Source organism: Cheilinus undulatus, linkage group 3 (genome assembly GCF_018320785.1).
Source record: "Cheilinus undulatus linkage group 3, ASM1832078v1, whole genome shotgun sequence".
Taxonomy (NCBI): Eukaryota; Metazoa; Chordata; class Actinopteri; order Labriformes; family Labridae; genus Cheilinus; species Cheilinus undulatus.
In genome coordinates this window covers 26,036,540-26,089,428 of record NC_054867.1, presented here as the reverse complement: position 1 = coordinate 26,089,428, position 52,889 = coordinate 26,036,540, and the positions used below count along the sequence as shown (strand labels likewise).

Here is a 52,889-nt window from a genome sequence, read left to right as displayed (position 1 = left end):
GAAAACTTAAACGCACATAAACAGCACTGTGAAATGACTGAAACCTTACCAAAACCCAGGTCGACGTTCTCCACTGCTATGTTTCTGTCCTCTGTTGCTCTCGGTAGCTGTCTTTTTCTACCGTCCGCCTTCACGTAACTACAACGAACAAGTTTGTGCAACAGGAATGTGAAAACACATGCACTTTACGTAAAAACAGAAGTGAAAATGCGCTTAATTACCCTGAGACCCCTCTGCTCTGGTTGCTTTACGTCAGTTTCCTATCGCAGGAAGGGCGGACCATAGGGGCGGACGCTCCTCTTTCATCGAGGCCGCCAAACTGAAGGTACGGACGGTCGCGCAAGCAGACTGAACACGGCTCGACCCAGTTACAAGGTACAGACAACCGGAAGTGTCGCCGTGGTGCGTTCACAGGTAAATCTGAAATTCAAGATTTTCAAGTTGGAGCTACTTGAGACTAATTTTAGAATAAAAAACATCCTTACCCATGAATAGTCTGCCGTGATATAAAATTATTGGAAGATATGAAATGATTTTTAATAAGTGATGGAATTAAACAGTAGCTTTCCTTGGACCACCCCCTTCTTCTTTTTAATTTGAACAATAAGATTTTAAAAAATGAAACTGACACGAAGCACACTGTTTGACTACGACACTAGCACAGAAATATTATATACTAAATGCAATTTATATCGTTTTAATTTAACCTTTCTTCTAAGTTCGAAAGACGATGCTTTAGAGATCTTCCTAGATTCCCTGAACTTCCCGTTTTATTGTTCAGGTGTTACAGATGAAAATCTAACATTAGCTTGTTTTTAAAGTAAACTAAATAAAATAATTCACAGTTATGAAGCAGATAATTTATGGACAAACAAATGGGAGAGAAATGTAAATAAACAGAAAATAATAAGATTACAATGTAGGCTTTAAGTAAACATGATGAGTTCAAGCAAGGATCTGCAATTTAGAATGATGTTTCATGTATTTGTATGACTCAAATCATGATCACATAGTATTAAGGACAAACAGAACATACAGTACAAATAGCGAAAAGATTGCACACTGCATGTCTGAAATATTAGTACAGCCATGGATGAAAGTATTGGCACCCCTGGAATTTTTCCAGAAAATACACCATTTCTTCCAGAAATTGTTGCAATTACAAATGCTTTTGGTATACACATATTTATTGCCTTTATGTACCTTGGAACAACACGAAAAGTCCGAAGAAAAAGACAAAATAGACGTAATTTCACACAAAACTCAAAAAATTGGCCAGACAAAATTATTGGCACCCTCAACTTAATATTTGGTAGCACACCCTTGGAAAAAAGTAACTGAAACCAATCACTTCCAATAAACATCAACAAGCTTCTCAACTGGAATTTTGGACCACTCTTCTTTTGCAAACTGCTCCAGGTCTCTCAGATTTGAAGGGTGCTTCTTGCAACAGCAGTTTTAAGATCTCTCCATAGGTGTTCCACGGTATTTAGATCCGGACTCAATGCTGGCCACTTCAGAACTCTCCAGCGCTTTGTCTCCAACCATTTCTTGGTACTTTTTGAGGTGTGTTTGGGGTCATTGTCCTGCTGGAACACCCATGACTTCTGATGCAAACCCAGCTTTCTGACACTAGGCCCTACTTTGCGGCCCAAAATTTTTTGATAGTCTCCAGATTTCATGATTCCTTGCTCACAGTTAAGGCACCCAGTGCCAGAGGCAACAAAATAACCCCAAAACATCTTTGAACCTCCACCATGTTTGACTGTAGGCACTGTGTTCTTTTCTTTGTAGGCCTCATTCCATTTTCTGTAAACAGTGGAATGACGTGCTTTTCCAAAAAGCTCTACCTTAGTCTCATCTGTCCGCAAAATGTTCTCCAAGAAGGATTGAGGCTTACTCAGGTATATTTTTGCAAACTCCAGTCTGGCTTTTTTGTTCTCTTCTGTCCACGTCCAGGGAGATTAGCCACAGTTCAATGGGTTATAAACTTCTTGATTTTATTACACACAGTGGACAAAGGAATTTCAAGTTCTCTGGAGATGGTCTTGAAACCTTAAGATTGTTCATATTTTTCCACAATTTTGCTTCCTAAGTCCTCAGACAATTCTGGGCTCTTCTTTCTCTTCTCCATGCTTGGTGTGATACACACAGGCACACAACACAAAGGTTGAGTCAACTTTTATATATTCTAACTGGCTCCAGGTGTGATTTCTATAGTGCCAGCACCTGTTACTTCCACAGGTGAGTTTAAATGAGCATCACATGCTTGAAATAAAATGATATACCCACAATTTCAAAAGGGTGCCAATAATTTTGTCCGGCCCATTTTTTGAGTTTTGTGTAAAATTTTTTCAATTTTGTCTTTTTTTCCTTTGGATTTTTTGTGTTGTTCCAATGCACATAAATGAAATAAACATGCGTATACCAAAAACATTTGTAATTGCAACAGTTTCTGGGAGAAATGGTGTATTTTCTGGAATAATTCCAGGGGTGCCAATACTTTCGTCCATGACTGTATTACTTAATAGGTTCTAATTTATATAGGCCTACCATCATTGCACACTGAATTTTATTTCCTGGTTAGAATACCTAATAAGATTTGGTACATATTCAAATCTTCATCTTTATATTTCTTAGTTTCATTTTTTATATCTAATGTTTAATTCCTGCGCATTGAGATAAAAGATAACCAGGGTCAAAGTTCTTGTGGCATGTTCAGTCAATAAAGCTGATTCTAAAATGACTCTGTTTTTCTGACTGTAACAGCACAATTAATTCAAAAAAAGAAGGGAGGTTTAGATAATACTTTGGCATATACCTTTGTCTATAGCTCACTACATTCACATTTTTACACTCAAATGAAAGATGTTACTCATCACCTGGATGATCATTATTAGAGTGTGTAAGTTCCTTGGCTTCTGTCCAGGCCTATAATGCCCAGTGGCCTTTGGATCTGGACCTGATGTGCAATCTAAAATTACAGATAGCTTGTTTTTACTTTTGGTTTCTATTTAAATATTTTTCCAGTTTGATCTCTTGTTCAAATTCTACATAAAATCACAGAATATCATTCTTTTCCACCTTTTGCATAAACTGATCTTTGAGCCTTTGTTCAACAGTCAGTTTAAGCCAGTAAATGTTACTAAGATGCAGAGGTAAGACAGACCACAATCATTTAATATCTGCTTCACCTGTAGAACCCATGGTGGTTCAGAAACACTTAATTAAGCTGGCTGAGCTGATAGTTGTACGTTATTAGACTACATTTTGTTAATTGTCCTCCTATCAGTCTCTCCCAGTGACCAATAATTATCTTTTAACTACAATACAGAGTGGGTATCTTCCCAGCTCCCCAACCCATGCTATTGCACTTTGTCATTTTAACTTTAAGGATATACTGCAAAAATTGAAGGTCCAATTTTTCCAATAACTATGTATTTTCATACCCATACTTCATAAGCCTACAACCTAACTGCCGTAACTAGCTTGTCAAACAGCTCTAGTGCGACATCTACAGGTTGATCAGCTTTCTGCATTTACAGAGCATTGTGAGCACTGCATGGGAAGCTTGCCTTTGCAGCTCCTCCAAGGTCCTTTTAAAAGAACCACTAATCATGAAAAATAATACAAAGATATTCAAAATGATGAACAATCTCTCAATTATTTTCTTAGTTTGCTGACACCTGCTTTTTGACACCAAAAACAGCAACCTTAGTTTTTCACTGTCAACTTTTTTATTTCCATTTCTCAAAAAAAAAAAAAAAAGAAAAGAAAAAAACCCTCACACATATGGTATTTTGCTGTCTGTAAACTTTATTTTGTTGTAGAAATTTTCATCTGCATACATCATTATCATTATGTGGATATAGTTATCAATAACCATGTCATCAAAATTACTGAACTGACATCCATCTGTTGTAAATATTCCTTAAGATCATTAATAAATAGCACAAGCAGAAGGGGTGATAAATTTTCACTATGTCAAACTTACAGTAAATTCAGATTTAACACCATTAACAAACACACGAGTTGATGTTCCTGTACATGTTCCTTACCACGTCCCAAAATGTACTATTAATACCTATATTTGATCTTCTGTACCAGAGAACATCCCTCCAAACTTTACCAAAAGCCATCATCAACAAAGGAGCAAAACAGGCTCTTCCACTTTGAAACAGCACAGATCAACAATTTGTCTCAGTAAAAAAATATGATCAATGATTGATTAGCACTTCCTAAATCCTGCCTGAGTTTCCCTCTGTACAGAATTTTACTCACAGCCTCACATGGCACACACCAGTTTACAGCTAAAAAGTGTGGTGACCCTGTAATTGTTACAGTCCTCAATATTTCCTTTCACTCGTTGCATTTCTTCAAGAAATTAGATCATTTTTGTTTTATTTTTTCTAGTTGATGTGAAATTATCCTGTTTTGCTAATAGATTAATTATGATGTTCCTCTTGCACAAAGTGCAATAACTTTTGATTGAATAATTCTATATGATCAGATTTGTAGATTTAACCGCTCTGGTCGGCCTGCTGCCCCCTTGACCCAGCCCTGGATAAGTGGAAGAAGATGGATGGATATTTTTCATACGCTACACAGTATAAATAACATGAATTCTCTGATTACTGTCAATTTGATTAACTTTAAGTACAGAACACATTCTTTCGACAAATACATGTTTGCATACTTAAAGTTTATCTGCTTCCCTCTGTGTGTTTTATCAGTTTGGTGGAGGAAGGGTGGTGACATGCTGTCAAGAAACATCTGCTACACTACACAACAAAAATGAGATCATTAAATCTCAGTAATCTCATCCAACAATCACAATAGAATAAAGCTAATCAGTCTCTTTCCTCTATCTGTTTGCCTTAGAGCACAATGTAAAATGTGCAGTTTATATTTGAGCAAATATTTTAGGACTAGCATTGAATTCTCTGCATAGATCTTAAAATCTACAGTGAGTTTGATATTATGGTCACTACATTTAGACTGAACTGGGGATAGACTAAGACTAAGCTTAACTGCAGAGCATTGGTGACCCTAAAACCACATTTTCTAAACCTTTACACAATTTTGTAATGATTGTGACTTCTTTTAAGCTCGTCTCAAACATCGTCAGAGATAAACTAAAGCATTCGATTAAGAAACTCAAACTGCATCCTTCAAAATATTCAATCCAAGGCACTTATGTAGAACAAAAAAAAGACTTATTTTATTTGGAAATGTGACATTTTCAGCAGTCCAGACTCTTAACAAATGTTCTTCTCTTTAGGTGCTTGTTTTATGCAAGAAAAGAAAGCCAATGTGCATTACACATGACAGTAATATTTACAGACGCTTGCTTCCTGTAGTCTGTGAACTTTATTTATGTAACAAACATTCATGCACATGCACAAACACAACCATACCAGGCAAACCGATGAAACTTGATCTGTTAAATGACATATTTAAAGAGCAAATGGAGTTTGGTCAACGCTCTGACCACTGAAATCCATTAGTTGTCCATTATGCAGCACATGAGAAACCTTCATGTGGTTCATCCTTAGTGTTCCTAATGTACAAGGCGTGGCAGACAACACTGCTGGCCGAGCCATCAGTCGCACTTTGGATCCTTACAAGACAGAGCTGTTTCTCAGGATGAAGGTAAGAAAGGTAATGCTGAAGGTTTATGTTTATACATAATTAACCTGCTCCTCCATAAGGACAGAGTGCATGCATTAATTTAAAATTAGAGCTATCACACCATCTTGATGAGGAGTAAATCAAGCAAGTGTGCTTTGTAAACTGATTTAAACTCAATGTTGCAGGCTTCAAAGGACAGTATGACAGACCTGGAGAGTGGCATGATCACTATCATCCGAATTTTCCACAAATACTCGGGGCACAAGTGCAACCTGAAGAAAGCAGAGCTGAAGGATCTCATCAACAATGAGATGAGTCATTTCATAATGGTACGTTACGGAAATTAAAGTTCAAAACTGGCATGTTTAAGGCAGAAACATGCAGAGCAGTGCTTAAAGATAATGAGCTCTTCACAAGTCTTTATCATTCGTGTTTACTTGAGGCATTAACGCACCACAGTGTAGATGTGTTTTGTGGTAAGGTGTATAATGGTGCATAACTTGATGGTTTCTCAGTTTTAGTTACTCCATCTGTGAGCCAGTTGTCCTGTCAGCTATGATATGTTGCCACTTTATGGTGGTCACAACATGACTGCTGTTACTTTAGCTAGACTGAGCTTACAGCATAAAACACGAGATATAATTTAAGATATGTTATAATCACTCTTTTGTAGCCACAGAAGTGGCATTCACATCAACACCTTTTCACTTTTATGGTGGATATTTATTTTAAAGGCTTGTTCAACATAGTAAAAAGGATCCGATTCGGTTAAACAGCTGGGGGTATTTACATATAAAAGGAAACAGACTTGTAGGGGATGACCACAAAGGCTTTTTGGCTGCAGGAACTTTACCTAGGAACTAGGATCCTTTAAAAGAACTCTATGCTGTTCAATCACAGGAACCAGGGTCTTAATTTAGTTCTGTGGCCCCTCTTGAACAGTCTGCTTAGGGGGTAAAGCTTTCCAAATTTATCATTCTAATGGTAGACAAAGGCTTACATTTCTCTCAGCCAGTTTGACAACTGTAATAAACAGTAAAATCAAACAGTAAAAGGTTGATTATGATTAAGTTGTGTTAACTTTAAAAGCCAAAATAACTACTTCAGGGCCAATTTTTCAGAGTTGCTTGAACATATTTTTAGTTCTAAGTAGTCAGTACTTAACCTATCGAAGTTTTGTACTCAAACTATTTGACAATCATGCCTTGCAGAGTTTTTCCAGAATGTCTTTGGGCATTAGACACTGTTGCACCATGAGTGAAGTTACTCACTCGGTTAGACAACTCCCACCTGTGGGGAACAACCACAATATGTAAAACAATGGTTGGTATGCTGAATATGATGGGAGAGGGCTTCCTGGTTCAGTGTGCACCTCTCAGATACTGAAGTCTCTGAGTAAGTCTACCTTGAGTGGCATAAATGATCAATATTAAAGTACGTGATAGAACTAAGGGACAACTGCAGTGGATCTAGAACATGTGGCTTTACGAAAAATAGTTAAGCATGTTTTCAGCTGGATTTAAACAGAATTTTCAGGGGTTGGGAAGTTTCATATTGTAGTTCAATTAAAAAATGTTAAGTTATCCTGACATAAATGTTCGAGTAAATGTGAGTTGATTTAACTTATAATGCCTTAATACCTGCTACTAAACAAATAATGTTTTCTTCAGTAAGTATTACTTAAAGTTTTTACCTAATCATTTTCCTCTAATGTTTTGACTTCTATTAACTCATTGTAGTGTAAATGATATATTTTAGCTTGTCCATTAAAACACAAAACTGAGGGGCACACAGATAGCCTAGTGGTCTGAGGTGCTCCCCATGTAGGCGGGCAGCCCTGGTTCAGATCTGGCCTGTGGCCCTTTATTGCATGTCTCTCCCCACTGTCTCTCTCCCGATTCCGACTCTATCCACTGTCCTCTATGTAATAAGGGCATAAAAAGCCCAAAAATATATCTTAGAAAAAAAGAAAAAAAAAAGAAAAAAAAAACACAAAACTGAAACAACAGTCTCAGCAAGTATTTGAAGTATTTTTAACTTGTTTGGTTTACAGAGGAGAAACCAAATGTCTTCAAGAACTTTAACTTTTTAAGTCCAGTTGCCCCGTTTTGATCAAGCTTTTGGATAACCATGACCTGAATGACTGAGAACCTGATAGGAATATAATTAAAGATTAGAGGTTATAGAAACTGTGTCTACCCCCTGCCACTCATTACAATAAATCTGAATGTAGATAGAAAAGGTGTAAATTATTTTTAAAAATCCCAAAAATTATCTCTCTCAGAGGAGACGCTTTAAGTCCCTGTAAAGTGAAATTAAAACGTTGTCTCTTAACACACAAGATATGTTAGAATAAGGTGGCTGTAAACATGTGTAAACATTGAGAAGTATGTGCCACTGAATTTCTGATCTAGACTGTTGGAAAGTTGTTCACCTCTTTCCTGGCTTGGTTTGATCTGAGCAGGACAAACATATAGGAGCCCATGACACCACTAGTCTTGATGGGGAATTATCCCGCCCCCCTGATGCCACAATGATATAAGATCACACAGCAGTTCATCTCAGTATTCTGATGTTAGCTGATGTCATTGCTTTCATTAAAATTTAACATGCTGTGTTTTTGTTCATCGTGAGGTAAAAATCCCAAATCTATCAGCCACAGTGGACTACAGGTTATTAAAAATATCACAGCAGAGAAAATTGTGCCAGAGAAGTACATTTAATCCCCAACTTCTGCCTCTTAGCTCTGGCACAGAGCCAGGCAACTGTGCTCTGATCAGAAGCATTTTTTTTTTTTTTTTTAATCTGAGAGGATCATGTTCCTCGTGTGTGGGTGTGGCTTTAGCTCATTCGACATGCCCACTATCCTAGAGCAGATTTTACTGCCTCATTTTTCATGATGTTGAAGCTTGACTTTATAAACTCGTAGATGTTTTTCATGACTGAAATTTGGCCTGGTGCTTCATAACACAGTGGCCTGTCAGAAAACAAATCTACAATAAGGATTTTTTTCAAGCACTTTCCAGGGACTTTAAAATGTGATACCTGTGAATCAGCTACAAAAAATGTCCCGCATGTAGAACAACCTCGCCCCTCCATACCTCTCTGACCTCATTAACATTTCTATACCTACCCGTACCCTCCAATCCTCTTCCTCTGTCCATCTCTCTGTCCCCTCTGCTCGCCTCGTCACCATGGGGGGCCGATCATTCAGCCGCTCGGCACCCCAGTTATGGAACTCACTCCCCCCTGACCTCCGCAACACTGACTCCCTACCCCTCTTTAAAACCAGACTCAAAACCCATCTGTTCAAACTCTCCTACTCCCTCTGATCTTTTGCATTGTCTATTGTATTACTGTTTGTTTTTATTCCTGTTTTTAATGCACTTTTTTGTACTTTTTGTAAGGTGACATTGAATGTCATGAAAGGCACCCTTAAATAAAATGTATTATTATTATTAAACCTACTTGAAAGGCTGCATGTCAGAGCCATTTGGGGTGCTGTGGAGCCATTTTTGATGCACATGCAGGATTTTCACCCGGACTGAAATATGTCTGCAAAATTAAGTGACTTTCAGGCATTTTAAGGTCCACAAATTAACGTTTCTGTTGACATAATTATGATAATAATAATTCATTGCATTTCATTAAGGTCAATGCTTGGGCCTTAACTTAAACTCGAAATACATTTTAGCACAGAATCCTGACTATTACATGAAGTGTGAACCTTGATTTGTTGATGTTTGCTGGCGAACTATCTGACACAGCATAATCATATTGATTCTCTTTGTTTTCCTAAAATCTGGCTGTGTCAGGATGCCTGATTTGTAAAGTCTTCTGGGGCTAAGCCCTGGTGGAAACACAGGAAATAGTGGGCCACAAACCCCTTGAACTAAAAGTTCCTGAAAGTTTTGGCCTAAAAAACACCTAATCAGCCAAAAATTGCAAGGATTTAATTTTTTATTTGAATTTATTTATGAAGATTAAAACGTGTTGCCAACTGCATGAAACTGATATTTTTTTCTACTTAACAGAAAATCCAAGAGAAAGAAACTTTGGACGAACTTTTTGCTGACCTCGACCAGAACGGAGACCTGGAGATCGACTTTAAAGAATTCATCACTCTCATTGCCATGGTGACTTCAGCATGCCATGAACTTCATCCCAAAACCACATCATGATCAATTAGCATGATTACACAATACTATACAAACTAGTTGAGAGTCAATTATAAGGAACAAGTGAGCATGTAAACTAACTTTATCAGTGAATCTTTATTATATTGTTGCTAAGTTTAAACGTTTGTCATGTAAAAATATAATGTACAAGTGATTAAAGCAGATAAAAAAATCTTCATTAGTGACTACTGAGTGTGTTATACTTTGTTTTTGCATACATTTACATTTATATATAAATTTATAAGGACATAGTGACACTGATTGTCATCCAAAACTGGATACTGACATTATTCTACTGGAAGAGAAGCAGCTCTACATCAACAGTTCGGCCAAGTAAAGTGAAACATACAGAAACCTCCCAGCTGCCAGAGCGCTCTGGCTCAACAATCATTCTGACATACAGCTAACAGCACCACCTTGTGGAGATAAGCATTTTCTGCTTCTCAGTAGTTAAAATAACTTCTTTCTTTCTCAGTTCTCTTCACATTACCCTCAATAGCAGCCTTTTTAAGTCCCATTCAGAACATTTTTCTATCTGAGATGACTTTCCATAAAACCAAGCATCCTCCTCCAGGAATCTTCTTGCGCAGCAGCGTGAAGTGCGAGGTTACCTCCCCACTGCACAAACACTGCAGTGTAAAGAAAACGCATTTTCTATTACTTTCCACAATCACATACATTTAATATGGGAACAAACAACTTCACATATGAAAGAAAGCTAATGAGCGGGGCTCACATTTCTTTGGTTTAACTTTCCACAGTGATATTCTTGCATTTGGTGCATAAGGAGGTTCAATCAGGTGACCAGCACCGGGGTATGAGAGACGGGTGAACAGATGGGATGTACCCGCTGCTTTCATGGTCTCTTCAATCTGATAAGAAATGAAACAGAGCTATAAAAACAACAACTGACGAAGCAATCACTGCGTAAAACTGACTGCAAATGACTGTGCGAGAGCATTGAAGTGAGTTCATTGCAAGACAAAGTTACAGGTTTGAGAATTTCAAATGTTAGGCTTTATAAATACAAATGACTTCATAAATGTTGAGTATTGCTATTTCATTACAACAGGATAATCTACCAGGTCTGCATTTTCTTTGACTGAAGCATTCTGGTCATCTTCACCCAATATGTACATCAGTGGACACTCAATATCCTCTACCTGCAAAACACAAGATGTTATCATGAAGCACATTTCCTCTCAGTGACCCAAAAGTACTTTTGAACATGTGTATCAATGAGATATTGGATAAAAATGTCTGTTTTCTCTGGTTTGTGTGCTGTGGGGGCCACAGAGGCTGTCTGTTATGTCTTCTACATCACCTTAACTTTGCTCTCAGGGTCCAAGTTTTCAGGCATGGAGATTACTTTAAAACTGACATTTCCATCATCATCATATGTCCAGAGTTTTTGGACACTAAAAGAGCAAATAAAGAAATTACATTATTTTAGCAAAGCAAGTAAAAAAAAGCCCTTCAATGATGGACAATTTCTGCTTTAAAAATTCATAAATACCACGTTTACCAGGTTTTACCACTTACCTTTCTAAGCCTCTGTTCATGTTTACACCTGTGCCTCTGTTTGTGCTCTTTAGGGTGTTTCCAATTGGGCCGTTGATACATATCGCACAAGACGGCTTAAAAGGAAAAATAAAAATGTTGGAAATGAATGTGAACCTTGTAAACATGACCCAAGGCATTAGCAATTCCTTTTCTATTTGTGTTATATATACTTTTTTTTGCCTTATTACTTTAAACAATCAGCTGTGATTCCATCTACCAACATAAATATCCTATCTGTTATCATTATCAGAAATGTTAGAGTGCATCTAAAGTTGTGTTCACAAATCATTTGCGTGAGTTAACTATATGTCAAGTCAACATAAAGATATGAGTAGATGCGAGTTTGCCTCAGGCGGTACAAACTGAGTCAGTGATTTGCATGAGTGAGGCAAATTCACACTTTGTTCAACACACCATTCGCTTCATTCCCTAGAGTTAAAAAATCTGACCCAAAACGAATGACTCACACTGTGATGGCCAATCAGCATGGAGATCCTCTGCTGACATATTTTACATACCTCACTGGAGGATCTCCGAAGTACTAGCCTGGGGAGGAGGAGGTTCATTTAGCTGGAAAATGGAGGAGAAACTTGTGGAGTCTGTCTGTGGCTACCTTGAGCTGTACCACACAATGTGCCTGTTTTACCGGCACAGGAATGAAAGGAGCTCACTTGGAGAAAAGTGAGTGAGGAGGTCAGATTCCCTGGTAAGCTGTGAAACCATTTGTCTGTCACATGATATCAGTCATCTGCAACTGAGTTAGCACCTTGGTTAGCACTGCTTGAGTTAGCATAATGTCATCAGGCAAGCTAAATTTCCCTTTTTTTTTGATAGGATTGTATGTTTGCACAAATGCTGGATGTGGGAGAAGGAAGTTCCTCCTCTTGCATCTTTTGGGCACTTGCTTACATGCGATTTGACGCCCAAGTGGAGCGAGTTATTCACGCAAATTTAAAAAAATATATGAGTTAAGGTTTCTGTGAGGTTTCTGCCTGGTGAAAGGAAGTTTTCATTACCACTTTAACTTTACTAAAAGTGTCTCAGTATTGTACTAATGATAAACTAATGTTCATCTATAATTAATATAACAAAGTACAATCTAGACATACCCTCTTAGTTAAATGTCTTGAGATGACATTGATTGTGAATTGTCACCACTAAATAATGAATAATTGATTAATGTCATATTAACTTTTGATTTAAGAATAGATGACAGAGGCCTATCTTTACATACTTTGACACTTTTATCAGCTGCAATTCGAAGAGCAAGAAAGACTCCAAAGGAAAGTCCAATGATCCCCACTCTGTCTGCACAGACCTGAGGATGATCTTTTAGTAGCTGGAATGCAGCCTGTCAACACACACAAACACAAAAACCAAGACACAAAAATAACTGATTTAAACAATACTTTTTAAGTGAGCTGTACACATGAAGTAGAAAAGATGAGTTAAAAACTGCCAGTTTCTTACCCTAAAGTAAGATTCATCAACATTTATTTGATTTGGAGGACCAGGCAAGTCTTTGTGCCCCAAATAGGTGATGGACAAGCTAGCATAGCCTCTTGATGCAAACAGGGCGGAGCGGTACTCCACCAGTCCTCCACCCATTCCCCACAGGTCCAACATGGCAGGAAATGGTCCAGGGCCTGCAGAGTCAGATCAGTACAATAGGTGCTGCTCAAAGGAATCAGTCTCAAAATATATTAGTGGAAGTATCGCTTGTTCTCCTCACCTGGTGGTAAAAACAGCGTTCCTACAACTCCATTCTGCCGAATCTCTGTTCTCCGTACACCAGGTGCTGTGTACGAGCGCTCAGTAGATAAAGCAGCCAGCTCAGTGCTCTGACCCTCACCGGGTGAAACATGGCCCTCCAGTAAAAACACATGGACTATGTAGGGAGACTCGACATTCTTTTTCCTCAGCCTGAAGGTGGTAAAATAAAAACACAATGGCACATTTTAGTGAAAAAAAAAGATTATTTTGCTTATTTGCATTTTTTCTTTAGTTCTCATTACGCTTGTCTTATCACCTGCCTTAATCCCTCTCTTTCTCCAGGAGCTGGCTGCAGGCTCCAGAACAGTCCCATTGGCTCACAGCCCAAATATGAACCTCCAACTGAATGATCCCTGGTCACTGTTTAAAAGACAGCCAAGAGATAAAGGGGAGTGTGGGGGTGGGGGTGGGGGGGATTACCAGCTGCCTCAAAATTCACAAATTGGGTCTATGGCCCCTTTCAAACCTGTTGTTAACATGCATCCTGAAAGATCTGATTACTACTGCACAGGCTTAACTACAGGTGTAAATACTTCCAGAAAGCATTATGGATTTATTGTGATTTTATCAATTTAAGCTACATTTAGAAGAAGTCTTGGATGTATTTGTCCACATTTTTTCATACATTTCCTGAGGCACATCACAAGACAAGTAATGAACCACTCACTATTTACTTTTAAGCTTTTTGACATAAAAGTATTTTGGCTCTTCAAGGCATGTGTGAACATGCCAGTTTGTTGGGATGTGCTCCAAATCGCATCCATGAGGGACAGGGCTTGTTTTCCCAGGAGAGTCCTGCACATTTCACGAACAAATATCGAAACTGTGGAGTACCTAAATCTTTCTGAAAACCTTTTTTGTAGTAAACTGTCAGTTCCGCCAAGATTTATAATGAAGTGAAATGAGATCACAGGTGTTCAGTGGAAATGCATTTGGAGACACTGAATAATGCCAGGTGTTAACAGGAACACAACAGCCTAACTGTCACGGGATCATCCAGGTTGCATGCTGACATCAGATTTAAATGTGGCCCTTGTTTATGTAATGAGACTGTTACACCTTGTACACTAAATGCTGCAAAAATAAAGAGCAGCATCTTGCTGCAGACCTCTGTGGTGGGGCATTTTGGGCTCATCTGTTGCAGACCTCTACAATGGGGCAACCTCAACTGTTGGGCAGGAAGTGGCATACTAACCCTTGTTAGGTTTTTCCTTGGTTTGTTGTGGGTTATTTTCAATTTTATCCCCCTCCCCTTACCCTAACCCCAATCTGCAGCCAGATCCTCTTGAAAATAAATAGAAAAACAAAAATAAAATCCAGTAGGACTCACAGTTGACTGTACCATCTGCATTTGTGTTATAATGGGCAAAAGACTCCCACAGATCACCATCTTCACAATGCATTTGTGCACGCACAGTGACCGGACAGTGCGGGGGTAAGAAGCGTCCTTCAATGCTGATCTTTTCATCTATGAGGGCACGAACAGGCGACGCTGTCAGCAGGGGCGCGGGTCTATAGTTGCTAATCCTCCTAAGTCCACCTATGAGTTGAGAAGATGAACTATTACACTTTAAAGTATAACCAAACAAAAAAATTCTGATGATAACTTCATGGACTTCTGAAGCGTACCTACACCAATGCAATGGCAGGCAATGAAAATGTATACATTAAGCAGATAGTTATATATCTCATAATAAACATTATAGGTATCTTTGCAGTCATTCATTCACCCATTCATTCATCTATATGTGGCCTCAAATATCATAACATTTTCCTAAGTTTAATTTTTAGTTACAGGTGAGTTAATCTTAATAAAGATACTACAATCAAATCAAAGAATATTATTAATACAAGTAATGAATGATAGGAGTAATTAACAGGACCGAGCACTAATCCTTGTGGTGCACCTTTTTGCAATACTGGATTTGATATTATCTTTTTTAAAATACTCAAATCTATCAGTACTGTTATTCAATGACCATTACAATGAATGAAGTTATACTCTGAATGAGGACAGAATGATCAAAAGATTTGCAAGCTTTTTTCAAAAGAAATGAAAAAGCAGCACAACAAAGCAATCCAGATGTGCATGAACATATCAGATGTCAACAAACAGCCCAATCACACTTTTATTCTGCAGTTGTAGCTCTAGTATTTAACTAACTTATTAACCCACAATAAATGAGTACATTTTATTGCTTAACTAAGACACAGATTGTCAGCTAACTCATTTAACAGAGTCAACAGAGAACAAAGTATATTCTTACCCAGAGCACGGTGAAAACAAACAACGTTCCTGTGTGCACTGATACTTGGCACCATCTTCTTCACTACACAGCGCTGTGCTGTTGTCACAATCACATGTGTTCTGAACATTTTGATGTTTTTCTGGACTCTAGGAGATAAATGAGAAGAGATTAACCACTTGAATACCCAATAAACATGTTTCATGTGTGTTAGGTGAATCTAGTGGACTGTGGTGCCAGATATTAAACTTTAGAGCTGACCAAAGGGCGAACTGCTCTCTCTGCTGCTAGGCTTTGTCATCTGTTAGACATAAACCCTGTAGACTTTGTCCTGCATTACTAGCAGGTCACTTATAGGTTACATATAAAACAGATACAAGAAGCTGCTTAAGAAGGCACAGAGAGCTGAACAGCACAACTAAAACTTGCTTGTGTTTCTCCATGGCAATGTACATATCTAGAAAACATGAAAATTCCAATTAAAGGTTAAAATCAAAATTGTTGGCATATTTGTTATAAAGAAAAACAGAACAAAGAAAACTAGAACATTTCCATTGGCCGTGCACCTTTATGATAATCATTTGATGTAAACCATTATTATTTTGCTGAGATACAAAGGTTTGATATTAAGTTAAAACAACAGAAAAAGTATAAAACACTGTACAATGTAACTATTCTTAGTTCACTGTCTTTTACTCTTGACTTTTACTGAGAAAACTTTTCTGGTTAAATGAGAAAATAAGTGCTCCAATATAAATCTATATTATGTTACAGATCCTTGCAGTCTAGTAAATTAAATATTTTATTTTATTTGACATCTTCACAATACTCTGTCACATTTATGCAAATGGTTATACAGTGCATTCGGAAAGTATTTTTTTTTTTTTAGCCCTTTCACTTTTTCATTTCTCTTATGTTGCAGCCTGATGCTACAGTGGAAAAAATCCTTTTAATTCTCTTTAATCTACGCTGAGTACTCATCATGACAAAGTGAAAACAGAATTTAAAAAAAATTGCAAATTAATTAAAAATGAAAAACTGACATATCACATTGACGTAACCCTTTACAATAACACTTGAAATTTAACTCAAGTGCCTGTCATTTCTCTTGATCTTTGCTGAGATGTTTCTACACCTTGACTGGAGCCCACCTGTGGTTCATTAAATTAATTGGACATGATTTGGAAAGGCACACACATGAAGGCCTCACAGCTGACAATACATATTAGAGCAAAAACCAAGCCATGAGGTCAAAGGAGCTGCCTGCAGAGGATTGCCAGGATTGGTGAAGGCACAGATCTGGAAAAGGCTACAAAAGAAGTTCTGAAGGCCCCCTTTTCAGGCCTTTGGTGGAGTATTTATATTTGTTTTATATTTGTTTAATTGTTTTTAGATGTTGTCTGTCATACAGTGATCACTGCTGGGATTCTTTTGGTCATGCTTCTGGTGAATTGTTTTTGATTGAAAACAAATTTGCCCCATTAGTGAAGTTATCCACTAAGTTGGAGTTCCTGCCTATGATTTTATGTACTCTTAAAGGTTGCATAGAGCATATTTTTCATCAGATTGCATTGTCTTGCTATATGGTTGACTCTCTGCTTTGTTCTTGCCAGAGGTTACCCTCCTTGCAATGAATTCTAAAACTGTAGCTCTGCCATATTGAAAAATATCTAACACTTTCAAAAGTGTAGATTAACTTTATGTAGTGTGGACCTTACAGACACTTTTAAATTGTTAAATTTAACTCTTTGTGAGTTTAATAACACTTGTTGTGTAACTTACTTTATCACAGAGGTGTGACTTTACCTGAACAACCTGTTTGGAGATCTACTCTGTTGTTGTTCTTGACAATAAGGACGGCTCATAATTTACTGTACAACTCCAAGTTGCTACGCAGTGCTCAGTAGGGATGAGAACAATTAATCAATGACTGATTAATTGGTCGTTAAGAATTTGGTCGATCACAGGGAATTTAGTCGATCTGATGTTGGCATTTAATAAAGAGACTAAACACGTCTTACTCTGCACTGCACAACAAAATCTACCGTCAAGACGTTGTGAGTGGGTTTTGTTTTTGTTTGTTGTTGTTTTTTATGAGGCCCGCTCTCTGTTATATGCTGGGCTATTGACTTTGGATTCCTTCTAACTTTTGTGAAAAAAAATGGCAGCCAACTAAGGCTATTGTTTGTTGTGGTTGTTTTGGGGTTTGAATTGTTTTTTGAGATACTTGCATTTTTTTTTTTGCGCATCCCAGCAATAGGTAATACAATAGACCATGCCTTGTTTATGTTTGAGAGCCCTATGCTTTCGAAGGGTGAAAATAAATAAATCATTGAGAAACACACTCATTAGTTACCTGTTTTTGTTTTATAGGGAAATGTTTATATATATATATATATATATATATATATATATATATATATATATGCCCATGTATGTATGTTTTTATACATGTATGTTGTAGAACAGGTGTTGCTATAAGCCAGGGTCTGTATCGAGAAAATGTAGGTTTTAAAATGTCTGGGTGAAATTAAACACGCAGCTGGTAATATTTCTAGGATGAAAAGAAAGAACGGCTGACTATGGCTTCTGTCAAACTCAGGTTCCGGAAATCACCTCCCACCACTGTTGTGACTGGTCAAATCACGATTGAGCCAAGTGTCCCAGTTAGATGATTTATTAAAGTCTCTCACAGGATGTACAACGGTACAACATATGTACGTGTGTGTGTGTGTGTGTGTGTGGTTTCTAAAGGAAAAAACAAGATAAATACAGAAACAGGTGTCAGTAGTTACAGTCATGAAATGACTAACTAACCGCTATGTCCAAACTATGACAAGATGGCCCTGTAAGACCTGATGCTCATCCTTAAATTGCAACAATAGCTCTCAACCAGAGCAGGCAATAATCTGACACACAAATTAGCAAATTAGACTACATGTCCTAACATAACATGGCTATATTACATACAAAGGCCCTCTGAGGCACTTTAGAGAGTGAGATTAGCTAATACACGCATCACACGTGAAACTGAAATTAACAGCGCATACTCTTAATTGGTCATTTAGGCATCAAAGTGAACAAACTTAGCTCTACAAACAATAGAAATGTGACAAACCATGGTAAACAATCTGTAAACATACTTAGACATCGACGGACGCACACAATGAAGAAAATGCACACAATAAAGCACCCTGTCTAAGACTAGAACAGTTTAACACCTTTGCAGTCTCTTGAGTCGGACCATACCAACTGTAGCAGTGTGTGTGTGTGTGGGTGTGGGTGGGGGGCCGTCTAAGTGCAGACATCCTGAGGCTGGAACGAACCAACTTGAGAGGGGAGTCTAGTAGAGCAGTTTGACTGCAATTATGGGCCTTTTTTACAAGGATAAAAACTCTGACTTAAAAGCCTTTTAATTGTTACAAGCCCGACATTTGAAGATCCAATACACCAAGCTATTTGGGAGAGTTTCTGATTGAAAAGAGTTGATAGACATACTTTTTTGAGCATTTAATGCGTGAGCTCTTCATTGTGACGGCAGCCGAATTTTCCAAATTTTAACCACGGTAAAATTACAACACAAACTGACTCTTGAAACCTACAAAAAGCTAACCCGCAAAACTTTAAATATGGACGTCAGCACTGAAGTTACACTCGGTTACACTCTGAACGATACTGGTTACAACTTTAGGCCACCGGGTCAAGTCAGGTTATGGAAGCTACTTTCCGGTGTTACAGTTTAAAGGGTGACCGAGTAACTGGCGACTTCCAGCCAAATACGACAGTGGTTGTCGTAGTTCCACAGTTGATACAAACTGAAAAAATCCTCAAATCCCTCTTTATTTCTATTTCCATATTGCAAATCATACTAAACTTATGTGCATTTGATGCAAAATTAAACTAAGCGGCATAGTTTCCGTCTTTAAATCTGCTGTCACCACAACAATCACAGCCGCCGTCGACAACGAGTCACCAGTTAACATAGTCACTTTTTTAACCGTAACCCCACCAGACAACTCTGTCACGTCCAACCAAAGCCTGTTTTTAGACTGACGAACAGTTCTGCAGAGGACTTGCAAAGAGTTTTTGGACTCTTTAGAACAATTACAACGTTTTCTTACCACTTCCGTTCTTTCTGAAGAGTATTGAAAGTTCCTGCACAGAGAATACAGCTTTAGCATGAAGTATTGAGTAGTGGGCATGGAGAAAGGCGGGGCTTAATGTCGCTTGTTGATTATGACGTTGCATTATGTCCTAAATAATGCGTTTTTTCAATCACCGTCATTTTTAATCATCTACGTTATTTTAGTTTTAAAGCCTCGTGATTTACCATGTTACTTAAATCTAATCCATTCTCAGTAACAGCATTTTTCTCATTTCTCTCTTGATTTCCTTATGGAGAGAAATACAATAAGCCTATTATGACCAGATTGAACAACACTTGTAGTAATTCAACTTAAAGATGTGAAATTAAAACACATTTGTTGTGCACCTATTTGAAAGACTTGCACATTTTATTTTCGTGTTGGTTTCATGCAAGATAGAACATAATAAAAAAAGTCTTAGGTGTTCAAAATATTATAGTGCTAAAATCACTACGAGTACTTGTGACTCCTGGGTGCATGGTACAGAAGCTTTAGAGTATGTTATGCCATAATTCTATATATTCAAAGACACAAATCCATTCACACAAAACATATGAAAAGCATCAGAAAAAAAGCACCTTGTAACAGGCTAGCACATTAGAGTTAGAAATAAGCAACACTTTTTATAAACACCTGCAGACATTAAACACATCTGAAGTTCAGTCTAGAAAATGTATGTACTACATATTCAAGTTTTGATTGATCCTTTGAGTGTCGCAACTCTGCATACAGCAATACAAATGTTGAGGTCAAGCTGCTAGTGTGACTTCACTTTCCCTCTGAAGCTTGATGAGTTTATGGCCTGTCTCTCCCTCTTGAACATTTGTGCATATACTGCTTAGGAGTTTTTTGTGTTGTTAAGGTCAGAAAATGTAGTCGGCAAACAGAGAGAAGGCAGAAAGGTGGAAGAGTTTGAATAAAATTAACAAAATGCAAAAAAAAAAAAAAAATCCACTGCCACAGTGCTGCAGAAAGAGCAATCTGATAGAGAGCTAACAGCAACCCCTTGTGGAGATAAGTCACGGTATTTTTGCATTATTTGTTCCTCAGTAGTTGTAGGTTTTCTTGTATTTTCTAAGTGCTCTAAATATGAAATGCACACATAAATGCAGCATTAAGAGGCATATTCATGAAGTTTTCTATCTCAGGTGATTCTCCATAAAATCCAGCATCTTCTTCCACGAATCTTCTTGTGCAGCAGCATGGGGTGCATGGCGACGACCCCCCCCCCCCCCAGCACAAAACCTACAGGGGAGAGAAAACATACTTTTTATTGCTCTCAACAAACATACTGCTTAAACAGCAACACACAATCTAAAATGTAACACTGAATTAGGCGGGGCTCACATTTCTTGGGTTTGGCCCTCCACAGTGACACCCTTACATGTGGTGTATAAGGAGGTTCAATCAGGTGACTAGCATCAGTGTGTGACAGGCAGGTGAATAGATGGGATTTACCTGCAGCTTTCATGGTCTCTACAATCTGATGAGAAATAAAACAGAGCTTAACAAGAACAAATGGCTGTGGGATGAGAACACAAACATTTACAGGATTTACAGGCAAGACCACCTTTATGCTTTTTCTGATTTTAGTGTATGTTCATTATCAGTCTTAATTTTCCATGTTTTTTTTTCTCTCATAGAAGCACTTTAAGAAAACCAATCAATACTTTTCACAGTCATAAAATGTTAAAAACATGGATTTTGCAAAAATCAAGCACAAAGTGTTAGTTCAGGCAGGCCACAGAGTCCAGCACTGCCATTAAATTGAGATCAGCTGATCTCACATAAGCCATCATCACCTGACAGCCAGCTGATTCACCCTAGGAAGGCTATTGGCTAATCACACTCATGCTGCTGTATTTAACCTCCTCTAGCTTGGCTAAGCTTTTCTGAACCCTCTTCAAGCTGCTTTTTGAAACCCTCCTCCACCCCAGCTCCTCCTTTTATTTTGCTTCTGACTTAAACACTGCCATTCTGTTGTAGTTGATGCCTGCTCTGCTGTGGGTTTTTTACTGCTTCTTTTCCTGCCTCAGGCTTTCCTTGTAGGCAAGCTTTCCTTGAATGTGTGTTGCTTCTGCTTGATGCTTTCCATGCAGGCCAGAACAGCCCCACCGCCAAATACAAATAACAGCAATGAGAGCTAAATTAATAACTGCTAATGAAGAGAAAAATGTATAACCGTAAATCACGTGTGTTTCTTGACAAAGTCGTCCTGGCTGAACTGATCAACAAATGCTGTCAAAAAGTTAGAAGCAAAGGACAGTCTACCAGGTCTACGTTCTCTTTGACTGTAGAGTTCAGGTCATCTTCACCCTCGATGTACATCGATGGACACTCAATGTCTCCTATCCGCAAAACACAAGATGTCATTCAGAAGCTAAGTTTTTCTGACAGATGTACATTTATGTGTTTGCGTGACTATAGTTGTACAGTCTGTGTGTTCAAGAACCTTCACTTTGCTCTCAGGGGGCATATTGTCAGGCAGGGAGGCAGCTTGAAAACTGCCATTTCCTTGATGATCATATGTCCAGTATGACTGGTCTCTAAAAGGAGGTGTCAGCAATAAAAACAAAAATTCAGCTCATTATCAGACTTTGATTAAAAGGACGTCATTTTTTTTTAAATTTTCATAAATGTAAAATTTAAGTGAGAGAAGTATATTCAAAATCAATGATAGGACAATTTACTGCACATGTTTCGCTGTTTTTTCCAGACTAAATCGAAAGTATCATCTTTATTTTCCACTCACACTTCCAGGTATCCAGTCATGCAATCTTCAACTGCATCAGCGTGCTTGAAGGGGTTTCAACCTGCACCGTTTACACAAATCAAACAAGATGGCTGAAAAGTAAAATGTTCACTTTAAAAAAAGATGCGAATCTCTTTAAATGAATACAAGCCATTATTAATCAAATTCCTGGTTGTGCAATACAGGCATATTTACTTTATATCTCTTGACTTTTAAACAATCAGCTGTTTTTAATCAAACTTTAGATTCAAGTATAGATGACAGAGGCCTTTCTTATACCATGATGTCAATCCATGTTGCCATCTGAAGAGCGAGGAAGACTCCAAAGGAGAGTCCAATGATCCCCACTCTGTCTGCACACACCTGATGGTGATCTTTAAGTAGCTGGAATGCAGCCTGTCAACACACACAAACTATTACATGATATATATAATTTATTCAAATATTACATTTTTAAGTGAACAGTACACATGATGCAGAAAAAAATAGTTTAAAAGTTCATGTTTCCTACCTTAAAATAAGAATCACTGACATTTACTGGACCCGGCAAGTCTTTATGCTTTAAGTAAGCGATGGACAAGCTAGCATAGCCTCTTGATGCAAACAGGGCAGAGCGGTACTCCGCAGTCCTCCACTGATTCCCCACAGGTCCAACATGGCAGGAAACGGGCCTGGGCCTGCAGGGCATTAGTGCAATGGGTGCAGCTGAAAGGAATCGCTCTCCATACACCAGCCTCTAAACATATCAGTGAACGTATCATATGTTCTACTCACCTGGTGGTAAAAACAACGTTCCTACGATGCCGTTTTGCTGAATCTTTATTCTCTGTACACCAGGTGCCATGTACCAGTGCTCAGTAGTTACAGCAGCCAGCTCAGTGCTCTGTCCCTCACTGGGTGAAACATGGCCCTCCAATAAAGACACATACACTATGTAGGGAATCTCTGCATTCTTTTTTCTCAGCCTGTTAAAAGAGCAGCAAATGTTTTTCTTACAAATGTGTGAGACCGCTGAAATGAACACTATGTGTTCTTTAGCTCTCAATAAGCTTGTCTTATCACCTGCCTTAATCATTCTCTTCCTCCAGGAGCTGGCTGAAGACCCCAGAACAATCCCATCATCTCACAGCCTAAATATGAACCTCCAACTGAATGATCCCTGGTCACTGTTCATGAGATAACAAGAGGAGAAAGTTACCATCTTTATTTGGTCAGTCATAAAAAATCTTAAATGGTCTTTTACCCAGCTTAAATAACATCAGTGTGTTCTGTGGGATCAAATCACAAGGGGACAGCTTTAAGTGCTGGAGTAAACTTCCAGGAAACACTGTGGACACAAGTCAAGAAATCCATTTGTCCATATTCATTTAGTAGCGCGTATGCATGTGTGTCCTCAGCAATACTGACTGCCTGATTGCACTGAGTAGCAATTTCGTTGTCCTTCATTCTGTAGGCATTTAATTCTTCTAATCTTTGTCTCTTGAGGTGAGAGGGGTCTGGCTGAAGGCGCATCTAAGACGCCGTCTGTCAGAACAGAAATGCACACTAAAACTTCCATTTAGAGTTATAGTAAGGGTAAAAGTAAGTGTTAGGATACCAAAAGTTAAAAGTTATAAACCTGACCTGATAAACCTGGTTACATAATGTTATGTGATAAAAAAGCAGTTAATAAAGCAGTCTGCTTACAGGAGAAAAAGCTTGTCCTTTATCAAAACATTCTAATCCAGCAAATATAGTTAATGTAGCTCTGTTAGCTGCATAAACTAAGATAGCTATGCAGCTAATGTACAGTGCTTAACAAATTTATTAGATCACCACCCAAAGTAAGGTTTATGCCACAGCTGCCCTAAATGAACAGCATTGGTAACTACCAAAATCATTTTTCATGTTCTGCAATGGTTAATACACCAATATGTTGAAGCTCTTTAACCCAAATGATATTTTTAATGCTAAAATATAATTATTGTTATCCATGGATTTTCAAATGTACTGATTTACAAAAAAACTGAAAAAATAGTAAAGCACATCATTATTTCTTGATAAATGTCAAATTATAGTTATTTACTTGCATTCCTGAGGAGAAAAATGAGTTTTAGTGGTTGAATGTTATGCTTGATTAATTTTTGACTTCTCAGAGAAGCCCAGTGAGCTGGCTCAAATTTGGGTGTAAGAAGGTGAATTCAGTTTGAAATTCCTCATTCCTGTCCAAAATGGTAAAACATGGAGAGCTCAATGAAAATGAAAGAGTCCACAATAAAGCACTTCATGATACAGCTGTGGCATAAACCTTACTTTGAGTGGAGGTCTAATAAAGTCGTTTAGCACTGTAGCTAAAGCTAAGCTCAAAAACAGCTACATAGGTGACTTAACTACATTAATGTTGGCTATGTTTGCTAAATCCCATGTTGCTAAAGCTAACTTAGCTACACTCATTATGTTAATTTTGTAGTAAGCGTAGCTATTTTATCTTTAACTAAAGCTAATGAAGCTCAAGTGAGCCACTGTTTGTGTAACTACCTCTAAAATGGATTGATACTGAAATTAATCCAGGCTTAGACCCCTGACCTTTTTACCAGTTTAATGTATGAAATGCTGTAATGTTTACAGTTTGGTTATTTCATGAATGTAACAGCTAGACTTTTTATGAGCAAAGTTGAATTTACAAAAACATCTAAAGCTGGAAATACACTGTATCAGCATAATAAGGAAATTTCCGCTCTGACAGAAACGGTGTCTTATTTTACCGGTCTGTGAGAGGGGCCGTCTGAGAAGTACAGTCTGCAGTAAGGCTGTCTTGGGTGCATGAGGTTGTGATATTCTCCTGCCTTTTCCAACTTCTTGAGCATTTGTAGTTGTTACAATGTAAGACCTCAAATTTGGCAATCAGAAAAAAGTAAGCCAGTGAAACTCACAGTTGACAGTGCCATTTGAATTTATGTTATAATGGGCAAAAGACTCCCAGAGGTCACCACCATCGCTGTGCATTCGTGCATGCACAGTGACGGGACAGTGTGGGGACAGGAAGCGCCCTTCAATATTGATCTTTTCATCTAAGAGGGCACGAACAGGCGACACTGTCAGCAGGGGGGCGGGTCTTTTACGGTTCATCCCTTCCACCTGTGAATTGAAAAATAAACTTTAAAAGTAATCACTGGTGATAGATTAATGGGCTTCCAGGGTATATCCTCACCAAGAAAATAACAGACATTTGCAGCATGCACCTATTGGGAGCAATTTTGAACTCTTAAAGAGACTCTTGTTGATGATGCTGTGTATAAATTAATCAAAAATTAACTCTCTTTTACAATTTAAAGGACATATGTGACGGTTTTTCCCTTAGGTTTGAGCTGATCATAAGTGCAACTACTGACAGTGGCTGCAACTGGTTTGTCATCTTTGACCAAGAAATGTCAGTCAAATTTTACAGGACAGGTCTTTCCTGACAATTTTTAAGTGCTCACTGACAAACACAGCTAAAGAAAAATGGTGCAGAAAACATACTGTAAAGGGTCTAAATATTGTGGCAAAGTCCATTCATTCCTTTTAAACTTTTATCTAAACATTAAAATGATTTAGAATTTGGCACATTAAAATTGTAGCTAATTTTCAATAGATAAGTATTAAGGTCAATCACTTTGAGTGTACAGAGTCAGCAGAAAAGCAGAGAATAGTATCATTTACATAAAGACAGATATCACCGTCAGATCTGGAGTGGACATTATATATTATCTAGAAGTTACAAATAGCAAAGGGTCCCATACTTGTTAAAAAATATATTGGTATTTGCAGCTTTGACACAAAAAAGAGAAGATGACTATGATAACAAGCAGTACAGTTTTGTATCATCATATCAAACACAACAATAATACCTTCTTATAAGGCTTTGGTTGTGGCACCCTAGGCTGTAGTATTTAGATAGATATGTTTTCCCAGAGTCAATTACTAGATTAAACCAGACACAAGATATTGGTAAACCAATTTCAAAGATCCAAAACAGAATTTGAAAACATTCTTACCTACGGCACTGTGGAAATGAGCGACACAGGATTCCTGTGAACATTGATAAATGTCATTATCTACATGCAACAAACAGTTGTATAGTTGCAACAATCACACGCATCCTAAAAATGGTGATTTTTCCTGGACTGTCAGGAACAGATGAGAAAAGATTACACACTGAAATACTCAACATACTCCTGTGTTGTGTGGAAGCACATAGAGGACACGGGAGATGACACTGCCTAAGTAGTAGAGGTCTGAACACGCAGAACCTGAAAACGGCTGTGTCTTCAAGGTAGTGCAAATAGGCTAACCAGAAATAATAAGAGGTTTTACTGTGAAAATATTTCATGCAAATTAAACTGTCACATTTCAAACTGTCATTGGTTATGAGAAGGCAGGTAATCTGTGAACCTGTACGGGAATATTTTGGTCATGTTGGGGCAATAATGGGTTGACAATGACTTTATATAACTGAAAAAGTTTGAAATTCAAACAGAGTTAAAAAAAAAAAAAACCTTTGCTTCTCTCTTGACTGTCTTGTTCTTCTGACTTTATCTCTCTCAGCTGTTTTAACAATAACTTGTTTTTGGCCACAAATTTAGATCTGAGTGCAAACTTTTCTAGTACTAAGAGGAATAATATATGTAAACTACTGTGTACTGTCTACCTATGATGAAGCCTGTGGCAAAAAAATAGCCTTTTAAAATAATCGATTTTGAGTCTGAGTAAAGATCTCTCATGAATTACTTTGTATTTTGGTATCACTGATTATATCTCAAAACCGATTTTCCATCACCATGATTTTAAGTACACATTTGCTTTTATTTTAAGAGTATGTCATTTGTCAGGATCCACATGTTTATTCTCTCCATAGTTTGCCTATTTTAATTTCTTTTATCTTTACTTTTCCTAATATATTTTTTTATGTACGTTAGAGTATATTTTTTTTATTGTTTTGTACTCTATTTTGTATTTGTTTTAGTTATGGCTGCTTACTCTTTCATTACATTCATATGATACGAATATTTGATATTTACGGATCGTTTCTTTTATTTTGAAAATAAAATGTACGTTTTCCAGTTTTCTTTCCGGGTGCTCCACCGTCACTTCCGTGTTGTTAACAAGGTTCAACCAGTACAAGGCCCGGTTCATCATCAGTGCAGTTTATATTATCGTAAACAACCGAGAGGATAACCTTTAAAAGGACAGTCTGAAACATTTCTGATCCTGTTCTTAGGTCGGTATGATTTTTCTCTCTGTGCTGATGAATCTGCTCACGCGTTGTTCCTGAAGTAAACAACCGTGTTAGCATGCTGTAACTTTTCCTCTGGTGTTGTTGTAACTCACTGCTACACTAGCCGAGAAACCGACACCTGTGTTGTTGCCACTTAAATGTAAGTGTTAACGTGGCTGTTGCTTTTAATGTAACTGTTAGTAATATCAGACTTTGAGTAAAACACGGTGAAACTGGTTCCTGTTAGCGTTGCTACCTGTTTAGTGTAGTAGACGGAGAGCTAGTTAGCTGGTTACTTTGTTAGCTCGTAATGGCTTTAGAGAAAATAGACAATAACACTGAGATATCTGGTGAATTCAGTTTGGTAACATTAACTGCAAAACTGGTCGCTGAAGGGATCCCTCCTGTCTGTGTTGTGACCAGCTGAAATGTTAAGGTGCTCTTTTAGTATTTAGAGCCCTGTATGGTCGATAGCTTCAACTTCACTGATTTACTAGGGAGGTTAGTTCTTGAATCAACACGTTTCTTGGGTTGACCTTGTATATTTCTGCTCTTTTTTAACCTTTGTGTATATTCTACATTATATTCCCAGGGTGTAGAAAATATACATAATGTCAGAGTTACCAAGCTGATGTTAGCTGATTGCAGATAGATGTTGTCATACATTAGTCATCTTTTTTTGTACTTTATTGAACATTAAGTTAGGACAATCAGTAAAAGAAAATATCAGATCAAATGTGTAGCAAGAATACAAATGGTGGTACAAATGTGGCAAATAAGTAGGCTATGTAAAAATGATAATACTTAACATATTACAAAAGATAACATAAATAAGACATTACAATAAATTAAGATTATGAAGGTGTCACAATAAGTCAACTGGGAATTACAGGAAATTCATACATTAGTCCTCAATCATACTTAGCTTTTTGGTGTGAGGTCACTGTTGGGCTGGGCCAAGGCACCCCTCTATGTACCAGGTTTAAAAAATGAAGTATGGTGATACATCTGACTGAATTTATTTACTAATTCAAGTTTGCATCAGTTATAGATGGTACCGATTTATGTTCATACATTAAAGTTAGTGATCAGTCAGAAAGAAAGGCAGTGACAGCTACTCATGTCTTCAATGTCAGCTTTACCTTTTGCACCAAATGATGGAGTGTTGTATGTATAAAATGACTGATAGAGACACCGGGTTCCTGCAGATCCTTAAAATGTCTTAAAATGGACTTTTAAAGTTGAAGGCTAAAGAAAGTATTATTTTTAGATAGTGGTCTTAAATTAAAGAAGGTGTGTCTTTATTTAATCTTTGTTTTCTACTTATATTCATTCAATTGAATGTATTCTTGATGTGGATGTTGTGATAAATATCACTGTACTGTTTATAGATAGAAACAAGGCATTTAATGTGCAAGAAATCATCAAATTTGTGTGTTCATGACCAAAAATCTTTGCCTTTTATCTGCTGTCATTTCACAAACCACGTAATTCAACTCTAACCCTGTACCAAAAAATCTCACATGCCTTTCACTTTTGACCGTTTGCTGCATAAAGAAATGGTATAAATACTTTTCAGTTCAGGTCTTAAAATGTCTCAAAATGTCTGAAATGCTTCACACTATTTTAAAGTTTTTTTTCTGGTTAGCTCTTGTTCTAAGCTCACATTTGATTATCACAAACATAAAGAGATAAGATTGTATTGATTAATTCCCACTGTTGACAATGTATACTATCACCTGCCTGTATGGGGTAGGAAGGGAAAATTAGATTTTTTTTTTTTAATCAAAACGAATCACATGCTTTTCTCACATCTCACAACCCTTTATGGTCTTCAATGTCCCTCAGTAAATACAAGCCATTAAATGTGATTAACCTTTCCACTTTATTGAACAGCTGAGCTTGTTGTTAGCTGAGATACTTATCTGAGCATTTCCAAAGACTTCACCTCAATGCAGCCCCTAAATTTGCTGCCCTTTTGACTATGACTTTATTAATTCACCTGTTGATGTAATCAGAGACCTGATATAAGGCACTTTAGAAAGTGCAGTTGGCATTGTATTGTTTCTAGACTAGCTGTTGTTATTGTTGTGGACTAAAATTTACACTGAAAATAAGAAAACTTTAAAAGCTTCATCAACTGGTTCTTGTCTTTCAGACTTTGTGATCATGGCAGGTCACACTTGAAGAACCAGCTGGTAAAAGTCGGGGCCAGCTGTTTACATCCTTTTGGCCTGAAAGATAAACAGTTGTCCACAATGGCCAGTAACTTCAGAAGCTACATCTGGGACCCGGTCCTTATTGTGTGTCAGATTGTGTTGATGCAGTGCATCTACTACAGCTTTCTGGGCCTGTGGTTGGCTGGAGTGGACAGTCTGGTACAAACAAGTCGGTCACTGGACCAGATCTTCAGCTATGAGGTATGTTTAAAGATCTTTAAGGCACCATTTTACCTTTCTGAAACAGTATTTAATCATTGCTCTACTTTGACAGGTTCTTGGCTTTGCAACAGTGCAGGGGAGGCTCTCTATGATGGCATTCATCTTGAACTCTCTTACTTGGTAAGTCTTGTTCAGTATTTTCTTTTTATATATATGAGAACTCTTACAACTCCTGCTGAAATACACCAGATGAAAGAGTTTTAAAAAGATGCTTATTATATACTAATAGAAAAATATTTAATGTTGCATGTTTTGAACATTTTCAGTTTGTAGGGTCCTGTTTTTATCCACACAAATCAAAAGTGAAACATCTTTTAGTCTGGCTGGTAAAACACCTTTTCCGTCTTCCCATAGTGCACTTGGCCTGTGGTTCTTTGTCCGTCGAGGGAAACAGTGCTTGGACTTCACTGTCACTGTGCACTTCTTCCACATGATTGGCTGCTGGATCTACAACTCTCATCTTCCAGCCGCTCTCTCCTGGTGGCTTGTCAACATTGCCTGCATGGCCTTAATGGCTGTCATCGGAGAGTACTTGTGTATGCGGAGTGAGCTCAGGGCCATTCCAGTCAATAGTGGACCCAAATCTAACCTGTGAATCTTTGTCGACATCACACTGAAAATCTGTGGACAGATGGAGGATTCTGCCCAGGAGACTCGTTTTGCTAGTTTCAGAAGAAATGGAGACTGAATGTGCGTCAGTGTAGGAATTGGATAGTGGTCCATCTCCACTTCAAGTGAAACACCAGACAAACTGATCTATTTATTCAAAGCTATCTTCTTGTGGTTGGATAGCATTAACTCTGTAGCATATAAAGATAAATGTTTTAATGCTTTGAGCAGTGGATGGCAGTTGGCATCTGTCTCTGAAATGGTCTAAAAATGTCTTTCCTAAGAATTTTAGTTTTGTTTTCATTTGATTGCATTAAAATAAGCATCCCATTCCGTATCCATTTTACGATTTAGAGTATTTGGTCTTTTCCAGTTATGTGCACAAACAGTAAGTCAAAGATTAAAACTTTGTACTGCAGAGCAACAGATTTCAGAAACACACATCTCTTCTCTCTTTGGTTATTTGACCTAACAGCTGTAAGTAAATAACCAAGCCATCATTGCTGTTGGATGTTTTGATTGTCTTACTCAAGTTTTAGGTTAAATCTCAATATTAAGAAGTAAAATACAGCTTAATCATTTTTTGTCATAGCTGCATCCTAAACTTAAATGTTGGGTATCTGGGTCAGCGTTCAGACCGTGATACTATACAGTAGATCTCTATGAAGGTAGAAGTCCATGAGTAGGATAGGACATTTTTCCAGATATTAGATCAAATCCTTGCTACTTTACCTATTTGGACAGAGTTAGTGCATTCAGCCTCATAACGCTCATTTCAGTCCTCCTCTGTCGGGCACATACTGTACAACATTTTGCACAGCGAGTGGTGTTTTCCTCTGTCTCTATGTGTCATGATGTATTATTCAGACAAGGTGGCCACTTGGGGGACAGTTTGTCAGCCGCCAGCTGTGTTCAGACAGCAGGCTGTGTCTTTGTTTCTGAAACACTTACTGTTTGTTGGGACGCGATGTGAAAGATCTGAGATGTGCATCTAATAGTTTCACCGACAATATCAGCTTTCTTGTGAAGTAATGGCTTTTAAAAGATCTGTTTAATCTTATTATTCTTGTACCATCTTTTTTATACTGTGCGGTGAGCGTCACATCAAACTGTTGCAGCTTTGATAATGTGGACTATGCGGTGGCTTTTTTTGAAACCAATTTTTAAGTGTTGTTTAAGTACATCATCATGCTGCAAGTGTTGATATTTAAAAGTTGTGAAATGGTTGGCTATTATGTTAAGAAAGAGACATTTCTTTCTTATTCAGATTTACAGTGCTTAACAAATTTATTAGACCACCTGTCTCAGAGACCATCCGGCATCATGAAGTGCTTAAATGCAGACTCTTTCATTTTCAGTGAGCTCTCCACGTTTTATCATTTTGAACAGGAATGAGGAATTTCAAACTGAATTCACCTTTTTAAACCCAAGTTTGAACCGGCACACTGGGCTTCTCTGAGAAGTCAAAAATGAATCAAGCATAACATTCAACCACTAAAACTCATTTTTCTCTTCAGGAATGCAAGTAAATAACTATAATTTGACATTTATCAAGAAATAATAATGTGTTTAACTATTTTTTTCAGTTTTTTTGTAAATCAGTAAATTTGTAAATTCATGAATAAAAATAATTATTATATTTTAGCATTAAAAATATCATTTGGGTTAAGGAGCTTCAACATATTGATGTATTAACCATTGCAGAAACATGAAAAATGATTTTGGTTTTACCAATATTTACCAACACTGTTAATTTAGGGCAGCTGTGGCATAAACCTTACTTTGGGTGGTGGTCTAATAAAGTTGTTAAGCACTGTACATGTGAACATCAATGCCACTCTTGTCTGTATGGTAAATGGTAGAGACGCACTGATTGAGAAAATTAGGCCAATACCAATGTGTGACATAACAATCTAGTTGTTCCAGATACAAATGTTTTTTAATCTTGAACTGATATCTGTTCATGCCACAACATAAGTTTGATGGCTGAAATTTGTTGACAGGGTCCATACTGGCCGATACCAATGTTAAACCGATGCATCAATCCATCCTTGAAAATATGAAGCCATAGCCATTATTTAAAGTCCCTGTAAAGGGCAATCCAAACTGTGTGTCTTAACACACTAGATATGTTGGAATAAGGTTGCTGTTAACATGTGAAAACACTGAGATTTACGCTGAATTTTCGATTTAGAACGTTAGAAGGTTGTTCACGTCTTTCCACTGCAAATATGAGTCCATGACATGACTGGTCTTGATTAGGAATTATCCCATCCCCCTAACACTACAGCGATACAAAATTGGCAGGCAGTTCATCTCAATACAGTCTGTTGTTAGCTGATGTCACTGTCTTCATTGAAAGTTAACAGCCAGCTACATGTACCAGAAAACAGTAAATTTAATCCCCGACTTCTGTCCAACTGCTCTTGCACAGATCCAGGCAGCTGCGCTCTGATCAGAAACATTTTTTTTTAATTAAATCAGAGAGGATCAAGTTTGTCATGAGTGGGCGTGTCTTCAGCTCATTCAACCGACACGCCCACAGCATCCTTGAGCAGATTTTGCTGCCTTATTTTTCATGATTTTGAAATTAAATTTTATAAACGTAGAGATGTTTTTCATGACTGAAATCTGGCCTGGTGGTTCACAACACAGTAGCCTGTCATACAACAAACCTAAGATATTTTTTTTTATCACTTTAAATGGACTTTTAATGCATTTTAACACAGCAGCAACTAAGCTAAAGTATGATCGAATCGATCTCATTGGATGAACACCAAACTGTAAAAGTGACAACCCACATTAAAGCAAAATGGAAAAAAAGGAAAGTGTTCTGGCAACTAATACTACACCTGTTTACATGCTCTACTGGCATAGTATTTCTAAATCATTTATGAAACCAAGACAGCTTTTATTCAGCCACCAACTTTTCTTTATTCCCTCTTAAAAGTATTGATCCGGGCTCAAATTAGGCATTGACACCTTTGAAAAGTATCGATGTGGCACTGGTATCAGAAAAAATAAAAGATACTCAGCTCTATGCAGGAGTTAAATTCGATACACTGTGTTAGTCAATGAGCTTTTAGGTGCTTGAATGGATGCAGGGTAGCTTTTTTTCTCTACCATTTTCACCGTTAGTAGTAAGCTAAGCTATCTCGTCACTGGTGGTGGTTTTATGTACGCTGCAGAGGCAAGAGAGTGGCAATGATCCTATCATTTAACTCAGTGTGGACTCAAGCATGCTGTATCTCAAATCATCAGACTATTCCTTTAAGTTTTATTCAAGGCAATGACTGCCCTTTTTTTTTTTTAAACAAACCAATGATAAATCATTTCACAATGTTTTCTAGCAGCGACAGTTTGAACATGCTATGCCATCTTTGTATTATTTAACTCTCATTTGAATGCAAAGTGTTGAAAGATGGACCTTTTCATGTAAATAAATGTTCAAAAACATAAAGCATTTATATTTCTCCCCCCCTACTGAGTTAAAATATGGGTAAGCACCAGCATAAGGGAACTATTACACAATGTGAGGTATTCTGTGAGTAATTTCTGTAATGAAACCCTAGAAATCCTTATAGATTGGAGGAAAAGTGAGTAAAAATCAGTCTGGAAGCTGTAGGTGTAAAAATAATTGGCCATTATGCTTCTGAAGTCAAAGAAATGTCCTCTAATGAGGGAAATGTTACAAGCATGTCTTTGGATCTGTGGAGGTTTTCCACCCTAGGCCTCAATCACTCATTTTCTCCCACCACTGCTCCTGCTGAAGTGTCCAGGTGGAGAGGAGCAGATGGGAGAGTACTAACGAGTAAAAAAAAAAAGATGCTGGTTGCGATCCTCATTACCAACACTTTGCTGCAGGGGGGTCTAAAAATGGAAAGTAGTAAATGAAAGAAACAGCATGATGACCTACTGCAATGATTAAATGTTTTTCTATTTTAACACCTGTGTTCTACATCCTTGTTATTCATTAATCTGGGCACAAACACACACACACACACAATGCATGTTTTAACATAGTGCTTTATATTACAAACACATTACTTCTCCATATATTGCTTTATACAGTCTTGTGAATAGAGTGCTCTGCTGTCAGGAAACTGAAAAAAACACATGGATACTGATTTACATTCAGAGGTTATTTCCATGTTTAAACTGTCATTAGGGTTCATTTTTGTGCTGTAATAATGATTACACCATCATTTTCATGCTTTCTTTAACACCGTACAAGGGGTAAAGAGTCCTCTCTTTAAGAAGTGGTCGTATATATTGCTCATGCTTGTAAGGACATTTTTGTAATCTCACAACCAGACACACAATGAATGCAACCATTCCTGATACGTGAAATAAATAGAAACCACTAGAACAAACATGCTAATGGAGGTATAAGAGGAGAGTGGGTGGCTAATAAATCTGCATATAGCCTAAAGTCATGCACGGATCAATACCACAGTTCACTGTGTCTGAGGAAGAATGCTGGAGCACAGTCACTAACATGAGCATGCATTTGTGGTGAATACATGGAGGGAAATGTTTAGGACCACAGAAATCATCCACATTTTTTATAACTACTGCTTCTAACATCCCAAAACAAAATGTACAAAAAGTGACAAAAGAATGCTATTGCTCACTGATTTCTAATTTGTTCATAATTTGAAGTGAATATTGCAGAAAGAGTAAAAACATTAGATTTTCTATAAAGTGAATTTACCTACATAATTTCATGTATTTTATTAAAATTATTTTACAAATAGTGAACATATTTCAAATGTTTTTTTTGGCTTCATGAGGGAGAATAATCCAAACTATACCCCACATTAACCTATTTTCTCATGATAAGATTAACAACAGTCCCTTGCTGCTTTGGAAATTGAACATTTTAGGTAAAATCTAGCCAAAATTAGACATGAGAAAAGCATGACACTGATAACATGGAGCAAGCAGCATTGTTTATAATTGTTTGACATCATATTAATTCTATGCATTGATGTGTGGCTTTTAATCTGAATACTATCAATATCAGAGCAATCATTAGTTATTTTACAAAAATAAGCTATTGTTTTGTACTACAGAACATCTGCATATAATTTGACTTCATTTGATAAATCATAGCTGAAAGATGGCATGAATATTATTCCAACGATTTTAAATACTCTTCTGGCTGTGTTGTATTGCAGCTTCTTCTCAGAGAATCTGATCTCTGGATGAAATCCATCCTACAAATCTGAATACTGAATGGTGTTACGTGAACAGAAATGACAATGAACATTCACACTTAGCATTTTCTTTTTACATAAAAGCTAAAATTGATTAAGAATAAAATCTAACCAAAGCATGAGGCTCTGAGGGAGGAGCGGGAGAAGTGATCCTATGATGTGTTTAATGTGACTTTTTGGTGTCTTTATAGCAGCCGTGTAACATCAACCACAGTAGGCTGAAGTGTTTGGGGTGGAAAAAAGGGGGGACATTGTTTACATGGGGTTTGATTGTCTCTTACACAAACATTTACTCCACTTTGAAGAGATCTATGGGGTATATCCCATTTCTTAATGTCGTTCAGCCACCAGCTTTTGTGTGATTTTGTCTTTCAGTTAAATCTCTCCTTCTTCATAATGGTTAGGTCCTTACAATGCTCAGAAGGTTAACGATGCATATGAACAGTTTTGTAATGACTGAGAGCTGAGATTGCTGAGATATTGCTGTTGTTGTAAAGTAAATGCTCAACTTGTTGGCTAATGACAGGACGGCTTGACTATAGTGCAAACTCACTTAAGATTAAAACTGCAGTTTTGATGTCAACCACACTTTAGTTCTGTCATTGAAAAAAAGTTTCGCCTTTTATAAAGACAAGTATTAGCTTTATCTTTAGGGATGTGTGATGTTTTAAACAAATGAAAATGTCTGCATATATACGGGCAGGACACATCAGCAGAGCCAGACGTATCAAAATACTTTACCTTATAAGGTGCGTTCTACACACTGAAGTTTTGGGTCTGAACTAGTTTCATTTAGTCATTTTTTTAATATTTCAAGCACTTTTTCAGGATTGTCTCAGGGCACCACTTTACTAACCTGTTGTTCAGTTAGAAAAATTATTTTGGATTTGAAGTTTAAGTTCATTTTGTAGTACACTGGAGAGCTCACTGTCAGTCAGCAGGTTGTTACAGTGCTGTTTGTAGCTCTCAAAAAGGCAGATAAAGCTTGTTTGTACTGCAACTTCAAAAAAAAAATCAACACAACATATTTGAAATCAAAGAAATTACTTCTAGTTTTTCATTACTGAATGTCTATATTTTAAAAAGAATACATTTGTAACAGACTGTCACTAACAGGTCAATTCACAGGAAGATTTGGTGTTCTTTAGAGCAATAAAATGGTTTTAGTTTTCAGAATCCCCAAAAATGAGTTTGAAAACATGGGCAGATTGATTATCAGCAGAAAACCAGTATTGTGCATTTATAACATATTAAAAGTCATTCTAAAATGTAAAAACTAACAAACGGGATCCATTAATGCTCTAGAAAAAAAATATCTTCTAAAACCATAAAGTTGCAAATTTACAAGAAACCAACTGAGAATTGTTAAGTTAATTAAAGTGCAGTGTATGAAATTGGGGGATATTTGCAACATCTAACAATCAGTCTCTAGATTACGATGCTAACTTCTGATGGTAACCATGGCAACCAGTGGAATTTTAAAAACAGCATTCCTGTATGTTGCTCCCTTCTGTGGTACTGTAAAAACATGCAAGATGCAAAAATCCAAGATGGCAGACCCCATGGAGGAGAGCCTCCCTATGTATGAATAAAAGGATTATTCAAAGTTAATAAAGAATATAACAATTTTATATATTCAGGTGGTTAAACACTCATTTAGATAGGCTAAATATCACACACTGCACCTTTAATCCATAAATGTAAAAGAAACTTGAATTTTTTTGTGTTTAAAAAGTTGTGACCCGACAAGAAACCAAAATGTAAAATTATAAAGTCATATATTGCATGGAAGAAACTCATACCAGATGACGCCCTTTGCCTTTCACAGTTATCACAGTTGAAAGCCTCATGAAATGTACTTATTTCTGGGACTATGCAAGTACAAAATATTTGAGATTTTTGCCCCAAATCATCACACTATCATCTAGCTTTGGAGGAGACATCTCTGTCAACTTGAGCTATTTAGCTGAAAACAACACACTGACAATATCAGGGAGACGCTGCCGATCTAAACAGTGTTTGAGTTTGATTTTTCTTGTAAATTTATGACACTAGAAACCTGAAATGTGTTAGTTTGTAAAGCTGAAATGTACAACTTTTTAAAATCTCTATTTTGGGGCTATATTCCAGACCGGACTTGAACCTTGGCTGCCTGTGTACAAGGAGCATGACCAAACCACTAGGCCATATGTGCCCAAAAATCTATGTCTTTTTAAACCCAAAAAGGTTTCTTGCTAATTTGTGACTTTGAAAACTGATCATTTTTGAAGTTTTCTTTCTAGAAAGTTAACAGACCCTTTTTTTGAGTGGCCCTAATACTCTGTTGTATACATCCCTAGTAATTTTTTTACAAGTTCATTGCCAATAAAGATACTACTCTTATGTCAGTACAACAAACCCAAAGCCTTATTTAGGAGCTTGCTAACTTAGCTTAGCTTAGCTTAGTGCATTAAAACAACAAAAAACAGAGCTATAGCATGATGTGCTATAAGTCGAAGTTTAAAAAAACCCCCCAAAAAATCTGCCTACCATTTCTTTAGAGTCCTTGAAAGTATAAAAATCTCAGCAGTAGGTTTGTAGGGCAAATACTTCTTGGCAAGACTAGCCTTTTTAAGCAACACTAACATAATGGATAATGGTGTTACAGAAACATTAAGCATACAGAGTTTAGGAAGTTGAAGAGATTTTCTCATCTAACTCCTAAACTGTTGTACTATTCACTCAACTATCATTACAAAACCATAAAATACACAATAATAGTACGCACAATAATTTGAACAACTTGCTGCTCTTAGCAGGATAACGGTAATGATGATCTTTCATTGGATTGTATTATATTGCACAGATGTTAATGATATTGCATCCACATCCTGTGTAATCATAACTGAGAGGCACAGACTCTGCTATCAGATTACCTGACATCCCTTGAACACTTGCAGTGTTTACTTTTGTCAGCCTGAAGGGATAAGTTGTTCAATGGAGATGTATTTTTTAAACTACACTGTCACTCTCTCGACATGTGGGAGGATGAAGCTGAAGGATTTGAGAAGATTTCAAACATTATTCATCACAGCAAATATTGATTGGCTCGCCACAGACCTCCGTGGCTCTGTGTCAAAACAATCCTCATTAAAACATTTGTCCTATTGAAATCCTTGGCTTTAAGTTTGAACTCTAAAGGACTGAACCCTGGGAGATATGACCCCTTCCCACCCCTCCCATCTACTCACCCCGCCCTCATCTATACAGACGACCCAGTCATGATCAGCACGCCTATCAAGGGCAGGATGAGGGTAGTGGGGGGTAAACTTAAACTGGGAGAGGAGCTAGGGCTGCACAGATCGAACAGACTCCCCTGGAAGCGGATTTTCCTGGAGTCCTGCCTCAGAGTTTCCCAGATGGAGCTGACTTCCTGCTGACAGTCGGACAGCGCTGTGAGGGCACATGTGTGGAAAGCTTCCCAGTGGCTGTAGCAAACAGAGGATCATAGGATCAATGCTGCGTCTGCCATTACACTCTAAAGTTCAACCATTCAGACTCACGCTGGCTGTTGTGGATTAATTCAGCTGCCAATGATCTATCACTCAGATGGCATCAAGGAAGTCAAACTGAGCTTTAATTACCATGGCAACTGCATCAGCTAGTGAAACAGTATCGCAGATGATACTGCAAATGGACAGTTTTCCAACAGGAGGCTTCTGTGTAAATCTTTGTCTTGAATATAGTGAGCTGGGGTTGTGGGGTGCATGCAATAACAATGACAAAAAACGTCCCTGGAATTTCATTACTGCAGCAGCAAAGTCATAAATTATTTAGTACAATGGCTCAGTGTCTCAGCACCATTCATTTCTCTGTTCCCCCTCAGAGATTATGGCATCTGCTCTTTTTTTCTCTCAGTATTTTGTCAGGAGATGCATTTTTAATGCTGTATCTGTCCAAATTATTTCACTCAAACATGCACTTTTTGATGCAAATTAAATTGAATCACAAATTATGTGTTCAATGCTGCAGATCAGTAGTTTTATCTTCAGGCTTTTATTCCACCCCATCACAACCGGTTTGTCTCTCAGCTCTGCTCTCATCTTCTCAGGTTAAAATCAGCAGCTGGGGTTTAAATAAAAACACACAGACTCTCCTGGGGACGACCCATGTGCAAAAATGGATGCTACTCTCTCTCTCACACTCACGCATACACACATCATACATCCTCTTTACAAATAGAGTTATTCTCACCTGCACACAGCTGCCACTCCCCTCTCACTGGTCACGTTCTCCTGATAGTTGTCCATGCTCTCTCCCAGCTCAAGCACACAGTCGGAGAAGTCTTTATAAATGTTTTCACACTTCACATCTGCAGGGTCTCCTGACACCGCCAGGCAGAGGAAAACTGAAAATAGACACAGGGGAAGTCACAACAACATCACTGATGTTTGTCCCTTTTGAAAAAGCAGCACCACTTTATCTGAAAGGCAAAAAATATACAAACTATTTTCAGTAATTTGTTTCTTACAGTTTTTTACACCTAATAATAAATAAATAAATACCTCAACTGAATTATATTTGATTGTGTTGTTTAATTAAAAAACTAGCAATCACTTATGATCACTTGACTTCAGACATCATGTTAAAGCAGATGTTTCCAGAGATTAGCCCTGATTGCTGCAGTCAATACAGTGCTTCCACATGGGTGCAGAGCTACTGGAATGTAAAACATTTCTACAGGACAGCCCATTAAGGGTGGCTGTTGCACTGAAACAATGCTACTTAAGTGCTATATAACAGCATTAACACAGTTTGTAAGGTTTTTGTTTGCACACTCAATAGCCTGCATATTATCACATAAGTACAGACACCCTGTATGCATCGCGCATGGGTGTACTACAAGCTGTTGGCCACAGTACAGCAGCTCCCATAACCATCATGTAACACGGATGGAGATAAATAAAGATGACAATCTAAGCGGTGACAGACACAGGACGATTTTAAAAAAGAGAGATGAACGGTAGTTTTCTCCGCCAAATCATCCAAAGTGGCTCGCAGCCTAAATAAAACCCACGGAGGTGCTCGAGATATCTTACCCAAGGCAAACGCAAGAATCCCTCCGATCTTCGTCGACATGAAAAATCCCATATCATCCCATTTCAAGCCAAGCGGAGGGCGCGGGATGCTGCCGAGGCGCGCAGGAATCGGAAGAAAAGCGGAGCTGAGTCACACGGAGCTGATTAGCTGCCCATTATTCATCTGTGTCGATGTGTATCAGTGATTAAGCGCAGATAAACACTTGGTGGGTGTGTGTACGGAGTCTTTTCCTGCTCCGGCCGACTGCTGACGTTACCTGCCCCCCGGCGCGCGCGCTGAGCTCATCTTCCCCCCTCAGCACCGGACAGCTCTCACCTCCCCGAAGAGGACCTCAGTGCAAGCATCCTGCAACAGCCAAACAACACTAAGGAGTGGCTCTGAGACTTTAGGGCACTTTACAGATTTAACCCCTTAAAGCCTGTTGGATCATATTTGATACATACTTTTATGATACCTCTATCTAATCAATATGATCATAAATTACAAAAAAAAAAAAAACCTTTTGAATACAATCTGAAAAATGATAAAAATGCCTTCAAGTGGATTATCAGTTACCAAAAACACCTAATGTGTCAAATGAGATACAAAGAAATATGTAAAATTTTATGAAAATTTTGATTTTTTTTATTTCAGTATAAAGTGAAATAAAAATTTCAGTTCCAAAAAAATAGAATTTTCTGACTATAATTTGTGTTTTCAGGCTTTAATGGGTTAAATATCACATGTTTGAAGAATATAGTTACATGTCATATTCCACATGGATCAAAACCCTGCAACTGGTCCAAATAAAGACATCCCGTTAAAACCGCAATGCAAAGACTAGGGGTAGGAAAACATTTAAAATCAACTAGTTAGCAATTATTTTAGAGCCAGCACACATCATACTTACAGGGATTTACCCCTTTGGATGTTTTACCCCTTTATTGATTTTATAAATCAGTCATGGTCAATATAATTTGGCTTTTTTGACCAAAACCATTTTTGCAAAATTTCTCTAAGTCAAAATGAAAATAGATTTCTTCATGCCAGTTTAAAAAATGCAATATATAATAAGTTAAACAGGGCTGTTTATGCCTGCACAGGGATCAGGCATAAACAGCCATTTTCAAGCCCAGCCACAAATTATCTATCGGATTGAGATCCAGGCTTTGACTCGACCACTCCAGAACATTTACCTTGTTGTCTTGCTGGAAAATAAATCTTCTCCCAAGCCATAGTTCTATTGCAGACTGAATCATAGTGTCCTCGAGGATTTTCCTATATTTTGCCACATTCATTTTAACCCCTACCTTTCCAAGCCTTCCAGGGCCGGCTGTCAAGAAGCATCCCCACAGCATGATGCTGCCACCACTGTGCTTCACAGTGGGGATGGTGTGTTTGTGGTGATGTGCAATGTTTGGTGTCTGCCAAACATAACGTCTTGTCTGACGGCAAAAAGCACTACTTTGGTCTCATCAGACTAAACAACTTCCACTTGACCATGGAGTCTCCCACATGCTTTTTAGTGAACTGTAGTTGAGATTTAGTTTTCTGCACTCCCAAGGCTTTGACTAGTGAAAAACCCAGGCAACAGTTGCATGCAGAGTCTCTCTAATCTCAGCTGCTGAAGCTTGTAACTCCTTCAGAGTTGTCATATGTGTCTTGGTGGTCTCTCTTGTGTGTCTCCTTCTTGCATAGTCACTCAGCCAGATCTAGGAAGATTTAAACATGTACTATGTTCCTTCCAATTCTTGATAATGAATCTAACTGAACTCCAGGGGAAGTTCAATACCTTGAGTTTTTTAATCAATCCCCTGAACTAAACTTTTCAATAACCTTTTCTATGAGTTGCTTGGAGTGTTTTTTGTCTTCATGGTGTAATGGTAGGCAGGAATACTGATGAACCAGTGACTGGTACTTCCAGACGCAGGTTTCTTCATACTACAATCACTTAAGACACATTCACTGCACTCAGGTGATCCCCATTTCACTAATTGTGAGACTACTAGCACTGATTGGCTGGACTTTGACATTAAAGAGGCTTTTTATTAAAATTTTTGTGTCAATAAAGCTAAATTATGTTGACCATGTTTGATTTGTAAAATCATGCTTTTTATTGGCATCGTATTTGAAGCCTACATATTTTGCAGATGCCTTTAGGCACTTTAATGCTCAAGTCCAAGACAATTGTTCACAAAAACCTGCCTATGATAAGACACCTAACAGTCTGATAAAGTGAAAAAAGCTATTTTTTGATCATCTGGTCAATTAACATTCCCTTCCTGTGTATTCACTGCTCTTTTTTCTTCTCACATAAAGGTGTTTTTGATATCCATCCATTTTCAAAATAAATTTAAATCATCATGTCTTTGCTAATTGAATATTTTTGCAATGCAGCAGAACTGCTATGTAAATCTCTTCACACTTTAATCTGGAAAGGGTTGTGATGAATTTTGTCAGTGGAGCACTGTTACTGAAACTCTTTCTAATACGTCAGAGTCATGGTCTAGAGTCTAAATTAGGCTTCTTGTGTCTAATTCTATTCTCTGCTGACAAAACTAGAATGGTTCCTGAAGAGAGTTATCACTAAGGTCTTTTTAAAGCAGAAATGCCTCAAAATTTTAGGGTCAAGCTTTTCTGATTTAAGAACTTTGTGGCAATTGTTGTTTTTTGTTGCACTGGTTGTTGGATAAAACATAACAAACCAATATTTCCTTTGTTAATTGCATCTTTAAAATGTGCTACAAAGTAGCACAGGGGTTAGTGCTGTTGCCTCATAGAAACAAAGTTCCTTCTTTGAATCCCTGTTCCCTTTCTTGCTACTTCAGCTTACTCCCCCTGACCAAAGACATGCTGGTTAGGATAAATGGTGACTCTGAATCAAGGTTATGATAGTTTTGGATTTTTCATTAGTTTTTATTTTTATTTTGTTTTCACTTTCTGTGTTCGATTTCAGTTAGCTTTTATTTGTTTTGACTGCTGGTTTGTTAGTTTAGTTTAGTTTTTATTTTGCAAAAATGCTTCATTTTAGTTCAGTTTTTATTAGTTTAATTGTTAGTTTTAGTTTTTTACGGATAGATGTCGGGGCTGAGTGAACGTCATACATTTTTAAAAACATATTTAAAAAGGCTACTTTTCACTTATCATTTATTTATTTATTTAATGATGATGTTTGAATACAACTCCAGACATAAAGCTACCACTGTGTGAAGTCTTAACCAATCAGATCAGGCAATTTTACACTCCCCAGACTTGTGTGTAGGCGCTAGTCTATACGGTTATGTCAAAGACTAAAACTAAGGATATTTTGCCTCCATTTTTAATTTTAGTTAGTTTTGTAAGCACACTATTCAGTTTAAGTTAGTTTTCGTTTTTTTTGGTAAAGCTTAGTTTTTATTTAGTTTCAGTTAACTAAAATGATTTTTGAATTTTAGTTTTAGTTATTTAGTTAGTTTTAGTTAACTATAATAACCTTGCTCTGAATTGCCTATAGGTGTGAATGTGTCTTGGTTGTTTATTTCTACATGCCAAGCCCTGTAATTGACCGTTGACCAGTTCAGGGAGTACCCTGCCTCTCACCCAAAGGCAGCCGGTATCGGCTCCAACCCTCTACGACCCTGAATGGGATAAGCTGTGTAGATAATGGATGAATGATTGATAAATTATATTGAAAAAGAAGAAAAATTAGCTGCAGTTACCAAAACGTGAGTGAAAACTGGTGTTACAGGATGCTGATAACAACACTTACCTATAGTACTCTTACTAAACATTGATCTGGTTTCAGAGACAGAAAACACAACAGATTGTATTTTTCCACCCTTTTATTGCTTTTCAAGGTGTTTTATCAAAAACAATATAATGCAACCAAAATTGCATCATTGACACCTAATTCTCTCCTGAACCTCTTACAGGTGATAAAACTGGTCTATTGACCAGCAGAAACCTCCAAAAATACTGTTTGAATGATTGTTGTATTTGCAGCTGCCATTAACCCACTGAAAACAACATTTAAATACAAAACTCAGACTATAGTGACCAGTTTCTACAACAGAAGGAATAAGAGTTGGAATTGTTTTTAATCAATTGCGTCTCTTTGGCATAATTTCTTTGCAGGGCATCGCAATTAGAGTTTAAACAAGGCACAGTGGTGTTTTCCTGATTAAAAAGAGGGGAATGATATTATCAACAGATTAAATATAAATTGTTAGAAGTCATAAAATGCTCATCACTGGGGAGAAATCTGAACCATATTCCCTTTAGATTTCCACTTAAAAACTAGCTAGGCTTGTCATCTATCTTTTTTCAAACACACACACACACACATACTGATAAAAAACAGTCCCTTTAAATGAACTGCAGTTCTGTCCTTTTAGTGTCCAAGTGTTCGATGCTCTGATCGGAGCAGCAGCGTTCAGGATGCTCTCTAGTCATTCCAGCAGAGAAGCAGACTGAGACCCAATCAAACATTTCTGCTCAGAACAGAAACCATATTCCAGAAATGTTGGTCCTTTGTGAATGGCAATCAGGTTAGTGTGGTGAGGAAATGAGCTTTAAAAGCCTGATGGACAAAATGATGACGGATGGAAATGGGCAGTTCTTATTGATCTGCTCCGGCTGCTCTGTTGGTTCGTTTCCGTGGAGACGCTTTAGGGGAAGCCTTGCCTGTAAAATAGGATGTAAAGATCAGATTTACTTCATTATCAAAGAAAGAAAAGGAGTAAAAGACTACCTCTTAAATGACACTGTGGTGTTATTATAAGCCATCATGTACATACTCATGGCATTGAGAGTCTCCTGAGGGATCCAGCTGATGTCCACATCACTTATCCCACTTGTGCCCTTCTCTATTTTCACTGGGAGTCTCTTTTTCTGAAAAATGAAAATAAAAAAAAAATGTTTTGAAACCATTTGAATGCTTTGTTTTCAGTTTATCACTGTTTTAACACAACAATTTACAGACTGGAGACGCTGTCGATGCCCCGTGAAAGGTGAACTTTGTTCATGTGCTACTCATGCCTTTTCTGTTGTGTAAAAACAGGGAATACTTATTCGGTCACATCTTCAAAAATAGATGTAGACCTAACATATTTATCCTAACTCAGGGTTGTACATTGCCTATAAAAAATATTTACCCACTTAGATGTTTTACCCATTTATTGATTTTTTAAAAATTTTATCTTATCAGTCATGGTCAATATAATTTGGCTATATAATGGCAAAGAGAAAACAGATTTCTACAAAGTAATGCCAATTAAACACAAATACGGTAAAATAAGTGACAGCATAAATATTAATCCCTTTAAAGTGACTGACCTAATTCAACAGAGGTCCATCCAATTGGTGTTAGTTGTCTCACAATTAGTAAAATGAAGATCAAGTGATTGGAGTATAAAGACACCTGTATCTAAAGTTCCAGTCACCGGTTCATCAGTATTCCTGGCTACCATTACACCATGGACACAAAGGAACACTCCAAGAAACTCAGTGAAAAAGTTATTGAAGTGTAAGTCAGGGGATGGATAAAAAAATGTAAGGCTCTGAACATCTCCTGGAGTTCAGTTAAATCTACCATCAAGAAATGGAACGAATATGTCACATGTGTAAATCTACCTAGATCAGGCCGTCCTCACAACCTGAAGTGACCGTGCAAAAAGGAGGCATGTGAGAGAGACCACCAAGACACCTATGACTACTCTGAAGGAGCCCAGGTCCTTCACCCATCAAAGCTTTATGGTAGAATTGCTTGCTGAAGAAGGCTAATTAAATCTCCACCACAGTTCACCAAAAGGCATGTGGGAGACTCCCTTGTCAAGTGGAAGAAAGCTCTTTGGTCTTGTGAGACCAAAATGATGCTTTCCGGCCATCAGACAAGACGTTTTGTTTGGTGGACACCAAACACTGCAGATCACAACAAACACATCCCTACTGTGAAGCATGGTTGTGGCAGCATCATGCTGTGGAGACGCTTCTTGGCAGCCATTCCTGGAAGGCTTGTAAAGGTGAATGTGAATGGATGAGGCAAAATACAGGAAAATCCTCAAGAACAATATAATTCAGTCTGCAATAGAACTATGGCTTGGGAGAAGATTTATTTTCCAGCAAGACAATGAGCTAAGAAAACAGCGAAAGCTACACAGAAATAGTTTTAAGACAACAAGGTGAATGATCTGGAGGGGCCAGGTCAAAGCCCAGACCTCAATCCAAGGCCTCAGCCCATAGACCTGTGTGTCTCCTCTAAGCATTCAAGTTGAGTTTCAAACTCATTAGTTTCTTACTGAAAAGGAATGTGGCAGCTACAAGATAATTTTATTTGTGCATTTGAAATATTTGAAGGAATACAATGAGCAAAAAATAAAATGAAAGATGCATACGCATGCCTTCGTAAACCAGGAAACTAGTTTGAACTACCATAATATAATAGCATTCCTTCTGAGTGTTGATCCAACACAGCATTTAGGAACAGCAAAAATAGACTGATGCTAATTGCTTCTTCATTGAGTCCAAGAACATGCCTGCACAGGTATGAAAGAGAATTTCCTCCATAGTGTTCCTGAGTTATCAAAGTCACAGGAAAAAGAGATACAACAGCTAACCAGTCCTGATGTTACAGTGAAATTATACTTTTGACCTCTGAGCGAAAAATGTCATCATTTCAATATTTCATCCTCTCAAATATTGTGCAACACTGACCACAGTGAATTTATGAGTATGGGAGTGATGGCTAGAACCATTTTCAAGTGGTCAAACTGACCTTTGAATACAGCTTGCTTTCAGTTCAACCTTTTATCCTGGTACGTATCTGTGCCAAGTTTAAAATTATTCCCTCAATGGGAAAGACAAAGACTGGATGATAGAGAGTGAGCACATACCGTCCTTGTCTCCAGGACCTGGTACATCCCAAACAGCATCAGGACCACCAGTCCAACCAGGAAGACGTACATGAATATCCTGCAGGAAACGACAACATTCTTTCATTACAGAAATAAAACCACTAAAATAGAGCCTGGGGTTTTGCATAACAATCTATGGGTGGCTGAGGGCATCACTTTTACTTAATAAAGTGCATGCTCACTTTTTGAAGTCTTCAGTGTTCCAATTGCTTTTTTGTAATTCAATAATAGATGAATTGATATCCACTGCAACCATGTTTGTTCATGATACAGCTAATAATTAATCTATGAAGGGACCTGTAATTACCTACATTTTTAACATTTTATCTGTTAAGAGATTTCAAGATATAAAACCCTTTTCTCGCTCAACTAATTATTGGTGACAGAATCTGTATCTTGCACCAGCAGCACAGTTCTGACAACTGACTTCTTTGTGCCAATTTCACACCTTCGTTTACAGGTTCCTACATGTGCTGGAAACGATGGGAAGAGCTGCTATTGTGAAGCTTTACAGAGCTTGTTGTAGCCTCAAAAGGACATGGCAAGTAAGAAACAGAAGGGTTGGATTATTACATTCAAAGAGATACAATTTTAAGAAAGAAAAATAGCTTTATACATACATATTTCCACATCTAAGTATGCACGGTACATAATAGGACTGAAGGTTAGTCTTACGTTTCTCCATCCAGTCCCTCTTCACGCTCTGTGATGGTGACAGTCTGGTTGTAGATAGCAGTCTGGAACACGCCACCCTAGGAAAAGAAGGAAAAAAACTATCTAGCAAATGTGCTGAGTATAAACAAGTCATCTGAACTTACAAGAACATATCTGAATGTCTCTTAAGTTAATCTTTAAATAAACCTGTCAGTACTTTTCAGTATTTTGCATATTAGTAAATAATGAATGCCGTGGAAAAACAGTAAGGAGAAAATGATGACCAGTACCATTATATAAAAAAAGAACAAAACACAGCTATAATATGGAAATAAAGAAAACGGTTAGCTGACACACAAACTGCAATCATATTCAAAGCTTGTTTCACTTTTTGTTTACCTCATTGTCAAGATAGTTGAGGAGGATGACAAGCCCAAATGGACGACCTGCCATAGGCTGAGCAGGGATGAAGGAGTACTCGAATGAGGCCTGAGCCTCTGGCTTGATCACCGTGTTCAAAGGTAGCGCTGTGAACTATAAAAATAACACACTATTAAAAAGAAGCATACATGTAGCTGATATACATGTAGCTGATATACATGTTCACTTTTCTTATCGACCGTGAGCTCTCGTTCAAAGCACATATTGCCAGTTTGGTCACCAAACTCAGGGTGAAAATAGGTTTCTATTATAGAAACAAGTCCTACTTCTCACTCAGCGCTCACAAATATCTTGTTTCTGCAACCTTTCTACCGTTGCTGGATTATGGTGATGTTTTGTACATGACAGCCTCAGCTAAATGTCTACAGTCTTTGAATGCTGTCTATCACTGTGCGCTGAAGTTTGTCACTGGCTGTAGTCGCCTCATGCACCATTGTGAACTCTATGCCAAATCTGGCTGGTCCTCGCTGAGTGCTCGCAGATACACTCACTGGCTGACTCTGATCTACAAGGCGCTTCTCGGCTTGGTTCCCACCTATTTATGTACTCTTCTGCAAAGATCTAAAAGCCACTACGCTTTGCGTTCCTGTGATATTCTCCACCTGCTTGTTCCTCATGTCAGGACTGAACAGTGGAAAAGAGCATTCAGATTTGCTGCCCCCTCGGCATGGAATCATCTCCAGACTGAATTGAAACTTTCCGAATTCATCTCACTGGAAAACTTTCGCTCTGTCTTAAATGACAGACAACGCGAGTCCATGGAACAGTGCTTGTGTTTCTAAATTGTTACTATGACCACTATTCTTGCACTTTAAAATGTAATGTAGCGCCAATTCTTATTATTGTCGTGTTAACTTATTGTGTATTATCTGTCTCTTGAATATGTATTATTTATTATGACATGGGCTGCTGACCTCTTGGCCAGGTCACCCTTGTGAAAGAGATTTTGATCTCGATGGGTTTTTTATCTGGTTAAATAAAGGTTAAAAAAAACTGATCTAACAATTAATTGAAAAGTGTTTATTTCCCTTCATTTTTTTATCATGCAGTTTTACTTTTGCCTAATTAAGTACATATTGTACATCATAATAAATGCATATTGGCTATTAGCCTCATGAACTACTAATAATTGGTATGATAACCACCCTGAAAAACGAATAACGATCAACTTTTAACCTACACAGCCTTAAATTGATCTTACTCATTGTCTTCTCTCCTTTCTCTCTTCCTTCACCTGTCTCTCTCTTCTTCTCCATTTCCCTCCTCTCTAATTCTAAATGTCCCTCTATCAACCCTGACACAGCTTTGGAAGATGAACATGAGTCCAGTTCTGCTAGAGGTTTCTGCCATGTGAAGAGAAGACACTATGCCAAATGTTGACCCTGAGCTTCTGTCTAAATACTATAACAAAGAGTCTAGACTCGCCCTCTTTGTAAAGTGTCTTGAGATAACATTAGTTATGAATAAGTACTACACAAATAAAGACTGACTGAAGAGTGATTGACTGACGTAGTAACTAAACATGTCAAGAAGTGTGTCTGTGTCTGAAGACAATGGAAATGGAAAAACTGAAAGCCATTCATGCGCTCCCATTCACCATGTTTCTCTTCAACATCAATGAAATGTTCATTTTAATGTGCGCTATGACAAATAAGAAAGCTTACATTCTTTTCAAGGAGGCTGCAGAGGTTGCAGCAGATGAAGTTACAGTTGCATAATTTAAGGGACTATTTTACTGAGCAGAATAAATAAAATCAACTCAATCTTCGAAAAACAAACCTAGTCATCCCAGATGAAGTCAGACGGTCGTGTCAAATCAAACTTACGTTCTGAATGTAGAACTGGAAATCCTGGGGGTAACGGAAGGAGGCTTCCAGTGACTGAACGGTGAAGTCCTGACTCCCCTTGTTGGTGAAACCCACCAGGAATCTCACAATCTCATTGGCAGGAAATTCTAAATATTTAACAAACACAAAAAAAAAAAAAAAAAATGGGTAAGAATAAAGTGTGAGCCTTTACAGCCCATAGGCCAACGTATGCTATAAAAACTCACGGAATAAGACAGACCTTCTCCTGTCATGAAAATGATGGTGGTGTCAGCGTCAGGGTGAGATGTTAGTTGTTTATCGGCTCCTTCATCCGCATCATCTTCATCACCCTCCTGAGGGGGAAGACAACATAATATTGCTAATTGGTGGTGCGCATGTGAACTTATTTCAATGAGCTACTGCGTGATTAAAACCCACATACCGAGGGTTGCATTTGATCTTCCTCAACGAGCACCTCTTCTTCGTCATCTTCTTCCTCATCAACTGCAGCGTCTGTGTCCTCAGCAACACCCTCAGCAGAATCAGGGTCTGCAGAGACGTGGCCTGTGTGGGAACAATGACACAACTGAGAGTCTGAGAGACTGCAGGATGCTTGAGTGTAAGAGGATGTGCAGAATGAGGTTGAAATCTTACCGAAAATAAGATCACTGAGGATTCTGGTTATCACATTTTTATCAGTTATGAAGTCCTCACTCCATGAAAGCTGCTATACCAAGTACTTGCTAACTCATACTTGAATCACAGTACAAACTTTGATGTCTTATGCTGTCCTGATTAATGCTTATTGTCTGTTTCAACTTTTGATGTCTTTTACTGTGTGAAACAGACACAGAATGCCTTAATCCAGTGGTTTTCAAACTTTTTAGCTCACAGTACGATCAGGCCAAAATCTCAAGGCAGAACATTCATATCAATGCAAAACAATCTCTTATTACTTATCATAGTATCTTTAGTTGTTGTATGGTTGCAGTAATATTATATGGGTGTACAACATATAGACACCCCCGTAGTGTAAGGCAAACAATTATTTCCAAAATATCTCTTTAAACTGTATATCAGTAAAGATTTTTGAACGATTTTACCCATGTAACACCTCTTCATTCCAAATGAAGTGTTGAGAAAAAATAAAAAAATATATATTGTGTTGTATGGAACTGGAATACTTAATACCAATAAGGCAAACTATTTTGGAGCAAATGGTTAAAAAGAACAGCCAATAAATGAAAAAAAGCCTTAAAGCTATATTTAAATTGAATTTAAGCATTCAGAGTACAGTTTGTTAAGGACCTTTTTACACATTTCCATTGGTGCCACGTATTTCGTTTGTTAAAAAGTTTGCAGCCAGTATATAAATAAAAAAGCTAAATGATTTAAGTCTCTGTTAATGTGGGTTAATATGGGTCGGGGGGGCATATAGACTAACTTGAGAGAAACAAACAAAAGGTATCTTATCAATGGTGACGTGTCCCTGCAGCCGATAGCTTCTCCTGCATCTATGGTGTTTAACTTTGGTCAAAACCCCTTTAAAGCTCGTAAAAGAACATTTACCTCACTTTAAATCCTAAACATAATCAAATTTAACATTCCGACAGTGGCTGCTGACTTGTGGTCATTTTCATTCATTTCAGAGTGAAAGACATGAGCTAGCGCTCATGTTTCTCTACCATTAATCAAACTTTTCTCTAAACGTCCATACATCCAAGAAGGCGAAGCAGAGTAAGAGTTATAGCTGCTGCTTTAGCTTTAAGACTATGCCACGTCAATAACGTCGACAGTGTAAAAACTTTTTTTTTTACTAATACATTAGTGCCACGACGAGGAAAACTTTCTTTGATTGAAAACGAATAAGAAACTCACCGATGGATATCAACCCGCAGGGAAAGGCCAGGAGGAAAAGCAGCAAAAATTTTGACCCGAAATTGAACATTTTGGCAGAGCAGAAGCTGGAGTTAGTAACACATCAGCGTTCAGGAGAGGAGAGGGCAGTGGTGGAGCGGGGGGCGGGAAAGGAGAGGGAAGGACCGCCCTTAGTAGGTACGTCCAGAGGAGACAGGGAGGGCCTACTGATTTAACCCTAAACAGATCCCTGGGACAATTTGTAGCGGTGAAGTTCTTTTTCTAACTTAGTGAAACACCTCACTCTGTTATCAAAGAACCCGGGATTACGTCAAATAACCCAAAGTTTTTTTTCCAAGCCATTTTGGCTGTTTTGAACAAGTATGGC

At 37.7% G+C, this 52,889-nt stretch overlaps 6 protein-coding genes and 1 pseudogene across 10 annotated transcripts in view; 2 read left to right on the top strand and 5 right to left on the bottom strand.

The window, feature by feature from the left end:
- inpp1 (inositol polyphosphate-1-phosphatase) overlaps positions 1–358 on the bottom strand; it is an 11,044-nt gene extending 10,686 nt beyond the window's left edge. Inside the window, exons 1-2 of the mRNA XM_041816567.1 lie at positions 222–358; positions 50–138 (exon numbers count right to left, since the gene is read on the bottom strand). The gene's annotated coding sequence lies outside the window, so the exon portion shown is untranslated. The remainder of the gene's footprint in view (positions 1–49; positions 139–221) is intronic.
- Positions 359–5,831: 5,473 nt separating this feature from the next.
- On the top strand, positions 5,832–9,826 carry LOC121506804 (protein S100-B-like). Its single transcript, XM_041782700.1, has 2 exons — positions 5,832–5,960; positions 9,666–9,826. The coding sequence occupies exons 1-2, from the start codon at positions 5,832–5,834 to the stop codon at positions 9,810–9,812; spliced, it is 276 nt and encodes a 91-aa protein (XP_041638634.1). The 3' UTR covers positions 9,813–9,826.
- Positions 9,827–9,901: 75 nt separating this feature from the next.
- On the bottom strand, positions 9,902–19,618 carry LOC121506802 (bile acid-CoA:amino acid N-acyltransferase-like). Of its 2 annotated transcripts, none has more exons than XM_041782694.1 (12): positions 18,535–18,600; positions 15,413–15,540; positions 14,476–14,685; positions 13,406–13,505; positions 13,105–13,295; positions 12,843–13,018; positions 12,607–12,723; positions 11,352–11,446; positions 11,134–11,227; positions 10,892–10,972; positions 10,546–10,681; positions 9,902–10,438 (listed from the first exon to the last, which is right to left on the bottom strand). In XM_041782694.1, the coding sequence occupies exons 1-12, from the start codon at positions 18,540–18,542 to the stop codon at positions 10,341–10,343; spliced, it is 1,434 nt and encodes a 477-aa protein (XP_041638628.1). In that variant the 5' UTR covers positions 18,543–18,600; the 3' UTR covers positions 9,902–10,340. The 2 variants fall into 2 exon arrangements, with proteins under 2 accessions (XP_041638628.1, XP_041638629.1); XM_041782695.1 differs by lacking the exon at positions 18,535–18,600 and adding an exon at positions 19,513–19,618 and having other exon boundaries at positions 9,903–10,438.
- Positions 16,629–31,952, top strand: sys1 (SYS1 golgi trafficking protein). Of its 4 annotated transcripts, XM_041782698.1 has the most exons (5): positions 16,629–16,740; positions 23,377–23,498; positions 29,683–29,944; positions 30,018–30,085; positions 30,320–31,952. In XM_041782698.1, the coding sequence occupies exons 3-5, from the start codon at positions 29,783–29,785 to the stop codon at positions 30,558–30,560; spliced, it is 471 nt and encodes a 156-aa protein (XP_041638632.1). In that variant the 5' UTR covers positions 16,629–16,740; positions 23,377–23,498; positions 29,683–29,782; the 3' UTR covers positions 30,561–31,952. The 4 variants fall into 4 exon arrangements, with proteins under 4 accessions (XP_041638632.1, XP_041638633.1, XP_041638631.1 ...); XM_041782699.1 differs by lacking the exon at positions 23,377–23,498; XM_041782697.1 differs by lacking the exons at positions 16,629–16,740; positions 23,377–23,498 and adding an exon at positions 27,404–27,527.
- LOC121506782 lies at positions 20,676–25,396 on the bottom strand (annotated as a pseudogene).
- Positions 31,953–39,034: 7,082 nt separating the features above from the next.
- On the bottom strand, positions 39,035–41,117 carry LOC121506781 (neuritin-like). Its single transcript, XM_041782651.1, has 3 exons — positions 40,872–41,117; positions 40,027–40,180; positions 39,035–39,260 (listed from the first exon to the last, which is right to left on the bottom strand). Exons 1-3 carry the CDS (start codon positions 40,921–40,923, stop codon positions 39,035–39,037), a joined length of 432 nt encoding a protein of 143 aa, XP_041638585.1. The 5' UTR covers positions 40,924–41,117.
- Positions 41,118–44,657: 3,540 nt separating this feature from the next.
- On the bottom strand, positions 44,658–52,662 carry LOC121528590 (translocon-associated protein subunit alpha-like). Its single transcript, XM_041816107.1, has 9 exons — positions 52,523–52,662; positions 51,087–51,208; positions 50,904–50,997; positions 50,663–50,790; positions 48,795–48,929; positions 48,417–48,493; positions 47,721–47,799; positions 45,627–45,720; positions 44,658–45,513 (listed from the first exon to the last, which is right to left on the bottom strand). The coding sequence occupies exons 1-9, from the start codon at positions 52,590–52,592 to the stop codon at positions 45,449–45,451; spliced, it is 864 nt and encodes a 287-aa protein (XP_041672041.1). The 5' UTR covers positions 52,593–52,662; the 3' UTR covers positions 44,658–45,448.
- Positions 52,663–52,889: the final 227 nt, after the last annotated feature.

What these genes read in the sequence shown, in the direction of transcription:
- LOC121506804 (XM_041782700.1), top strand. Translation starts at nt 5,832, where the DNA reads ATGACAGACCTGGAGAGTGGCATGATCACTATCATCCGAATTTTCCAC. An exon ending in AGATGAGTCATTTCATAATG is followed by an intron (nt 5,961 to 9,665) that starts GTACGTTACGGA and finishes TCTACTTAACAG; the next exon opens with AAAATCCAAGAGAAAGAAAC.
- LOC121506802 (XM_041782694.1), bottom strand. An exon ending in GGAGAAAGAGAGGGATTAAG is followed by an intron (nt 13,296 to 13,405) that starts GCAGGTGATAAG and finishes TACCACCTTCAG; the next exon opens with GCTGAGGAAAAAGAATGTCG. An exon ending in GAAAGTTAAACCAAAGAAAT is followed by an intron (nt 10,439 to 10,545) that starts GTGAGCCCCGCT and finishes TTTACACTGCAG; the next exon opens with TGTTTGTGCAGTGGGGAGGT.
- sys1 (XM_041782699.1), top strand. Translation starts at nt 29,783, where the DNA reads ATGGCCAGTAACTTCAGAAGCTACATCTGGGACCCGGTCCTTATTGTG. An exon ending in ACCAGATCTTCAGCTATGAG is followed by an intron (nt 29,945 to 30,017) that starts GTATGTTTAAAG and finishes CTACTTTGACAG; the next exon opens with GTTCTTGGCTTTGCAACAGT. An exon ending in ATCTTGAACTCTCTTACTTG is followed by an intron (nt 30,086 to 30,319) that starts GTAAGTCTTGTT and finishes GTCTTCCCATAG; the next exon opens with TGCACTTGGCCTGTGGTTCT.
- LOC121506781 (XM_041782651.1), bottom strand. Translation starts at nt 40,923, where the DNA reads ATGGGATTTTTCATGTCGACGAAGATCGGAGGGATTCTTGCGTTTGCC. An exon ending in GATTCTTGCGTTTGCCTTGG is followed by an intron (nt 40,181 to 40,871) that starts GTAAGATATCTC and finishes GTCTATTTTCAG; the next exon opens with TTTTCCTCTGCCTGGCGGTG. An exon ending in GGAGTGGCAGCTGTGTGCAG is followed by an intron (nt 39,261 to 40,026) that starts GTGAGAATAACT and finishes TGTTTGCTACAG; the next exon opens with CCACTGGGAAGCTTTCCACA.
- LOC121528590 (XM_041816107.1), bottom strand. Translation starts at nt 52,592, where the DNA reads ATGTTCAATTTCGGGTCAAAATTTTTGCTGCTTTTCCTCCTGGCCTTT. An exon ending in CTGCGGGTTGATATCCATCG is followed by an intron (nt 51,209 to 52,522) that starts GTGAGTTTCTTA and finishes GTTCCCACACAG; the next exon opens with GCCACGTCTCTGCAGACCCT. An exon ending in CATTTTCATGACAGGAGAAG is followed by an intron (nt 50,791 to 50,903) that starts GTCTGTCTTATT and finishes TTAAATATTTAG; the next exon opens with AATTTCCTGCCAATGAGATT.